We start from the raw sequence: 55,991 nt of genomic DNA on the forward strand, positions 1-55,991 counted from the left end.
GGATCCCATGATTGAAATATTGAAGCCTCAAGCCCCTGGGACTCACCGTTTGGCCAGGGGAGAGGAGTAAGGGTAAAATCCCAATGGCAACACCTTTGCCATTCTAAAAATCAAAACTTCTTGGTCCAATTTGAGGGGGTTCCCAGGGTCCCAGGGCCCCCAGATTTGGGGCAAACACTCATCTTGGGCCCCAGTATAAAATCTAGAAGATGGGAGCTGCAGGTGCTCCGGAAACCGTTTTCACCCCTTTTGACTTATTCTCACCAGAAGGGTCTAAACCTTAACGGATCTGAGACCATCCCGAAAGCTTGGGCCATGACAGGTCACTTTGCTTTCTGAAAGAGCTACGGCCTTGAGCTTGACATATGTCATAAAAGGGCAGGCATGGAGCACATATGAGTTGGTTTGAGGTCTCCAGGTGCTTCTGAGCCTCCGCGGGGGGTCGCCAAAGCCCCCCAAAAATGGATTTTCACATTGTCATATCTCAGCCCTAGAAGCTCAGAATGATGTGAAACTTGGACTGGTTACTCAACTCAGCCACATATGAGTACCTAGAGCGTTGAATCTCCAACTCTTTTCCTTCCTAGCCAGGTTGCATCATGCCCAATGGCAACACGTCGCGTTAGGCCCCAAATCCGTCCTTTTGAGCCTTAAGAGGCCCTTTGAGCATGAAGACATTAAGCTGTGAAACTCACAGCATGTATTCAGAAAGACCATATGTATGTGCCATTAAAGTTACAGCTCCCCCTCCACTGCTTTACCCATTTTTCAACATGTTTTGTACTGTAACTCAGAGACGGTAGGGAGGGGACAGCTGATATTGATACATGTTGTTCCTTGATTACACAGGAGTGTGCACTGTCAATTTCAGCTCGATTGGTCAATCCCTTGGGTAGATGAAGGGTGTCCACTTCAGGCGCCCTGGTCCCCATTCAATCGTATGGCGGGTGGGCCAAAGGCTCCCTACTCCCTTGTTTCAGCAGTGCCCCAGTATATTTTACACTATAACTCAGAGATGCTTAAGAGGAGGGAGCTGAGATTGAAACACCGTGGTCCTCAGTTACCCAGGAGTGTGCAGTGTGAATTTCAGCGTTTGGGAGATAAGTGGCTAGAAAGGGAGGGGGTCACAGCAGGGTCTGTGTTGGTCCAAGGAGGTTGAAAATTCGTATTCCTCATGTGTACCCCATGGCTATCAAGTGTGCCAAATTTGAAGCCAATCGGACGTTGTTAAAATTTTGAGTGGTGGAATCAGCTTCCTGAGGCCCAATCTGAGGATTTGGTCAAAATCGAAGGTCGTCTAATCTGCTTCAAATTTTCAGGGCTGAACGCTCACCCAGGGGGGGGGGTGCCTCCCTCCGAATATCAGAGCCCTAGCTCGCACCAGCCCTGAGATAGAGCCCGGTCCTTTCCCCACACCCTCAATGTTAAACTGTGTTAAAAGGTGCCTGGATATGACACTATGCATATCTCCCAATTGCCGGGTACCCGAGAGCTGAGATTGATATGGCATGGTCCCCTAGACGCCAAGAGAGTGCCTTATCGATTTCAGAATGATAACTCAATGCCCTGGGCAGATGTGACAACTGAATGCTGACCGTGTCCAATCGCCGCACGCTTCCCATTCAAACTTACGGCGAATAGACAACCCCCAACTGGCTAAAAATCAGTGGACACCTGATTTTAAGAAAATTGGCATTTTCACCCACAAGGCATTGGGCTATCAGGCTGAAACTCACAGGGTATAACCCACCTACCGGGCTCTACAACATATGTGAAGCCCATCTCCGAAGTCAAAAGTTCATCACACAAGTGTCACAAAAAGTGTCATTTGGCAATACTTTTGGATGGGCATCATGTGACCCCATTGGCGGGAAATACGAAAAATAAGTGTCCCATGGCAATACCTGTTTACCCTTCCCGCGGCCAGTACGCTAGCGCTACCCGGCGGATTTTCGCCGCCGGCGCAGGCTCGTCCCATTGTACACACCCTCAGACAGGGGCATTGTCACACGAAAACCCAGCGCATGTCCATTGCCTCCATATTCGTCCAATGGCAACACCTAGCCATTCACCAATGTGCCGGAATTGGGTCGACTTCCCTTGGTAAGTTCAGGGTTGCAGTGCATGTGTTAAAGGGGCTTTTGTTTTTTTCATCAGGATGCAACAGCAGAGACCGGACTCTCCTGGGCCTGGTCCCAGCTGTGTGACCATGAAGAGTGACTGGTGTATGGAGCGACCTATTGACCGTAAAATTGGACAAGCTGATGATGGAAGGTAAGCAATTAAAATAGAACTGTGTTATGGTCTGACTCTTTCAGCTTCATAGTCAAGGTGACCAACAACACAGATGTGGTTTGATCTGATGTTCAGTGATACCAGGACCAGGTCAGCCAGTTGGCATGTTCGGCGGACACACTGAGTCTGGGTCTGGCTGTTGCTAGATTCGGGTTGCACCAACTTTAACTCAGTTGCAGATTGTGAATGTTTCACCTCAGGTCCGCTCGTCAACTTCAGGGAGAAGCTAGCATCTATGAAAATCTTTTCAACCCATTCCACTCAAAAGGAGTTCGCCGATTTCATAGTTCAGCCACAACACTGGCACATCGGTAATTCTGATCCTTCACTCAAATAGTTTTCCACATCCTCTGGTGTTGTGTTCAACGGACCTCCCCACCTTAAAAACGTGTTTGTGAGAGCCCATCATACACCTCTGACATCATGCCACTTTTTACAGTTTACAGATGTGGCAGCTGTCCCCAATGTAATTTCACACAAAACACTTCTACTTAATTGATCCATGGACTAGCAGGTCTTTTAACATCAAGGGTGTGATCTCATGTACTACTAAAAATGTCATTTATTTGCTCAAGTGCCCATGTGGCCTGGCGTACGTTGGTAAAACCACCTGTTGTGTAGTGTATAACAAGTTACTACATCTGCAATACGCATCTGCTTTTTGAAATTGTTTATTTAAGATGTGAAAGTCATATACATTTGTTTAAGTTCTTGAATACATCCTATAGATGTGACAGATTCAGCTATACGGGCTCATTTTAATTTACAAAAAAATGAAACTATCTAACTAACTATGCAGCTATTAGCACATAAATGATGAAGCTTGTATCAGTTAACATTAGGTTAAGGCATAAAATAATATGTGATGTTACTTCCCAGATAAACTAAACAGCCGACTGCTTGGAGTGTCTTTAGTACAACCGGTTAAACTGAAAACAAACTGCGGACACCGAAGAACAACATCATAGCTGTAGGTTTCCACGGCTGCTGTAACGTTGACAGCTCTCTGTATTTGAGACCTGTCAGTCACAAGTAAGCCAAGCCCCAATGCATCCCCTGCTTTATCGTCTATTTCACTCAAACTGGGACCGAATTTAAAAAAAAAGAACACCAGGGGGTATTGTAAAAGGCATCAAAGTAACAATAGAGACAATAAAAACCTCTGCAACCGGCTGATTGTAGCGACAGATCAAGTGAGAAGTAGGTAATTTTCACCGTTGACTTGCATAAAACCAGATGTCTTCTGCAACCCTGGTATCGTCCAGCAATACCAGGACCAGAACCACCAGCCAGATGCTGATACTTATTTTTTTATCGATAACACGTAATGTACTGAAATATAGGAGACAGCTATGTCCTGATTTATGAGGTGAATTATTGGAATTATTGGACTTCTTAAGTTTCACCCCCCCCCCCAGGATGGAAGTTAGGATGCGACTCACATGGGAGGGTTTGTTAGCTTGAGAGCGAGCAAATGGGTGACACAGGAATTAAAGTAGGTTAGAGGAGAATTGTTTTACTTTACTTAAAGTCCATCTGCCTGAAAACAATCTCTGTGGTTCCAGAAAAAGTTGAGATAGTTAATAAATTGCGCTGAACGGATGGCACATGGCGTTGAAAGCTAATAGTTCAGTGCCAACAATCTGCTGAATTTCTTCATTCCTCAGCTTTCAGAGAGCCGACCATGTTCAACAGATCAATAACGACTTCATATCATCATTTGATCTTATGTGTAGTATGATGTTTTGTATTAAGCTACATGACAACATAATTAATGTTATATATTTGTTCATAACTGGACTTTGAGGATAAGGCTAATGCTTCCATTTACCATAAATCCCTCCAGTGGATTTTTCTCCTCCCTGCCTTTGCCATTGCCCCTGTTGATCCGTTTATATCTACTTTAATGACAGCGCAAAAATCTAAACAAACCAGCATAAGAAAAGCATCTTCCGTAACACAGGCAACAACACATTAACTGCTCTGCGTCACTGTAATAACTTCAAGCCATAAGGATGAACTTGATCCAAAGTTTCAGTTCATCTGAGAGTTTTTATTTTCATGTATAACTCCCGTTTCCACAGTTGCTACTACAATGGTGCAGCTGCTGGGACAGCTTGGTAGGACTGACAGGCATGACAGTTGCGCACCGCTGCTTCTAACTCTGCATCCATGTTTGGCCACCAGACGTAGTTGCCGGCCAACATTTTCATCCTGGAGTACCCAGGATGTGCTTCATCTAGCTCTTTCATCATCAGCTGTCGGCCTTGTGGTGGTATTATCTACCTGCTTCCCCACAGGATGCATCCCTCTTTCACACCAAGTTCATGTTGTCGTCTGATATATGGCTGCATGTCTGGGTCAGTGCACTCTGCAGGCCAGGAGTCCTGCAGCAGCCACTGGTGCAATCTGGACAAAACGGGGTCTCGCTCGGTCCAGTCCCCAATTTTGTTTCACTGTGCCGACCATACGCTTCATGAGCATTACTACTTTTTCCTCTTGTGTCATGGTGATGCATGTGTTTGACAATGGGAGTCTGCTCAGTGCATCTGTGTTTCCATGTTTTGAGCCCTCCTTGTATTCCCGGGTATACTCATATGCTGCCATAAGCAAAGCCCATTGCTGCAATCTGGCTCCTGCAAGCAAGGGGATGCCTTTTTTTCTCCCAAGAGGACAAGCAGTGGTTTGTGATCTGTCAAAATGGTGCAGTGTTTGCCAAACAGATATTGGTGAAGACCAAAAATAATGAAAAGAGACTCCTTCTCTAGCTGGGAATAACCCCTTTCTGCTGAAGACAGTGACTGTGACATGTATCCAATGGGTCTGTCGGTACCATCTGAGAACTGGTCAGACAATACAGCAACAACACCGTAAAGTGATGCATCACAGGACAAGTAAAGGGGCTTTGAGTCATCAAAATGCACCAACAGCCGATTAGACTGGAGACTTTTCTTTGTCGCATCAAAAGCCTACCTCTGCCGGCTCCCCCATCCCCATTGGTCTGCCTTTCTCAAGAGTTCATGCAGTGGCTCTAACACTGGCAAGATGTTGGGAAAAAACCTGTGATAGTCATTTAGCATGCCCCGAAATATTTTAGCTGAGGCTGGTTTGTTGGTTGTGTAGCATTAACAATAGCCTTGACTTTGACTGCAATTTGATGAATCCCTTTGTGATTAATTTGGTAACCCAGGTTCACTACCTCTTATGCCATGAATACACATTTGTCTCTCCTCAGACACAGACCAGCAGCGGACAGCCTCTCCAGCACAAAGCCTAGGTTCTGCAGGTGACTGGTGCGCTGAAATATCCCAGGTGCTGATGACACCCCATATGGGAGCCGGGTGTACTGATATAGACTATGGTGTGTGTTGATGGTGGTGAACCTCCTTAATTCTTTATCTAGTGGGAGCTGATGATAGGCCAGAGACGAGTCTAATTTAGTGAATTTCTGCCTCCTATTAATACAGCCAACAGGTCCTCAGTTTTTGGAATGGGGTAACTGTCCAACTTGGATATAGGGTTTCCTCTGACTCTACAGTTGCCTCAGACTCTGGTGGTCTAGTCCTGGTTCGGAATAGGAACGATAGGGGCTGCCCACTCTGAAAAATGTACAGCCTCAATAATGCCTTCCTCCTCCAATCAGACTAATTCTTCCTCCACTTTCTGTCTGAGGGCATATGGCAGGGACCTGGCTTTGAAGTGGCGTGGAATTGCCTCAGGCACCACATAGAATTTCTGCTGAAGTTCCCACAAGAGTGCCTAGTTCGCCTTTGAAAACCTCTTTATCTTGTGAGAGCAGCCTATTTAACTCTTGCTGTTGAAACATCTGCAGTCTGAATATGGCTCTCCAGTAGAGCTGAATAACCTTGAGCCAATTTCTTCCCACAAGGTTAGGGCCTTCAACTTTTATCACCAGCAATGCCAGCTGCTTGGTCTCCCCTTTGTAGGTGACTTGAACACACATCTTCCTCATTCAGAATTGTGATACCTGCTCCAGTGTCAATTTCAAACTCTATGTTGTGTCCATTTACTGACAGACACTCCCTGTATGACTCCACCCTCTCCTCATCATCAAAACAGTACAGCATGTGCGCATATTCCTCCTCAAAATCACCATCCTCACCATCTTGCAGCATGTGTGTTGAGTATCTTGCACATCCTCCACTCTGTCTGGGCTTCCTGGCACTAAAACATTTCCTGTTCAAATGAAATCTCTTTTGACAGTTGTGAAAGATTGCATCAATATATCGACAGTCGGCAGGTCCATGACTCCCTCCGGTCCATGACTTCCTCCGCACAGAAACATCTTGTCAATTTTGGTCTGTCTGCCCAAATGTGGGAATCACGACTGCATAATTTCTGATAGTGGGGGACTGCGTTCGCGCTCTCATCTGATTGTCGTGTTGAAGGAAAAACAAACGATTGCCTTTCCGGCTTGGAATGTAACGTGCCGCGTGGCGGACAACTTTGTACTCTAGAGTCAGCGTTGCAATTGTGGCGAGAGTTCAGTTTGAGACTGTGGGCTATTTTTGCACTTTGTCCAGAAGGGGGGCGGCGTTGCTGTGTAGCAGTGTCAGGTGTACACTGTGAAAATGTGTGTTGAGTAATGCAAAGTGCCCCTGATCCCCATGGCAGTGAGGAGTGGGGGTGGCCTCTTGGGTGAGACCAAATGAAATGCGTCTTCTCCTCTCCCAGCTAGTTCTGTCTTTGTGGAAAAATTAGCTCAAAACATTCTTCCATCACTAGCATGCATGCATTTGAGGCTTTTGTGTGGCTGCTGGCCTGTGTTAGAAGAAACAGCTGATCAAGGGGAGCTGGAAATTATGCATTGTAGAAACCATCTACCAGAGTCATATGTCTGGGAATGAGTCGCTTGTCTGTTACTCTTCCAACTCATACTTACCTGGCAGGGGAGATACCAAGATCAAGAAGGTGGTTCACCCACTCTATTGTTGTCGTGCGGTGTATGGGGCACAATAAAGTACTTGTTTGGGTCTTTATTCCAAACACCCCCCACCTGACGGGAGGACCAACTATGAAAGTTGTCTCGAGAAGAAGAAGATGTCAGACCCAAGCTTCAGGAGGATCACCATATCATCCTTGGCAGACATAGACCTCAAAACTGTACATGTCATGATCTTCTCAGAAAGAGTCAGAAACCAAGATGTTTGGACATGGATGGCATGATACTGTGAGGTAATAAATGCCATTGAAGTGATCATCGATAGGATCAAGACAGGCACCAGGCGATTCCACGTTCGGCGACAGGGGGTCCTACAGCATCTTCCAAACACCATACAGTTGGGAGCCTTCAGAGGGTCTGTCTTCTACCCGGGTCAGCCCAAAGCATGCCGGAAATGTGGCAGCCTAGACCACCTGGCTGCTGCATGTACCATGGATGTCTGCAGGAATTGCAAAAGCTTTGGACCACACTACAGCACTATGTCCAACTCCAGTGAAATGCAACCTCTGCTCCTCAGCCAACCATTTCTTAAAGGTCTGCCCTCAAGCATACTCCAACTGGGTGAAACTGTCTACACTTAGATCAACAGTATCTATAAGCCAGGAGGACATGAGTGAAATACCAGATGATGATGACCAGGCACCCATTCCACATGCAAACCTGGTGCAACAGCCACCAAGCACTGCTCTCCAACAACAAGGGGAACAGCCGGCATTTGACCTTGAAGAGGTCTTGCAAGAGGGGGCACAGGTTGTGGACTGGAGCGCGGAACCATCCGAGGATGACAATGACGTGTCCGACTCCTTCTCCTCCATGACAGCCTCCCTCGCCTTGCATCAAGCAGAACCCCCTGCAAGCTCAAGGATAGAATTGACACCGATGACACTACAGGAGGTAGGGAACCGTCTGGAGAACCTGCTGGCTAGCTCCCCCTTTCAAGAGTCAGCGGCCGACCTCCCCTTCCAGGAGTTAGAGGGTTCATCACCCCAGCTGCCAAGCATCACCATCCAACCAACACCAGGCTCATCTGCCTCCTCATCATTGAACAGCCAACTTGTGATGTTGACATCTGCAGCCAATCTGGCAACAGCATCAAACCTCACCCCCCAGATTCCCACAGAGCAGGCTGGAGAAGCCCCCCTATCGACACAGGCCTCTTTGGTCCTTCCCATCACCTTGATATCAGACTCAGTAGACTCTCCTACAAGGAAACGTCAAAATGAGTCTACAATATCAGGTGAATCTTCTCCCCTGAACCCGGCTGTGATTCCTCGTACTAACTTGCCCGTTTCCTCCCCTCCCTCAAACCCCTTTTTAGAGCAAGATGTGGTAATTGCCTTCTCTTCGACTACACAGATCAAAGACATGTCGAGTAATGTAGGGAAAGCTGAAAAACCAAGGAAGAAGAAGCTCCTTAGGAAAAAGTAGATGTCCCATATTATGTCACTGATCTAATCTTGAACCCCCTGAACTGCATCCCATGGCTCCTCTTTCAATAGCATCCCTCAATACTAGAGGACTCAATGACCCAGTTAAGTGTTTGTCAGCCTTCACTTTTCTACATTCAGAAGGGAATGATATATTTTTACTTCAAGAATGTAATTTATCCTTCACGGATAACTACAAGGTCTTTGAGGACAGATGGAGGCATGGCCCGTCAATATGTTCAGGCGACAATAAAAAGAGATCCTCAGGGGTTGCGGTATTATTTAGAGGGCAAGATTTTATCATTCAAAGGGTACAACGTGTAATTGATGGGAGAATTATTTGTATTGATGTTTCATGGTTTGGCAACAGGCTTAGAGTAATCAATGTGTACTGTCCAGTTGAGCTCCAAGAGCGGTTAGCAGTACTCAGAGAATTACAGCCCCTTTTGTTGTGCAGCAAAGAGGTAGTTCTGGGCGGTGATTTCAACTGCTTGGTAAACAAAAAGGATAAACGAACCACCTCCACAGTAAGGCTTGATTCCAGTTCGGAAATTCTACAAAATATCATAAAAGATTTTTGATTGAGGGATGCTTACCACTCAAAAAATCCGTGTTTACCTGGGTACACCTGGTCCAATGGCAGAACCCATTCCAGAATAGACTTTCTGCTGATATCAAAGGGGCTGCAGGTTGTCGACGCAGGAACTACTCCAGTCTTCTTCTCTGACCACCATAAAATTGAATGCTCGGTCGGGCTTAAAGACATCATACAAACAGGTAGAGGCTCATGGAAGGTGAATACATCGCTACTGCAAGATGAAAAGGTGGTCAGTGAGTTTAGGATCAAACTCAACCATTGGCTCTCCCTGAAGCCCTTCTTCAACTTAGTGGGAGAATGGTGGGAAGAAATTAAGATTAGAGCAAAACGCTTCTTTATAGATTGGGGTAAAAGGACAGCAAAAAAAGAGACGTCTGAAGCTACAGAAACACAAGGCAAAACTACAGAGATTTTATATGATGTCTTATTCGGGCTTTGATGTGGCAGAGGATATAGTTAGATTAAAGAAAGGGATATCTCGCCTCTCCACAAAGGCCAGTCAGGGACTGCTGGTACGCAGCTGAGTCCACCACATTGAGAACAATAAAAAATGTTCTAGATATTTTTTTAGGAAACTAACTAAGCAAAAACATTTTATAGAGGGAGTAAAGGATAAAGACGGACAAGAAAAAACAGAATAACATGATATACTCAGCTGTGTCCACGCCTTCTACTCTGACCTCTACAAAAGAGAAGATTTAGACAAGGCCGCTTTAGAAAACCTTCTATCTAAAGTAAATAAATATGTGGATGAATCTAAAAGTAAACTTGATTATAGATTCAAGATTCAAGATTCAAGAAGCTTTATTTATCCAGAGGGAAATTATTTTGCAACAGTTTCAATACAAAGGCGGAAAAGGATCAGAGTAACAATAAGCATAAACATAAATCAATCAAAATAAAGCTAACGTCAGATAAATCAAGCAATGAACCAAGTGTGACAGAGTGCAACAGACATCGTGGTTAAGCGTAGGTATATACAATATACAACAATACGCAGCGTGCAGTTTAGCAGCAGATTGAAATAAAATAAGTACAAACTAGATAAGTGAGAAGGAGCGATAAGTTATAAGTGTTAAAAATATTAAAAATGTTAAAAATGTAGCAGCATGTCCTACAGAACTAAGTGACAGTATGGCACAGTGGAGTGTAGCAGCATTTCGTACTTAAGTAAGTTACAGTAACCACAGTGAAATGTAGCAGCATGTCCTAAAGCACAGTAAGTGTATCAGCAGATAGTTACAGTAAACCATTAATAAATAAATAAAGTGATGTAGTGGTGATGTAAAGTGACAGTGTCGTATAGCAGCATAACTTACTGAAGTAAGTGACAGTACAACTGAATAAAGTGGTGCAGTGATGGTATAAAGTGACAAAGTGACATTTTCAGGATACAGTGTCTCCACTGTTCCTTACCTGACTGGGGGGAGATGAATTATAAAGTTTGATGGCCGCCTGAAGAAAAGACTTCCTCCGGCGTTCAGTATTACACCGGGGGAGAATTAGTCTATGGCTGAATGTGCTTCTGCTGGAGGTCAGCAGCTGGTGGGTATTTAAGAGTAAACTAGAAAACTTTCCTCTTTGATAAAGCTTACAGCTAGGGCTTACAAGCGCTAAGCTATGTTGTTATTTTTAAGATGATTTTGTCATGCTAAATGATGCTGCTATAGGCCTAGTCTGCCGGGGGATAATCCTGTTGCTGATACTCTGAGCTTTTATCCTGTCTGTCTTTATCATTCATGTCTCATCAATGCGTGTCACTAATTCAACTCCATGTTTGCTGTAGTGTTTTAAAAGGATCTATTTCTTTAGGTGTATTAACTCCCCATGTGCATTGTTTTCCCTATTGGTAGTTCGGCATGCGCAGTGATATTCATGTTCTACATTAAAAGTAAACTGAGTGAACTTCATCTCCGTTTGAGAATAATACATTTTTTATTATGTAGTCTTAAAGACACGACTGGCAGGCCTGGCGAAATTAATTAACATGAAATTCACAAGACAAAAAACCCAAGACAGGACATTATGACAACGACAAATTGGCGACGAGGATTCCACGAACCTAACGTGCAAATGGAGCCGACTGTATGGAATGACAAGTCAACCGGAGGAAAGGAGAGAAAGCAAGAGTAACAGCACTAACGACAGGGGAAATGTAGAGGCCAAATGTGGACGCGTGAGTAACGTGCATAGTACACAGTAAGCTACGCAACTAAACAAGCTAGAAAGGTTCATCTGTAGACTGACAATGGCTTTCGTTGCAAAAGTACACAATTTTGATAGCGCAAATGAAGACCGGGATGCTTACATAGAGATAGTGGAACTGTACTGTGATGCTAATGACGTGGAGGATGAGAAGAAAGTCTCCGTGCTCCTCAGTCTAATGGGAGCTAAAACGTACAATCTCCTATGCAACCTAGTTAGCCCTGATAAACCGCCTAGCAAGAAATTCGACAAAATTGATCAGATTTTGAGAAACCACTTGAACCCTAATCCTCTAGTAATAGCTGAACGATTCAGATTCCATAAAAGAAATCAGCCAAAGGATGAAAGCATTTCTGATTTCATGGCTGAATTATGAAAAATTTCTCAATATTGTGACTTCAAGGAGGGACTTTCTGATGCATTAAGGGACAGGCTAGTATGTGGCATGCATTGCTCAAGCACACAGAAGAGGCTACTGTCAGAAAAGGACTTGACATTAGATAAAGCACTGACTATATCTATCCTAATGGAAACTGCAGCTAAGGATGCTTCAGAACTACTAAAGAAAAGTATTGAAACTGAAATGCATAAGATGTCATTCGACAATGTGAAAAAGCAAAAATGCTACAGATGTGGAAAAACCTCCCATGATGCAAATGACTGTTGGTTCAAAGAAAAGACCTGCAGAAAATGTAATAGACAAGGCCACATAGAAAACAGATAAAAAGCACAGCCAAAAAGACAAATTTGACAAAAACAAAAGTTTCAAGCGTAAAGCAAAGCATGTACACAAAGTGACAGAATGTGAAAACTCAGCACTGAAACTGATGGAGATGACCTGTAATGTCTAGAATTGCATAGCATAACTGAATCAGATAGAAAAAATAATATGGATAGCAACGGAAGTGTCTGGAGTAAAGCTGAAAATGGAGCTGGACACAGGCTCTGCTTTGTCTGTAATATCTGAAGCGGACTATAAAAGACTTTATAAAAGACGTTTTCCAAGCTACCATTAGAAAAGACCTCAGTGATGTTACAGACATACACTGGCGAAAAGGTGTCTCCTAAAGGCAAACTTTAAGTGGCTGTCACTTATGGTGACAAAACACATCAGTTGGAGCTCTATGTACTGAAAAGTGGAGGACCAGTTCTTTTTGGGCATGAGTGGTTAAGAGAAATCCAGCTTGATTGGCATACAATAAAAGCTCTCAACATATCCCCAGGCCTGAAGAGTTCCACATGTAGCTCTAATCAAAGGATTTCACAGCTCCTAAAAGATCATGCAAATGTGTTCGAAAAAAGGCATTGGCAAACTGAAACACATAAAAGCAAAAATTGAATTGGACGACAATGCAACACCAAGGTTTCACAAGGCGCGTCCAGTGCCGTACGCACTGCATCCGAAAATAGATGCTGAACTTCAGAATCTGGAGACTTCCGGCATTCTTTCTAAAGTTGATTGGAGTGATTGGGCTACGCCAATCGTTCCAGTTATCAAGAAAGGGAAAAGTGGAGGTGTTCGCATATGCGGCGGTTTCAAAGTGAGCATTAACCCCGTGCTGCGTACTGTGCAGTATCCCCTGCCGCGTATTGAAGACATTTTCTCCTCATTAGCTGGAGGGGAGAAGTTTTCAAAAATTGATTTGTCACAAGCCTATCTCCAAATGGAGGTGGAGGAATCAAGTAGGAAGTTGTTAACTATCAACACGCATAAAGGACTGTACCAGTATAATCGGCTTGTGTTTGCAGCACCAGCCATTTGGCAAAGAGCAATGAACCAAGTGCTTCAAGAAATACCGAGAACACAGTGTTATCTTGACGATATAATTGTGACAGGAAAGAATGACAAAGAACATCTTGAAAGGAGTTTTGATGTTGGACAGCAAGTTTTGGCACAGGATTATCGTGAAAACAAGTGGACACCTGGGCAGATAGTCATGAAGAATGGACCACTGATGTACGAGGTGGACATTGGAGAACATACATGGAGACGTCATGTTGATCAGCTATTGAACGCTCAGCCAAACAACACCACTGAGCAGCCTGCATCAAACAACCCCGGTACAGTGTGTTCGCCAAACCCATCTCCCACACCTGATCATGACACCCCCAGTACTGCGACACCTACAAAAGGAAATGTGCCTCTTGAAGAAAGCACTCCACAGATTCCAAGACGTTACCCTGACAGAATAAGGGAGCCACCTAAGAGACTGGAATTATAATGAACTGTCTTAGTTATGGAGTGAACTGTTAAAACAAACCAAAAAAAACCAAAAAAAAACATATTGTTGAAATTGTTGATGCACTGATATTGATCTGCAAAGCAGACTGTTTTGATATTGGTTGTATTGAAATGTGTCACAAAACTGAGTATGTTACTATATAATTAGATATGGAGTACAAATGTAGTGTGAGTGTAGTGTTTTAAAAGGATCTATTTCTTCAGGTGTAATCACTCCCCATGTGCATTGTTTTCCCTATTGGTGGTTCGGCATGCACAGTGATATTCATTTTCTACATTAAAAGTAAACTGAGTGAACTTCATCTCCGTTTGAGAATAATACATTCATTATTATGTAGTCTTAAAGACACGACATTTGCCACCATAATGATTATCATTGCCATGTTCTGTCACTCTAGCTGTCCCTTTTTCTTGCTGTTCTGCTGTATAAACCATAATATATAAGTCATATTCACATTACTATAGATATTACAATAGTCACTGTTACTTTTGTGGTTGCTTGCATCTCTGGAAGTGTCTCTGTCTGTCCGACTGTCTTTGTCTCTCTCTGTCCATCGGTCCGTCTTTTCTCTCTTTCTCTCTTCTTTTCTTCCTCCCCAACCGGTGCAGACAGATAGAGCTGGGTCTGTCTGACGTTCCTGCTGTTAAATGGAAGGTTTTCAACGCCACTGTGTACTCATGGGGGAATTGTTGGGTCTATGTAAATCATAAATAAGTCATAGAGTGTGGTCTTTACCTACTCTGTAAAGTGTCCTGAGATAACTTTTGTCATGATTTGGCACTATAAATAAAATTTAATTGAATTTAATTAAAGTTTATGAATAATTAGGGGTGCGGCCTTTTGAGTGATACACTTATTTATTTCTGTTTTTATTTATACATTTAGTTGTTTCTGTATTTATTTATTTATCCATGTACATATGCATTTATTCATTAATTTTACTTATTTATTTACTTATTTCTGTATTGTATTTATTTATTTATTCCTATTTTCATTCCTGTATTTATTTATACATTTATTTATTCATTTCTGTATTGTATTGTATTTATTTATTCCTGTATTAATTTGTACATTTATTTCTGTATTGTATGTATTCCTGTATGTACTTATTTATTTATGTATTCATCTATTGTATTTACTTATTCATGTATTTCTTTATTTATTCCCGTATTTATTTAAACATGTATTTGTTTATTTATTTATTTCTCTATTCATACGTGTATTTATTTATTAATGCATTTATTCCTGTATTTATTTAAACATGTATTTATTTTTTCCTGTATCCATTATTGTATTTATTTATAGATTTATTTTTTTATTTATTTATTCCTGTATTCATTACTGTATTTATCTATGCATTTATTTATTTGTTTATCTATTCATTTATTTCTCCATTTATTCCTGTATTGATTTATACATTTATATGTTTATTCCTGTATTTATTTCTCCATTTATTTATTTCTGTATTAATTTCTGTATTTATTTATACATGTTTCAATTTGTTAATTTATTTATTCAAGTATTCATTACTGTATTTGTTTATAGATTTATCAGATTATTTATGCATGTAATGCTGTTTATTTATACATGTATTTAGTAAGTATTTAGTTTATTTCTCTATTGTATTTATTTATTCCTGTATTTATTTATAGATTTATTTGTTTATGTATTTATTCCTGTATTCATTACTGTATTTATTTATAGATTTATTTGTTTATGTATTTATTCCCGTATGTATTCCTGTATTTATTAATACATGTATTTGTTTAATTCTATATTATATATATTGTATTTATTTCTTTGTTCATTACTGTATTTATTTATACATTTGTTCGTTTATTTATTTATTGCTGAATTCATTCCTGTGTTTATTTATACATTTGTTTATTTATGTATTGTATTCATTCATTCCTGTATACATTCCTATATTTATTAATGCATGTATTTGATTATTTCTGTAATGTTTTGAATTTATTTATCCCCCTATTCATTCCTTTATTTCTTTATACATTTATGTTTATTTCTGTATTGTATTTATTGATTCATTCCTTTATTTATTTAAATATTACATTATATATTCATTTGTTGAGTAATTCATCCTCCACAGACTGGCAGCCGGAACGTAGCGGAGACGGGAACAGTTCCTACCCGGACTGGCAATGAGACGCACAGCTAACCATGGCGGCGAACATAGAGCAAATCTTCCAAGATTTCATATTGAATAAAATCAGAGAGATTGAAGATCAGAATGAAGACACGGAGTATGTGAATGTTGTGTCGTGTTGTGTCCTGTGAGCGACAGTTGAGCAGCTAGACCGCCATGACACTTTTACCGCTAACGTTACAGCCGCTGTATTTATCAGACGAGCTCAGCTTCATGTTTAAATGTTTGAAACGGGGGGAAACAACTAGTGACGCTGTTATTATGTCTTTTGTGACTGTTACAGCTTAATTAATGTGTAAATGCCTCTTGCATGGTCATTTCTCCTACAATAACCACATGCTAAACCTTAAAGGGCATATAGAAGCAGACACTGTCTCTGTGCATCATTCATTACCCATTCCTCTTTTAGAAGTGTATATATATATATGTATATATATGTATATATATATATATATATATATATATATATATATATATATATATATATATATACTTATTCATTGAAGTCATAACTCAACTTAGTAAAATAAAGAATTAGTCAAATATATGATTCACTAGACACGGACGTATTCTTAGACAGTGGCCCCCTGGGCACAGACCTGTAAGAGCCCCCCAATCTGTATACAGGAACAAGACACCCACATTGAGTACACTTTATTCATTTTGTAGTACTTTTGCTTCTCTCTGTGCTCATTTTACTCCAATTACATGTCTCTGTAGTTGTTTTGCATCTTTTTTTAGTTAGTTTGCATTTTTTTTGTGGTGGTTTTCCCTTCTTTCTGCCATTTTGCATTCCTTTGGTGGCAATTTTGCATCTATTTTTTAGTGATTTTACATCGTTTTGTGGCAGTTTTGAATCTATTTTTAGTCATAGTGTATTTAAGTTGTGGTGGTTTTGCATCTATTTTAGTCAGTTTACTGTCTTTGTCATAATTTCTTTGTTATCTTGTTGGTTGTTTTTTTTGTCTATTTTCAGTCCTTTGTCTTTGTTAACATCTTGTGGGGTTTTTCAGCAACATTTTATGAGTCAGGGCCTGTTCAGCATTCATGGCACCATAGCGTTGGTTCTTGTACTCTGTTATTGGACATTTAACAAACATTGAGCTGTGTTGTGGAGTCAGACTAACAACTGCAAATCTTGTTTTTTTCTGCCTGTGTGTGTGTGTGTGTGTGTGTGTGTGTGTGTGTGTGTGTGTGTGTGTGCGTGCGTGCGTGTGTGCATGTGTCCAACAGTGCTGCTGAAGGAGCGGGCGAACACATTGAAATCCTTGTAGCAGAAAAGGCCACTGCAGAGAACGACAAACGGGAGGACTTAAGGGGCAGTGGTTCACAAAAAAAACACAAAAAGCACAAAAAACATAAAAGTAAGAAGAAAAGGAGGAACCGAGAGAAGGAGAGCAGTTCGGAGTCCGGGGCGGAGGTGGAGGGAGGAACCAAACATCAATCAAGGTGAAGTGAACCCTTTCAGTGACACTCATTTTAAAACGGCAATGTATTTCCTCAAAGCAAAAGTGGTAAAATTCATACATGACAAGTTAGCAGCAGTATGTGTCGGATCATGGGAATTGTATTCTTTATTGCTGATGAAAATCGCATTGTCATTTTGTGTTTTCTCTTTGTGGTGCTAACTGGTGTAGCATTAGTTGATGTAAATCCCAAAGCTTCATCCACTCCCTCTGGTCACAGTATTGAAACACATTTCTATCACCAGATGAGAGATGACTTTGTTGGGCTCATTATCTGTGACCAGAGTAGCATGAAAGCGTGGTGGCGTAAACATGCTTACTAGCTAGCCATTCATCTCCGGTCCTGCTGTCAGCTCTCATCCAAGTCAAGTCACAACAGGAGAGACGGAGGGACAGGGGTGTGCTAGCTAGCTAACATTAGTATCAGATGAGTCGACCCGTACAGCTGCTGTCTGTAGCTGGTGAATTCTGTTAAAACAATCACACACTATTGTCTTTCTGAGTGTGTTGAACGTTGTTGTAATGTAATAATGTTGTGTCGTATCATATCCATGCTGCTGTATAAGTAGAGTTATTATCTCAGACACATGACCTCCACCACTAACACCAAGGTCAACAACACAACCTGAATATGAACTGGAACTGTGACAGTTAGCTAGCGTAATGTTAGCAGCACAGAACTGTACCTAGCTAACGTTATTTTATTGCTAACAAGCTCAACATGTTTTGTAATAATGGATTGAATAATAGTGTGTTTCTCAGTACTCAAGGCGCTTTACAGAGTCCAGGTTCCATTCATTGACACAAACATACATGGTGGTGGTAAAATACAATAGTAGTCACAGCTGCCCTGTGGCAGACTGATCAAAGCATAGCTCCTAATCAGCGCCTACAGCCCCTCAACCACCGCCTCAAAAATAGAGCAGTCATACTCATTTACACGAGGCAAGGTGGGTGAATTGTCTTGCCCAAGGACACAACGGCCATGACACAAGAAGGCCAGGGCGGGGATCAAACTGCCGACCCTTCGGACATTGGCCGATCCACTGCTGCTCCAGAGAAGAGAGAGCGTGCTGATAACGTAACATTACTGCTTTTCAACCCCAAGTAACATCTAGTGGTTTTTTAAAAGCATTAGTGGACACTGGTCGGGCATTGGACCTCTATGGGTTCAACTATGGGGCCTGAAGGAGAGGGTAAAGCTCTGACATCACAGGCATTACCCTATGTTTGCAAAGTGCAAAGTAATGTGAATGGTTGGGTTTGTTTAGAAAGATTTTTGTCACTATTTAAAAGATTCTGTCACTATTTAAAAGATTCCTGCCACTTTATTTGTTATCGTCGCTTTTTAATGGAGGGTTTCTTTTGGCTTCGCAGAAGGAGAAAGCCAACAGACTTGAATAAGGAGCAAGGTAAGTCTGTCTCCCACTACTATAATTGCATCATTTTGTACAACGTTTATTCATGAGCTAAGGTGGAACACCATTCAGTTTGTTTATGTAAGTCATGTTTCCATTGGGGTAAAATGTGGCTGCTGGGAAAGTTTCAGGTCACGCCCTCTCAATTGTCCTCTTACGCGGCATGTCTCCATTACAAAAAACTAGTCCAGAGGGATTTCCCAGACTCTGGAGGTGACGTATCACTCTGAATAGGTTTCGATCATTGCGTAATCATTGATACACTGGAACGGCATTTCTTTCTCCAAGTGAGAAAAACCGAGTAGTTGCAGTTTGAATAATAAGGTTGACTTTCAGACGGTTTCATGCGCACTTCAAGATCTGGCCATTATTGAAACGTATGTTATTCAAGAAAAATGATGGAAACAAATAGTTTGTGATCAATCTTACATTTAAGGTGGATCGTTTGATTTACAACGTAAACTCATGCACCAAGTAACAATAAAAAAAAACACTCCACCTTAAGTTTCCAGTAGCTTTTAAAAAGTATTTGGCAGTGACAGACAGGCTGGCACCGGTGCAGAGGACGTTATATAGCGTTTCTCTTTTCAGGAATAGGTCAGCATGGTGAGTATGCAGTAATTCGCCTCTTTGCCTTTATTTGGACAGGCCAGTTGAAGGTTGAAAGGAAAATGGAGAGAGAGAGAGGATTCGACTGTAATGGAAACGCCACTATAAGTGAAAGTACATTGATATTGTCCTGACCTCAGAAGCCGCCCTACTCCACAAAGTTGACTGAGTCGTTCTGGCATGAAACTTTTGTTTCGCCCAGTTTAATCCAGGTCTGTGTCATGGAAATGTTGGCGTGAACGGCGTTTGGCCATTAGCCCCCGTGGAAAGGAGCATTGGAGATCTGCCGAATGACTTCCGCCACTGAGAAAACACCTACAGTATATTGCCATGATACAGAGCTAGATTAAAATGGGTGAAATATCTCTTTAAAACGGGCGAACCAAAAAGAAATGCGGGGGACTGATATTTTAGTTAATCAGCGGCATGACAGGGATTTATGCTGAGTTTGGCATCGTCACGTTGAATTTAAAAAACTTTTTGGTACAGTTTCTGGGTCCAACGATGTACTGTATGCCGGGGTGTAAACAAACTTTTTGGCTCACCTGCCAACACAACAAATAACCGATTTAGTGCTAACGTTTGCTACTGTCATAATTTATCATTTTATAGCTACTACAATGTTTTGCTATATCATGCATAATTTACTGCACGAACGCGACCATCGGGATAAACATTTACCCGCCCCTGGCATGGAGCCCTCCAAAATTAAGTTGCCAGGGTAATATTTCAGTTGCATTTGGTGAGTTGCAACCGCTAGTTTACAGCCCTGACTGTATGTTTTCAGGCATAAGGATAATAAAACAAAAACTCAAATGTGCATATTATTAAAACCAATTTGTCCTTGCTACATCACCATACTTCTTAAAGTTGCCGTAAATGACATTCAGAACATTAATGTGGCAGCAAACAAAGGTGTAGTTGAGTGATGGTGTCCTGAGCCGATAATTAATTCACTTTTCTGGCCGAGTCCCTCCCTTTGAAAATGTTGGGTGTTAAAACCAAAGACACAAACACGTCATTCTGCGCAGACGTCAATACTTCGGCTTCAACAACGTGCAACAGGCTGTTTTAGACTGTCTATAACGCAGTATAGCTCCACCCTTTTCACTTTTACGCATCTGACCCAGCCTGGTCAGATGCTTACATGAACTGATGAAGCCTCTTGGATGAGAGGTGAAACGTCTTCCTAGACAAATAACCAAGTCCAGTTGCTTTGGACTGAAATTGCTTTGAGGGTATATTTATTGGCATTTTCTCACAGTAAAAAGGGTCACTACACTCACTACACTGTCTGTTGAAGCTGTTGGATGCTGCGCAGTCATAGCAGTGATGGCGTCAACACGTCTAGCAGGTGTTTACAAGCATTTGTCCCCTTCGTGTACCACTTACACTGCTAATTACTCTGCTCTAATTACACTGGACACTACTCAACCAGGACTGCGTTATCATTGGTAAGCCCAGCCCGGGTGGGGCGTAGTGCCCGCTATTAGCTAGCTGCTGTTAGCTCTGGTAGCTAGCTGCCTCCATTTAGGCTCAACCGCCACTACGTTTGCTTCTGACCATTCCTGGCTAAGACTCTGAATGTCAAACTCTGGTGAGAGCCATGTGGAGGCAACTCATGTACAGCACCTTCAAGACTCCAAAATCATATCACTGTCATATACAATTTATGTTGTGCAAAACAAGCTGTACTGGCACAGAGCTGCTGAACTGTCTGTCCAGGTGATGATAACGAGAGCAAGTCCAGATGCCACAAGCGGCATTCAATGGGAAAGAGGAGGAAGAAGAAGAAAAGAAGAAGGAAAGGTGTAGAGAACTCATCAGACTCGGACTCGGAGTTCATGTCAAAGCAGAGGGATCACAAATGTGGTCAAAGCGTATCGCCACGGCGACAAGCAGAGCTGCCTGATATCATCCCCAAACAGGTAAATACACCAAAAAAAAACCACACAAAACACATGCTCTCTTGATAATGTTTACATATAAGTCAATTTTACCCTCAGAATACCAATATGGCAACCGATACAGTAAAAAGATATTAATTCTAAATTATTTCTTTTGAAGGTGTGTAACTTCCAGAAAACACTTGCTGGCATGGTGACCTGTAAAGCATCCCCTGCTTTGTTGACTAAAGCAGCTTTAAGTGGAGTCTCCCCCTGCTGGACATTAGAGAGAAAGCTGCAGTTTAAGGGGCCACGTATCACCTTAATATTAACACATTTTTGGCGGCTGTCAGACCCTGAAGTAGGAGTCTTCTCTGAGACTTCTAGTAAATTTTGGAACTGAAATAAGAATGTGTAATTTGGTCCGATGAGACTCTGCAAAGCTACTCACAAGGCTAATTTCTTTTAACAAATAATTTGGTTAAAGATTATTCAACAACATTAAACAATATATTACTTTGTGAACCACTTCTATAAATGAACACAACAAGAATCTAATAAATCGTATAAAGATTTATTACCATATAAAAGTATCACCAAAGTACCATATTCTGGTATTAGTTGATTGCTGACCACGCGCTGCTGGGCAAACTATATAAAGATACCATTTCTAAATCTCTCCAAGCATTGTTTTCTGCATTTTATGTTCTGTATGTGGTGGTGTATATCAGCACCTATTGTGCTTATATGAAGCACAGATGTGCTGTGCGCCATTATCAGGCTCTTATTGTAAGTTGCTGGGGTGTTGTAAACTACAGACTATTTGTAAATCTTTTGTCCTGGGTTCATTTTAAAAAATGATGAAATACACTGTAACAGTACCCTTTTTTGGGGGGAGAATTGCCATCCAGAAAGTACAATAAATGACACAGTTACAACAACAAAATGTAATACAGAGGATAAAACTAGTTTTTTCCTTCTGTATTCCTAACAGGACAGCAACAACAAAGGAAGAGGAAACGAGGAAAGACATGACAGGAGGAGCTGTCGGTCCCGTTCGCGGTCACATTCCCATTCGCATTCCTGTTCGTCAAGAAGGAGCTCTCGGTCACGACGCCACCACAGAAAATCGAGTACTCACTCCAGGTCCAGTTCTCCGCACCACAGGACCAGGTATGAAGGAAAACCATCAGTTGATTCTTTAGAGAAATGCGTAACTTTTAGAGTTTACACCTGTAAATACAGTCAGGCTGTTTAAAAGGTACATCAACAGAGAGGTCTTCATCATAATCCTGCCTTTTCACACTGTGATGTTACTTTTTCCTGCTGTGATCTGACTGACGTGACTGCTGGTAGCTCCTCAGAGAAGAGGGGAACTTTGGATGAATCCATACAGTCAACCCACGGTCCATCGAAGGCCCTCCAGCCACATCAGCTGGCCTGCAGCCCTACCCAAAGTCACATCAAAACAGAGGAGCTGACAAAGTCAAGCACAGAGCTGCAGAGCCCCGACCCGAGTCAAAAGCCACCAGAGAACAAAGAAGAGAAAGCAGCAACCCAAAAACTAGGTAGGACCTGTCTGAACACAGATTTACACTCCAGTCTTATGATAGAAGGACTTGTGGTGTGTTAAAACTAAAGTCTATAGATGTTCTTATAGAAGTTTGTTAAAGTGTAATTCCGGTGCAAAATCATCCCATGGTCTTTTTCTGCACTTGCATACATCAAATAAACAACTATTAACAGAGAAATCCGGTAGAGTCGCTAACAGCCGGACATGGCTAACACGTATTAGCTCGGGGCAGTACGGTGAAGGCATTAAAACAGCTTTTTCACTAATACTGCTCAAAATGACACCAGACCTCTGCAATATCATGATAAGAGTCCCTACACATAAATCAAAGCACCAATGGGCTCCTTACTTTTGGATTGACTTTGGTAATTCACTTGAATGGACTTTACTATGAGGGGGGCTGGTACAGGGGCCAGTAGGTAAGTCACTCAAAACACTCTTTTAATAAACGCTGGGTTCTCTAACTACATTGTTGGTGCTTAGCTTTCTGTGTAGGGACTCTTATCATGCTACTGTAGAGGTTTGGTGTTATTTTGAGCAGTATTAGTGGTTAAAAAAAGCTGTTTATAATGCCTTCACCGTACTGCCCCGAGCTATTCAGTGTTAGCCACGTCCGGCTGTTAGCGACTCTCCCGAATTTCTCTGTTATTAATAATAAAAAAACTTCCTTGATGGCTTATTTGATGTATGTAAGTGTCGTAAAAAAGACCATGGGATGATTTTACGCCAAAATTAGAATTAAGTCATCAATTGATGCGTCAGGCCGCACAACGCCACTTAGCTGTGATATATTCTCAACATATCACAGCCTAAAGTGAGCTATTGCTTTTATAAGGGTTACCAACTATGCTTATATGAAAGTAATAGACATATTCCAATTCAAACCATTTCTATTAACAATAATCATCCATAAAGCATGGTTCTTACAAAGAAATAGGCCCTCCTGACTGGCAGTTGCTATGGAAGGTATTAACTTGATTTAGCCTGTTGCCACCTTGTTAGCTTAATGTAGCGTAGCCTACTGTTTTTTTTAAAGTAAGTTTGCAGAGATCATAAAGTATCTCAAACTGAATAAAACCGCACACATAAACACTAAACTGCTTTACTAGCTCAATCTTAGTGTCACTAAAGTATCACCTGAAAAAAAATGTTTTGTCCATGGACTGATTTAAAGCAACAGAAATGGTTTCTACTACCTGTTTCAGAAGCGTACCTACGTTCCCCAGGTCCTATGTTCCCCGCTTTGTATGTGACCGGGGAACATAGGACCCTTTTTTTTTTTTTTAAAAAGGTAGCAATTGTGCAGGAAGGAGGGAATTTTAATAACTAAACCATCTCCTGTTGACTTCTATGGCCAGTGGCATCCTTAATCTCTTTTTAAACCTAAATTTACATTTGTAACCATCATTTTAACCTTTAATAACAGTCCCAGGTCCTTTTAAGGAGGTTTTTAAAGTATTTTTATGACACAGAAAGTCTCCTTGTGCCAGTGCCCATCATTGGCACCGTGTTTCACGCTAAACCTAACCATAACCTCTAGCCCTAACAAAATGCTGAAAAAAATCTGCGAAGGCAGAGGTTTATGCCATAGAACCCTTTTGGGAAAGATAGGGATGACCCTGTTTGAGTCCTCAACTAACTTTAGCTAACGTTAGCTTGTAGAGATCTTGAAGTCTCTCAACCTGAATTAAAATCACACATATAAACACTAAGCTGCTTTGCTAGCTCAATCTTGTTGTATATAAGATATCTGCTGAAAAAATATATTTTTACATGGACAGATTAAGCTACTTCGTCTGTGAACATGTAGGGTTAGCTTAACGATAAACATTTCCAATAACAGAGAGCGTTGTAAGAAATAAGACTGACCTATCACTTTATATGTTGTAAAAAACAAGACTAACCAATCACTTTATAAATATGTTGTAAAAAACAAGACTAACCAATCACTTTATAAATGTTGTAAAAATAAGACTAACCAATCACTTTATAAATATGTTGTAAAAATTAAGACCAACAATCGCTGTAGCTCCTCCCGGTAGTAAAGCATGAGACCAGAGCTCGTTTAGAAACAGGGTTCATTCACAGTCACCGACCGACCCGTAAGAACTAAAGAAAGTGAAAGTAAACGAATAGTCAGGTAAATACATGTGCTAATTCAGAGCTTGCTTAATGTTTTTATACATATACACCAATAAAACACACCTCGTAGGCTGCACACTACCAAAGGGGCTGACTCTTGTCTTTTCTTCTGTCTTTGTCTTCTTTGTTTACATTTAATGTCGTAACTCTTCCCTGGCCATGCTCTGCCAGGTGGTGTGTCGCTAGAGTGATAACGTGTAGAAACAAATACAAATAATGTGCCCGCCTCAACTGAAAGGCAGGTAGGAACCAAAAATGAATTAATAAATGAGAATTAAATGAACTGACATGTAGGCAGTTACAATCACTTTATGAATATGTTTTAAAAAAAAGACTAACCAATCACTTTATAAATTAAAGCAACTCTTTTCTTGATCTTGGTGCAAAATTATAGGATTTTTTACTTTCTCCTGCTACTGTATATTCCTATTTCCTAATTCCTAAAAATAAGACTTAAGTTGCTTTAGAGTAACGCCGTTAAGATGAAGGTTGAAAGTTTTTGTTTCAGGACTGGATGGGTTAAGTTTAAGTTAGTATTAAGCATTATGATAGCAATATAGTTGTTATATAGTTAAATGATTGTCAAGCTTTGTATCTTACAAACAGACAAACCTTTTCAAAGTCCTGTTCACTTCTCAAATCATGTGTTTTATGGTCTCATACCAAAGCTGCAGGTTCTGACGCACTTCAGTCCACGCTGAACCAATCCATATCTCCTGAACCTGACCGGACCACTGAGCCTGACCTCCCTCCGCTCAAGGCGGCAAAATACCCCAGGTCCTGTGACGCTAATGTTAAATCACCAGCAAAGAAGAAGAGGAAATCCACATCCCCACAGAGGAAAAAAGAAGCAAAGTCATCAAAGAGACAGAAACGATCCAATTCACCATGTCGGAGTCAAAGGAGGGGATCCAGATCCAGGAGTCCTTCAAAGAAGAAGAGATCGCGGTCGAGGTAAAGCCACTGCACTTTTTCTATATTAGAATCTCCTGAAAAGTCAATCACTGAGTTGAGGATTGAGTTCTTTCTCAAACTCTGCCTTCATTTCATATCACCAAAACATGCACCCCGAAATAAATAACAAATTTTAATTTTGGTTCGTGATTTATTACTGAAGAATTGCTGTTAAAGTCCGACCTGGAAGCAGACATTGCTGCATGTGCATGGGTATTTTTACTCGCGTGCGCAACAGACACTGTTAGAACAAATTACGTTGTTTGACTGTTGTATTAACTTAAAGAAAAGAATTGTGTTGAATTAATAAAGCTTTTTTTTCTTTTAATGCACATTTTCATTTTAAGCTGATCAATAACCAATAGCAAAAATAGTATCTTAATTGCTCAAAATATAAGTTAGGTAAATAATTTCTCAAAATATTTGTTGTTAATAATAATTGTCTAAAGCTGAAGCCTGTAAAGTTTTGTGACTATCCAGCAGGTGGAGACTCCACCTAAAGCTGTATTCTCTCTAAAGTCCAGCAGGGGGAGACTCCACTTAAATCTGCATTTTCTCTAATAACCAGAATGGGGCAACTCCACTTAAAGCTGCATTATCTCACTGTCCAGCAGGGGGAGACTCCACTTAAAGCTGCATTCTCTCTAATGTCCATTAGGGGGAGGCTCCACTTCAAGCTGCATTCTCTCTAATGTCCAGCAGGGGGAGACTCCACTTAAAGCTGCATTCTCTCTCATGTCCAGCAGGGGGAGACTTCACTCGAAGCTGCATTTTCTCTAATAACCAGAATGGGGCAACTCCACTTAAAGCTGCATTATCTCTACTGTCCAGCAGGGGGAGACTCCACTTAAAGCTGCATTCTCCCTAATGCCCAGCAGTGGGAGACTCCACTTAAAGCTGCATTCTCTCTAATGTCCATTAGGGGGAGACTCCACATAAAGCTGCATTCTCCCTAATGCCCAGCAGGGGGAGACTCCACTTAAAGCTGCATTCTCTCTAATGTCCATTAGGGGGAGACTCCACATAAAGCTACATTCTCTCTAATGTCCAGCAGGGGGAGACTTCACCCAAAGCTGCATTTTCTCTAATAACCAGATTGGGGCAACTCCACTTAAAGATGCATTCTCTCTATTGTCCAGCAGGGGGAGACTCCACTTAAAGCTGCATTCTCTCTCATGTCCAGCAGGTGGAGACTTCACTCAAAGCTGCATTTTCTCTAATAATCAGAATGTGGCAACTCCACTTAAAGCTGCATTATCTCTACTGTCCAGCAGGGGGAGACTCCACTTAAAGCTGTATTCTCTCTCATGTCCAGCAGGTGGAGACTCCACTTAAAGATGCATTCTCTCTATTGTCCAGCAGGGGGAGACTCCACTTAAAGCTGCATTCTCTCTCATGTCCAGCAGGGGGAGACTCCACTTGCTTAAAAAAAAAAGTGTGATTGTATAATGTATTACCTCAGTAAACATTTTTCTAATTTATGGTCTCAATCGCAAGTTTCAAGTCTTCAAAACGGTTGACCACAAACCAATGGGTGACTTCAAGGTAGCTTCCTCCATCTTTATTTTACAGTCTGTGGTTGCACAGTTGTCACATTATTGCTGAAACAAAATCTGTCCACAGACAGATGCACAGACCATCAAACACCTGGCTGTCTTGTGATAGTTACCGCCACATATAGTGTTACCAGGACACGCAGGTGAAAACAATACGAGCGTCGCTTTTGTGGCTGGTCATAGTTCTTGACATTTGAGTTGAGGACATCTCTACCAACATACAGGCCCAAAATCAAACATTTTTCCTTTATCAATTCAAAGATATTCCAAAGTAAAAGCATATATTTGTGTGGACCTCAAAATAGTTAATCTTCATATGGATCTGAAACAATTATCTGTTGACAGGAAGTATCATGTGTTGTTTCAGTTAACACGTATGGACAATTCCCATTATGTGTTAGCATTAAGCTCATGCTTTTAAATTTATTTTTTGTTGTAAAAAGTAAAAATTACAATGATACAAATTAACAGTAACATCTAACAGACTGTACGCTATTTATATACCTTGTGATTGTAGCAGTTATGCTAGCTAGAGGAGTTATTTTTGTTGTAAGCATGATATTATCACCATTAAGCTAATTTATGTTAGCTCATCAATAGTAATTCCCATTATGTTTTTAGCATTGAGCTAACGTCTGTATCCACTTTGGCTACATAAAGGTTCAGTAAAAACGTAGTTCTGGTTCTTTTCTGTTCAACCCTCCAACTCCATTATTCAGTCTTAATGAATTACAGTCTGTTCACATGTTAATTGTGTTTTGAAACAAATCTCTGAATTTACTTTACTCTACTTAACTAACTTTATAAACAATAAAAGTAAGGTCAGTGCCAGACTGTCAGAGGAACAGTTATTTTAACTTTAGAGGGGACTTCATAAAAAGGTATGTAATATGTTTTAGCAGTTTTCTTCATTGCAAATAAACTAGAGGTTGTCTGTGCAGGTCCGGGGGTCGGTGGTCGCGGAGATCACGCTCACGGTCGGGGTCACGGGGTCGAAGGAGGGCTACGTACAGCCAGAGGGACCGCTGGAAACGGGAGCCGAGTCACTCCCCTATACTCATCCTCCGCAAAAATAGATCCCCCGCTCGGAAAATCTGCAGTTCGAGCGACAGCCCTCATCGCATCAGTGAACTGGGTCAGATAATGTGAAGTTGCTGATTTTGAATACAATGCACCAACTGTCCTACTGTTAGTTATGTGCAGGTATATATTATATAACAATAATTAAGATGGTTTATGAATAGTTATTTAAACCGGTTTGGAGTATCACAGAGTAAAGTTCCTGCATCAACACAACCGATTGCATTCATTGATTCTTTTGTTTTCGTTTGTTCTTTGTGTTTCCTCAGATAAAGACCAGTTGTTGGAAATTGCCAAGGCCAATGCTGCTGCCATGTGTGCCAAAGCAGGAATGCCCATCCCTGCCAGCCTGAGGTCCACCATGCTTCCTCTGGCTCTGCCAAGTATTGCCATGAATGCTGCCATGGCCAGTATGACAGCAGGTATAATCTTAACGCTTATCTCCTTTCTGCATGAGCTTTCATTCTTAAACTGATGATCTGTAAAATCTCTCCTGTCATGTTTATTGTTTATTTTTTATTTATTAAGATCCCAATTAGCTTCTGTCTTAGAAAGTTGCTACTCTTTCTGGAGTCTCTACAATTTCATAACTTAAATTTGCTGTTTTACAAACATACCTGACATTAACACAAATTACAACGAAAGTACAACATACCTCAATAACATTCATACATCTCATCTCATCTTCAACGGCTTATCCGGGGTCGGGTCGCGGGGGCAGCAGCTTTAGCAGGGGACCCCAAACTTCCCTTTCCCAGGCCACATTAACCAGCTCTAACTGGGGGATCCTGAGGCGTTCCCAGGCCAGTGTGGAGATATAATCTCTCTTCCCCGAGGCCTCCTCCTAGCTGGACGTGCCTTGAACACCTCCCTAGGGAGGCGCCCAGGGGGCATCCTTACTAGATGCCCGAACCAAACCTGCTAAAGCTGCTGCCCCCGCGACCCGACCCCAGATAAGCGGTTGAAGATGAGATGAGATGAGATGAGATATTATAGAGCATGTTTTATACATGTTTTGAGTTCATGTTGACTGTGGTGCAATGTTGTTTGTCTTGTTGTATGAATGTTGGAGGGGCTGTCTTGGTTGACACATCTCTTCAACATTGCGTGGAATTAAGTGCTGCTCTATAATATCACTTTTCAAAAGCTGATAGGAAAGAATATAAGAAATCAATACATTTTCTACTAAATAAAAAATGGCAATAGGTGTATAGCTCAGTCACTTTTCAGGATCCTTAAGGCAGAAATGTTCTACAGTGCTCAAAACAGGGCTCTTGTGTGAACAAGTACAGTCCTAACTTTTTTCATCACTTTCAGAAATCAAAAAACCTGGTAGGGATTTCCACGCCACCATCGCTCGGTAGACCCTCGGTAATTCACTGTCCTCTGTATTAAACTTCCATTGAGGCAACATAACACGGCCTTCCAAAGACTGTCGAGTAGGATACTGATGTGTGTCAGAAAAAAAGACAGTTTACAATACAGTATTTCAGGGACTTTGGTTTTAACCATATTTCTAATAAAACTAACTAAAGAATAGCTTGACCTACTTCTCACACTTAACAAGGCCAAACTGTTATTCATAAAACTTACTCTTGTCCTGTATGGAATGCAAAGTACACACCGCTTTGCTTTGCACTTTGCTACTTGCAGTCTGTTTAGATTAATTTCTGTTGTGTTGGACCAAATAACTAAACAATAAATTAAATGTGATAATACTTATACCTTTACTAATCTTTTAATTGACCAACTTGGCCAGAACATCTTACAGCGCTTTACAGCAGCCATACTTCTTCCCATTTTCACCAACATTTGGTCTATATGTCGGTTCCAAGACATATCATCAATTGTGAGTCCCAGTAGCTTAACTTCTAATACTTGTTCAATATCTTTACTTCCTATCTTGTTAGGAACATCTTTTAACATATATGTTGACCCAAGAAGCATACTTTTGGTCTTTCATGTGGCTGTGATGCAGATTCAATGATGATTTCAATCATTTGAACCTTCATGATAGTTATAATGTTCATCTTTAGGGCCCGAGCACAGAAGAAGTCCTCGGAGAGGGACCTTTTGTATTTGCTATTTTTGCTCGTTTTCCGAAATTAATCGCCTTTCAAAGGCTTTCTCATATACAAAAACTCACCAGATTTCACAGATCAATCAGGGGTGGTGAAACTGTTATTGTTTTCGGAAATGGGCGTGGCAAATTGACTTGATAGCGCCCCCTAGAAAACATCCCGACTCCCAGATTGTCATGAATTTATGAAAACAGGTAGGCATATAAAAACTCATCCGGATGTACAAAAAAGCCCTTTTGAGCAATATTCTGAAGTCAACAGTCAACACGATTTCAGCATCAAAGCCTTCTACTGGTCTCCTAGACTCTATTCCAACTAGGTTACTTAAAGTGTTACCTTTAGCTAGCACTCCTGTATTAGATATGATTAACATGTCTCTATCGGCAGGTTATGTACCACAGTCTTTTAAAGTAGCTGTAATTAAACCTCTTCTTAAAAAGACCAGTCTTGATCCTGAGGTACTAGCCAACTATAGACCTATATCTAACCTTCCTTTTCTCTCTAAAATCCTCGAGAAATTAGTCGCCAATCAGCTGTGTGACTTTTTACATAATAATGAGTTATTTGAGGACTTCCAATCAGAGCGAATCATAGCACTGAGACAGCACTGGTAAACATTACTAACGACCTTCTAATAGCTTCAGGCAAAGGACTTGTTTATGTGCTTGTTCTACTAGATCTTAGTGCTGCCTTCGACACTATTGTTTCATTTCAAATGGGTGTGAAGATCCCTCCCCCACACCCCCCAAGCCTAAATCCAGGTCTCCATCCTTCTCCCTTCCTCAAGTAAGCCTTTCTCCCCCCTTATCCCCTTTGGAGTTCCGGGAGCTACCCCCACCCACTCCCCGCCCTACTCCTATTTTTACTCCCCTTGACCGACCTCAGCGATCCCCCCCTCAGCGTCATCTCAGTGGCACCTCCCTCCCACCTCCTCCCCCCCCTCCACGAAAGTGTGCTTCACAAACCCTCAGCCCTACTCCGCCCCTCTTACGTAAACCCCCTCCACTCCCTCAACGTCCACCTCCAGTAGTTCATTCCAGCGCTGACGCTGCCCACTCCTCCTCCCCCCCCTCATGGCCACCCCCGCCCCGCCCTGACAGCAGTCCTGAATATTATTGATACAAAACAGGGTTCAGCAGTAGACCACATTATCAGCTGGGCCCAAGGCTGCCTACGTCAAAGCTTGGCACCTTCTACATTCCTGTTGTGACTACCAAGAGAGAGAACATTGGGAAACGTAGACACCCTGCTAACCTAAACAATCTCATTCCTATCCTCTCCAAATCAAAGTCAACATCGAAGCCTGTCAATAACACCATCAGGATGGGTCTGCTCAATGTTAGGTCTCTGAATAACAAATCATTTTTAGTCAACGATTTTATTACTACTTCCAAACTTGATTTTATGTTTTTAACTGAAACATGGCTGGAGCAATATAACAGTGCAAGCATTCTGATCGAGACATCACCCCCCAACTATAACTTTATTGATGTATGTAGATCTGGGAAAAGGGGGGGAGGGGTTGCTGCTATATTTAAAAACATATTTCAGGGGAAACAGATGTCACTTGGTGATTTTACATCATTCGAATACCTGTGTGCTGTGTTGAAATGCTCCCCCAAAATTCTTCTGTTAATTATTTACAGGCCACCTAAATACTCAGCAAATTTTTTCGATGATTTTACCGAATTATTGTCTAGTATCTCCACTGACTTTGACTGCCTAGTTATAACTGGTGACTTTAATTTTCATATTGACGATTCGAATGGCAAGGGTGCAAAGGAACTTTTTACTATTTTAGATACATTTGACCTGTCTCAACATGTGAAAGAGGCTACTCATTGTAAAGGACACACCCTGGACCTGATTATCACAAAAGGTCTCAATGTTTCTGATGTTCTTGTGACTGATCTTTCATTGTCTGATCACTTCTGTGTTTTATTTAATATTTCTTTAATTCCGGAGACACAAACAGAATCAAAGAATGTCAAAAAGCGCTACATCAATGAACATGCTAATGTACTCTTTAAAAATGCCATCTCCTCGCTACCACCTCTAAACCCATGCCATGCTGATGATCTTGTAAACAACTTTAATTCCAAAATTGTGAATATCTTAGATGTCATTGCACCGGTTACAGTTAAAACGATTTCTGGTAAGCAAAAGGCACCCTGGAGAAAAGCTGCTGTTGTAACAGCCCAGAGAAGAGAGTGCAGGAAGGCTGAACGAATCTGGCGAAATACAAAACTTCATATTCACCATGACATCTATAAAGAGAGGCTCCATGCCTACAATTTAGTCTTAAAAAGTGCTAGAGAAACATTCTTCTCCAATATCATAAACAGCAACACTAATAAGGCCAAAACCCTATTTGCAACTGTCGACAGACTGACCAACCCCCCAACACAAATACCAGCCGAACTCCATTCCACACAGAAATGCAATGAGTTTGCATTCTTTTATACTGATAAAATTGAAGGCATCAGACGTGCCATCAATATCTCAAACAAAAAAGTTGGATCACCACCCCGTTTAGGCCAAAATAACACAGCAATGATGGCAAGCTTTAATGCCATAGACTCTAAAACTCTAGTGGAAACAGTGACCGATCTAAAGCCAACCACCTGCTGTCTCGATGCTTTACCTACCAACTTCTTTAAGAATGTTTTTGACTGCCTATCAACAGACGTATTGCAAATAGTTAATAACTCTATTCAATCGGGCAATTTCCCAAAGGCCTTCAAAACTGCAGTCATTAAACCTCTTCTAAAAAAGCGGAGCCTAGATGCCTCTATTATCAACAACTACAGACCAATTTCAAATCTACCATTCATAAGTAAAATAATTGAGAAAGTTGTACTCCAACAACTAACTCACTTCTTGGCTTCTACTGGCTGCCACAACAACCTCCAGTCAGGATTTAGACCTTTTCATAGCACAGAGACGGCCCTTATTAAAGTTATAAATGACATCCGTCTTAACACAGACTCTGGCAAAACTTCAGTACTAATGCTATTGGACCTCAGTGCTGCATTTGACACTGTCGACCACTCAATACTTTTGGACAGGTTGGAAAACTGGGTGGGGCTCTCAGGCACAGTCCTAAACTGGTTCAAGTCATATCTACAAGATAGGAACTATTTTGTTTCCATTGGCAACTTTGTATCAGAACAAACCAACGTAACGTGTGGAGTCCCCCAAGGTTCAATCTTGGGGCCGACTTTATTTAACATCTATATGCTCCCACTAGGACAAATCATGCAAAATAATAACATTGACCACCATTGCTATGCCGATGACACCCAAATCTATGTAGCGCTATCACCAAATGACTATCGCCCCATAGATCTACTGTGCCAGTGCATTGAGCAGGTCAAACACTGGATGTGCCAAAATTTCCTTCAACTAAATGAGGATAAAACTGAGATAATTGTTTTTGGTGCTAAGAAAGAAAGGTCTAAAGTCATCCAACACCTTGAATCACTGTCCCTGAAAACCTCAAATAAAGCCAGAAATCTTGGGGTTATTATGGATTCTGATTTACATTTCGACAGTCACATCAAATCAGTAACAAAATCGGCCTACTATCACCTTAAAAATGTAACAAGACTTAGAGGGCTCATGTCAGCTCAAGACTTAGAAAAACTTGTCCATGCCTTTATAACCAGTAGGCTAGACTACTGTAATGGTCTCCTTGCAGGTCTTCCCAAAAAAACTGTCAGGCAGCTACAGCTTGTTCAGAACGCTGCTGCTAGAGTTCTAACAAAGACCAAAAAATGTGAGCACATTACACCAATTCTTAAATCATTACACTGGCTTCCTGTACGTCAGAGAATTGATTTCAAAATCCTCCTGCTCACATATAAATCACTTCATGGTCTAGGGCCGAGGTATATCACTGATATGCTCCCACTACATAAGTCTTCTAGATCACTAAGATCCTCTGAGACCAATCTGTTAGTGGTTCGCAGAGTAAACTCAAATCAAGGGAAAGCATCTTTCCGTCATTATGCAACAAACAGCTGGAATAAACTTCCTGAAGATTTGAGACTTTCACCGACTCTGACCACTTTTAAAACTAGACTGAAAACTTTTATGTTCACCTTAGCTTTCTGCTAAATCTTCGCACTTTTAACGTCCGCACTGTTTTGATTATTGTCTATGTTTTTATTCTCTTTGTCTTCCTGTAATGCATTTGAATTCATGACATGTTGTGCTGTGAAGCACTTTGAGTCTGCCTTGTGCATGAAAAGTGCTATACAAATAAAGCTGCCTTGCCTTGCCTTGCCTATTGACCATCACATCCTGCTACAGAGGCTAGAGCATCTAATTGGCATTAAAGGAACCGCACTGAGCTGGTTCAAGTCTTATTTATCAGATAGATTTCAGTTTGTACATGTTAATGACAAATCCTCCATGAACACTAAAGTCAGTCACGGAGTCCAACAGGGTTCTGTACATGGACCGATTCTATTCAACTTATATATGCTTCCCTTTGGAAATATTATAAGGAAGCACTCCATAAACTTTATTGTAATGCTGATGATACACTATTGTATTTGTCGATCAAACCAGAAGAAACCGATCAGTAAGATAAACTTTAATAAAAAGCAATTTCCTGAAGTTATCATTCTTTGCCCCGAAGGCCTCCGAAACTCAATAGATAAAGATATTGTTACTCTTGATGATGTTATGTTGTCCTCCAGCACCACAGTACGGAATCTGGGTGTTATTTTTGATCAGGATATGTCCTCCGATTCTTACATAAAACTAATGACAAGGAGTGCATATTTTCACCTGCGTAATATTGCGAAAATTAGGAACATTGTGTCTCAGAAAGATGCAGAAAAACTAGTCCATGCATTTGTTACATCTAGGCTGGACTACTGCAACTCCTTATTACCAGGCTGCTCCAATAAGTCTGTTAAGAGTCTCCAGTTGGTCCAAAATGCTGTAGCTCGTGTACTAACTAAAACAAATCTAAGAGAACATATTTCTCCTGTTTTAGCTTCTTTGCACTGGCTACCTGTAAAATCTAGAATAGAATTTAAAATCCTTCTCCTTACCTACAAAGCTCTTATTGGTCAGGCTCCATCGTATCTTAAAGAGCTCATAGTACCGTATTACCCGACTTAATCGCTGTACTCTGAGAATGCAGGGCTACTTGTTGTTCCTAGAGTCTCCAAAAGTAGAATGGGAGGCAGAGCCTACAGCTACAAAGCTCCTCTCCTGTGGAACAAACTCCCAAGTGTTATTCTGGAGGCAGACACTGTCCCAATATTTAAGAGTAAACTTAAAACTTTCCTTTTTGATAAAGCTTACAGCTAGGGCTTATGAGCCCTCAGCTATGTTGTTATTTTTAAAGCTGAGTTTGTTCTGCTTAATTATGCTGCGATAGACCTAGTCTGCCGGGGAACAACACTTTTCCTGATACTCTGAGCTTCTCTCCTCTCTGTCTGTATCATTCATGTCTCATCAATGCATGTTACTAATTCAACTTCTTCCCCGGAGTTGTTTGTGCTCTGTCGTCTCGCAGGTCTCTGCTGATCGTGGTGGTGCATGACGCTTCCTGCTGCTTTTATTACTGTTACTCATATATACTATCACTTGTTTAATAAAATATAAAATTTGTAGCCATAAAAACACCATCAGCGGTATGTCTCGCTGTATCATAGCTGCTATTGCCACTACTCATCATTGATCATGTTTGCCACCATAATTACTATCATTTTCATAATCACCTTAGCTGTGCTTGTTTCCACTTTTCTGCTACATTAACTGCCATAACATATAAGTCATATTCACATTACTATCGATATTATTAGAAGTTACTGTTACGCTTTGGTTGCTTGCATCTCTGGAAATGTGTCTGTCTGTCTGTCTCTCTCTGTCCATCTGTGTGTCTTTTCTCTCTTTCTCTCTCCTTTTCTTCCTCCCCAACCGGTCAAGACAGATGTCCGTCCTCCACAGAGCTGGGTCTGTCCGACTTTCCTGCCTGTTATAGGGAAGGTTTTTGTTGCCACCGTACTCTACGGAGGAATTGTTGGGTCTATGTAAATCATAAATAAGTCATAGAGTGTGGTCTTTACCTACTCTGTAAAGTGTCCTGAGATAACTTTTGTTATGATTTGGCATTATAAATAAAATTGAATTGAATTGAATTGAACAGGAAATCGGCCATTTTGAATTGTATGCCCATTTTTGCATGTGTCGTACTTTAACAAACTCCTCCTAGGGATTTAACACGATCATTTTCAAAATCAGCCAGTATCATCTAAAGACATGTCTGATCAAATTATACTCTGCACTTTTTCTTTTTGTTTTTGCTCCGTTTCACCGTAGCTTGGCGTCAAAGGCCTTTTGCCTTCAAAAAGTGTAAAGGCATGACCGTGCGACATGTGCGAGGGCCCGCTCATTGCCGCATGCAGCTTTAATTTCTTTGTGTCTTTGCATTTTTCCTGCCACCACATTAGCAACAGTTCAGGTGGAGAGTGGTCCTGCAGCATGGATATGGCAAAGCTTGACTTCCAAATATAAAAAACAAACAAAAATTCAGATAGATAAATTCAGATGATGTTTTGTGAGAAGCTAATGAGATTAAAGCTGCTAAAATCAGGAAGACACCACATTAGCTGTAGAGAGCATTGTGTCAAAGACCATCCTATATAAGAAACGCAAGCTTATATCCAACTTGAATTCTGGGCTTTATTTTTTTTTTCATCGACCCGATTTCATTGATTGTTCTCTTTCTCCTGTGTCTTAGCCACCATGACAGCAGCCCTGACTAACATGGGCATTTCTTCACTGCTTCCACTGCCCTCCATTACCAACAAGCCGCCTCCTTCCTCCGCCCAGACCAACATCGCTGCTTTGGAGGAAGTGAAGAGGAAAGTGGCAAAGCAGGCCAACAGCATCAGCATTAAGGAGTTTACTGATGTAAGGGTACACTGAAGTGTTGACCATGTATCACCGGGTCGGATGAACAGTTCTCAAGATAAACAAATCCTGTTGTGTGAAAACAGTACTTACTTATCTTTGTGTGTGTTTATAGAAATGCAAGATGATCGTGGACAGTAAAGGAGAGCTGCCCGTGGCACTGCCTCACATTTCAGACGAAGAGGATGATGGGAAACCTTTCGGAGGGTGGGCTCTTCGAGAACAAAAAGCCATCAGCTTCAGCCTCAATGTAACGTCCACACACAGGCTGCGTCTTTATATGAGTTTACATGTTACATGTTTCCTCTAAAAAAAAACAAGCCCCCGCCACAGTGACTTCCTGGTTGATCCAATACAGAAGTGACAAAACTGCAGTTGTCTGATTGGCCACTAGGAGTAGATTGCACAATAGAGCAGTTTCTCATTGACCCCCATGTTAAAGAGGCAGTTTTCACAGCATAATTAAACCTATTTAAGGCTTGGGACAAAAAACATTCTAGTCTGTATTATCTCCATGACAAAGCTGAGAGGGGCGAATTCCTTTTTTACCAGGCTAGTTTTTATTTTATTGGAGGTTAAAATGTATGAATAATTAGGGGCGCGGCCTCTTGAGTGACAGCTAGCTGCTAGCTTTCACTTCACCTCGGAGGTATACGTCAGCCAGATGGACGTATCTCCCTCCCCTCAACGTCACATCAATGCCCTTTTCTGGTAAGAGGGAATGAGGAGGAGTCAAAGTCTGATAAGATGGCGACTGTATGCATGGACAATTGGATCAAGTTGAGAGAACAGACCTCAACGGGTATGCTAAGTCCATTTTCTATACAGTCTATGGTTAAACCCTACCAAGAACACGGTTTATGGGTCTGCAATTCACCTTACAGCTCAGAAATAACAAGGAAATAACCTGACAGTTATTCCACATTAATGAAACATAAAACCATAATCTCATTATACCATTCATCATTCGATTGGCATTATCCCCTTATTATTATTATCTAATAAAAGCGTTGGGAGGAGGGGGGGTGGACACACTCATGCAAGTGTTAAATCTTCAAAGCAATATTGTGGAAGTGTTGTTTTTTTTAATCTTCTGTGCAGATTTTCTAATTTGATGATTTGCATGAAAATGATTGGATGGAAACAGGGCCCGTTCCTCAAATTGCTGCCTTTTTCAATCCCAGGACATTACATGCATAAGTATGCATGAAAAGTATGCGTGTATTATATTATCAAGTAAGGACTTCTCCACTTTGTCCTTATTACAATTCAAAGATATATTATGTAAAATCTACCTACAACTCTGAAAACAGTGTTCACATTTCCAACCTCTAACACTACACACGGCAACATGAAATATAAAGATTAGAATCCTTCAGATATTGTTTTTTTTGTTTGTTTTATTGAGTGACTCTATTTCCAATTTAGACATATATATTTGTCTCATCCAAAATTCATAATATTTTAAAATACACAAAATTTAGCTCCACAGGTTTTCAGTCCTGTTACCCTGACTCGCTCTTCTTTTTAAAACAGGAAGTAGCATCGTCTGAATCCAAAGACCAAAACTAATCTCTCTCACTCTGTATAATTGGTCAATATCCCCACATTACCTAAAATATTTATTAGATGTTATTATTATTTTTAATTTAAGATTCTTTTGGTTAACCACTTGAAATGCTAACAATCCTAATGCCATGTTGCTTCAATTTCACATATTTGCCAGTCCTGTTACCTAAAATGTTTCTTAGATGTTATTATCTTTTATTAATCTAAGATAGTTTTGGTAAGAGCCTTAAAGTGCTAACTATTTTCTGGCTATTAGAATTGATGCTATGTGGCTACATATAATATATTTGATAATTCTGTGACTAAACCTCAATCCTGTTACTTTCAGTCCTGTTACCTAAAATATTTCTTAGATTCTGTTATATTTGTTTTTAATCTAAGATAGTTTTGGTAAGCCACTTGAAGTGCCAACTGTTTTCATGCTATTAGCATTGATGCTATGTGGCTACATTCCATGTGTTTGCTAATTCTATTCTAAAAACTCAGTTATATGAGGATTTTTTTCAGTATGAAACTAGTGCAAATAAATGTAATATCCTGAGATTGACCATTACACATTTTTAGTAGTTGAATGCATGTTATTAGATTCAGATCCTGCTAGCCAGTCAGTGCATTCTTCTTCATTGTTATTGCTACATTTAATGAATGAAAACCTTATAAATGAACTGTAAGTTTAGTGCTGATGCAAATCATTGGATAACAACAACAACTAATTAGCACTCTGTTGTCTCTTTTTCTCCAGAACACTACAGTTCGCCCAGCAGTGCGTAGTGACGCAGGCATGGCCAAGGAGTTTCCTGTGTCTTCAGGGTCCCAACATCGTAAGAAGGTTGGATTTTTATTTATTTTTATTATTTGCCACACAAGGTAAATGTTGTATTTGAAAATGTTGTCATGCAACAAGTGAGTGATGTAACACGTGATGCTGTCCAGGAGGGCGAGGTGCAGGGGGCCTACGGAGAATGGGTCCCAGTTGATAAAACAGCAGACAAAGCTGCAGCGGCCTCCAGAAAAGCCCTGACAACTGTTCCCATAGCGACTGCCCCCTCCTGCTCAGGTGAAACGGCGACAGCACCAGAGGTTGTCGAGCAGCCAGTGCTTGTGCCAGATAATGACAAGGTTTTTCCTGACCCACTACTGCAGGTGAGGCGTTGAAGTATGCTGTGATGATGTGTATGTGTGTGTTATGTGTCCTTAAAGACTTAAAAAGGATTAAAAGGTCTTCAACCCCATATTGCGAGGTATAGCCTTTATATATTTATTTGCCCAAAGAGGTTGAATGCTAAAGTTTGCATGAATTGCGTCGGCGTGTGGTCTGTGTAATATATTTATGGAATCCTGTTAGATTTGACATCTCAAAAGGACAGGTTAGTCACATGCGCTTATTAATTAATCTGAATTATGTTGTGTTCACAGTGGCCCAAGGAGTTATCAAAAACTCATTCTCAAGTGTGTTGCTAATGTAACTGGTTAGAAGTGGAGGTGGTGATGAGGTCTTAAATTTAACTATGGGATTCCTGCAATCACCCTAAGTTCCAACCACTGGGTTTTGCACATTCCGCAGTTTTTGAGAAACAGCGCCACCCATCTAGCCTTATGAGACCATCCTCATCTTGGGAGGTCCATTGTATTTTAATCGCACAAATTTGGAGAAGTTTGCCAAGTGAATGGCCAGTCAGTGTTGGTTTTAAGGTGGGTTTGAGTGTGACACAACACACGCAAATCCGACCTGATCTAGACAACCTTTCAGACAGCTGTAGCCCTAATTCTGTTAGCCGCTTGCTTACGCTTTTTTGGATCCTTCTGTTGGATTGCCTCGGCACACCGAGCTGCTGCTAGGGGTGGCGCTGTGGCAAAACAGCACATCATGTCAGGTGCAGAGACATACCCTCTCTCTCTCTCTCTCTCTCTCTCTCTCTCCCTCTCTCTCTCTCTCTCTCTCTCTCTCTCTCCTCTCTCTCTCTCTCTCTCTCTCTCTCTCTCTCTCTCTCTCTCTCTCTCTCTCTCTCTCTCTCTCTCTCTCTCTCTCTCTCTCTCTCTCTCTCTCTCTCTCTCTCTCTCTCTCTCTGTGCAGCCAGTAGATATCTCTCAGGCTGTAACTGAGAGAATCAAAGCTCAGAGGCGATTGGCTGAGAATCCCTACGATGTCAATGCCATCTGCATGCTGAGCCGGGCACAAGAACAGGTATAATTCACATATTTTCAAAGTTCCCCTCCACTCAAAAGTGTGTTTTTCTCCCCTATTCTGTCCTCTAAAATGGAATTGCAACTTCGATGTCAGTCTATTGAAGCCCTCAGACTTACATGGTTAATCTGTGGATAACTTATTTCAAGCATCACACCCTTGTAATGTCTCCTGATAGTAAACATTTTGAAAGTCTAGAAGAGCGACACTATTAAATTATTTAATCCACTTTCAAGTTAGCTGGAGCACTAAACAGCTATTGCGGACATTGCAACGTAAACACAGCGTTTTAGAAAATTCTAAAGCCAAACAACTACGAGATGAATTTCGACCATAATACATTTGATTCGACACAGAAAAAGATTTGGAAAACAGAAGAAAAAGCAAAGGTAAAAGACTGTGTACATAACCGTAGAGTTCAACGGCAGCAGCTCACTAGCTGTTTGCGAGGGCAGTCAACATTTCCATGGCAACAGCAAGCTGTACCAATCAGAGATGTCACTATTATTATTATATCAACACGAGTCATTTCACTCAAAAAATGTCTCCACTGAATTAAAGATGTCTCGTTTGCCATGTAAGCCAATGGGAAAAAAATATTTGACGGCCAGGTAGTTGCAGTTCCACAATTTGGCCACTATGTCAAATTGTCTTCAAAGCATGGCGCTTTTCTTGATTAGAATATCATTTCTGAGACTTATTCTATCTGATGGAAATACCCTGATTGAATAGGTGGATGCGTGGGCCCAGTCCAACACGGTCCCCGGCCTTTTCACTGGTTCGACTGGAGCCCAGGTCCTCAGCTCAGAGGAGCTTTCAACCAGCGGACCACAAGCATGGTTGAAGAAGGTAAGATGCACCCGAATACAACCTCATACAAACAGGAATACAAAATAATTTTGATGATCACGATTATCTTTCTTCCCTCACTGTGTCTGCCTGTGTCTCGGTTAGGACCAGTTCCTCAGGGCAGCTCCGGTATCCGGGGGTGTCGGGGAGTTCCTGATGAGAAAGATGGGCTGGAAGACGGGAGAGGGCCTGGGGAGGAACCGCGAGGGTACCGTGGAGCCAATCATTATTGACTTCAAGGTCGACCGCAAAGGTTTGAGGCCACAGAACACTGGACCAACAGCTTAAATACCGATTTTAAGAATGATCATTGACAATCTGCTAGCGTGCGAGGGACGTTCTAGGGAGGGGCTTAGCCAACGGTCAGTTACAATTGTCCAGGACAGGATAGATTATTTCCAGGATATTTAGTCATATCAATCAATTTCCAGTTGTTTCTATGCGGCGCGGAAGCCCTGCTGATACTTTACTCTTTGTTTGTGTTGCAGGACTTGTCGCTGAAGGAGAGAAGCCACAGAAGCAGACGGGAGGACTGGTGGTGACCAAGGATCTAATGGGTAAAAGATGCACTGTAATAATTTTAAGTTATTGCGGGATAATAAGAATATAAATAGTGGAAGATAATACTAAGTTGGAATATGTTTCCAGAAGGACATTTTTCTAAATGCTTGTTGAAGTAAACCGTATTGTCAATGAAGGGTGCTTAACTATAATATGTGCTAGAATATAGTAAATAAAACAGCACACAAGGTTTCGAAACAACATGTCTATAAAAACACTCAGGTTTAAAAAAATATAAATATATGTGTATGCATTAATTTATTCCACTTTATGTCCACTTAGAGATATATATATGTATATACAATTGAATTTGATGTGAACAGGATCATAAATAAAGGTATAAAAGATTATAAAAAGACTAACAACATAAACAGAAAATGTATTAAATGGACTAACCCTTGTAAATATATTTGACTCGTAAAAAAGTTTTTGTTGGATTTTTGTCAACATTTTGACAATAGTTTTGTCATTTTTATTTATGATGGCAAGTTTCCCTCTATATCACTTAATTCCATATGGAAAAAAAATATATAAATGTATATATATATATATATATATATATATATATATATATAGCTGGCATTAGGGTTGGTCCCTCCGCATAAATCCTAATTATTTAATTAACTTTTCAAGAAATACTAATTTATTTTACCCAACAAAAGCCACTCCAATATAACATGTTCATATTATCAGATTATCAATAAGTGAATAAAATATATAAAAGCCAATGGAAGATGAGTGTATGAACAAAAGGGAGTATATAGTATGTTATATAGTATGTCTAATATGTAGTATGTAGTATTTCTATTAAATAAATTGGAATGGATCCATCCTAATATTTTTCATTTACACCGGTCAGGTCTTTACTTTTTAATACATCTACATACGGTAGATCGCGTTGCTCATCTCCCTGGCGTATAATTTGTGGCAGGCCTTGCATATGTATGTGCATATGATGTTTAAAACTACAAAATACACAGAGCTACCACAGAGCTGCAGCCCTGAAAAGCCACTGAAGCCTTTCAAGCCGGGAGGTGCTGCAGTGGAAAAGCGAAACCCTTCCGTGCCGAGTCGAGTCGAGCCAGCGTCACTCTGAGGAAAAACTCTGTCAGCCCACTTCAGTAGATACACTAGACTTTCTTCTATTTTCTGAGGGTTTGTCATGCATAGCCAGAATTATATTTTTATTATTTTATTATATTTATTTTATGGCTTTTGAAGTTTTCCTTCTGAAAAACTTTTTTTAATAGGGGGACTCCATCGTCACAAGCTTATAACTACGGGTTTTAGTTTTGCTGCTTAAATGTCCCACCATATTTGCTGCAGAGACTTAACTGCGCGCATTGAAACTGAACGCAGCTTCTGATCATGAAGTAAATCACTTCCTCAACTTCCTCACATTATGTCAGAGGGATGTTTGTGTGCCCATTCATCTAATTCTGCCCTTTTATCTGTGCACAGGGAAGCACCCGGTGTCTGCGCTCATTGAGTTGTGTAACAAGAAACGAATAATGCAGCCAGACTTTGTCATGGTTCACCACAGTGGTCCCGACCACCGCAAGAACTTCCTCTTCAAGGTGAGTTTGTTACTGGACAGTACAGCGGCAAAATTTTAGAAAGGAAATGTGATAGAGCACGAAAAAGAGAAGCACAATGATTGAAAGAACAGTGAAAATTCCTAAATTGACAGGATTTTTTCAAGCTTGCAGACTCTTTTGTTCTAGCTGGGTTTTTTTCTGATAAAGCATGATAAATAGGGGCCCAAACAAACAGTACCCTAGGGGCCCATGACCACCTCAATCTGCCACTGGGGGTAGGCCTATTTGGTGTGTTAACCTAACAGGGATGGGTGTGTGTGTTTGTTTGTGTTTGAGTGTGCGCGTATTCGTGACGGGGAGAGAAAGAGAGACGAGATGTGTGTTGTAGGCAATACACTCGCAGTTTACCATGAATAGGTTTACTATTTAAACATTTCACAGTGGTGCATAAAACTTTGTGACACACGTGTTTAAACAGGTTTAGAGACAAATAGATTCATTTAGAAAATGAATTAGAGATAGATATTATCAGGAAGACTCAAACAAAACTATAAAGACTGATCAGGTAGGTGACGTTATGTTGAAGAGTCAACACTAAACACAGAAGCATTTACGAGGACAGCTAACATTACCCATTCTCTTCCTCTAACTACGGCAACCGCCCTTTTTAAACCGGAACAGCAGCACTCGTTGAAGTGGCGTCAACAAGGGACTACTTTCGGCTCAGACGCTGAATCATCCATGTCATTCTGTTATAGTAGAACTTTTCTAGGTAAAAGTGGACACATTGGACTGTTTTGGCCTCTTTTTAAGTGTGAAATGATCCCAAACCTATTCTCTGCCTTTTCAGGACGTAGTGGTGTGCATCCGCAAAAACGGTCCGTGTGGAACAATGATCCTTGCGCTGAACAGGCAGCAGAACGCGCAAAATAGGAATTAAACGAATCAGGCAGAGATTCTGCCTCGATTTATTTTTGTAATTACTCAATTAGACCTACAGTGGGCCTTAAAATAGAACAAGTAAACTTGGTTTTGGGTGTTGTCTGTGTTTAAATCCCAGGACTTTGGCCCTCTCACAGTGTGTTTTAACTTCCTCACACTTCACTAGAACATTTTGGTCGCCTAAAAATGTGTTGATCAGCGTTCAGTTGCACCTTGCTAACAAAGCTAACGTTAGCTAGCGCCGGGGTTAGCTGGTAACAAGTGAAACTGGTGATTTTTAACTGCCTAAAAAAACAGCATTTTCCCACTTTAGTGTTTAGCTTAGCGTAACGCCATTTAAACGACAGACATAAACAGCCTGAAGCTGCTAAGCGCTGATCACCAGCCCCGCTATTTTGTCCAAATATGGTCATGTTCGGTTTCAAAAAACCAAGAGGGAGATTGCCAATATGCCGATCTCTCAGCTTCCAAACTGCAGTTTTAAGTGGGATTTCACAATACCAGGTCTTGTGGATTAGTGTATCGGATAGATTCAACTTCTGGAGCCCCGTGGAATGTGAGAATGAGACTCAGGAGGCAAAGGTTAAAAATGTAAAAGTAATGCCGGCTTTGGATAGAAAAAATGAATTGAATAAACAAGAATAAACAGATAGATAAATAAATAAGTTAAAACAAGACAAACAAAATTATCGGAAAAACAAAACAAATAGATATTACAGAAAATAATATCCGATTATTATATCTAATTTAGCTAAATATTCTAATTTTGGTGCACCCTAATATCTTGAATTCTATGTTTCACTTTCAAATTTAAGTTTCTATGATCCAATATAACAGTATTCAATAAACCAAAGGAAAAAAATAAATCAGCAATTAAAATACATCACAAACCCCATTCACTTGAGGAGGATTAACCTACAGAACGGCCATGCATTTCCAATTCCAGAAGAAGAAAAAAAAGTGTAGGTCCAGTGTAAAATATAAGTGTGGGGAATTGTGTGACAGGGCTGAGTGTTAGGGTGTTTAGATGCTGGGCCTCCCACACCAGAGAGTGTAGCAGGACCTGTCCAGTGAGCACAGGATATCTGGGGTTCACTTCACTCTAGAGAAAGTGGGTGGCTCGCCATCGCTTCACTTCACGTCACTAGAAGGTCCCAACAAACAAACTAAATCCAAAAGAACAAAGAAAACCGACAGGGTCAGAGAAATATCATCGGTTATTTAGTAATACATTTCATCCTTCACTGTTACCATCGTAACAGAACAATATGCAGTACTGCACATATTGGCTAATTGTTTCTTGTAAATAACACTTTTTAACGGCTGTATTCAGTATAACACAATCATGAACTAATTTAAGTCTAAAATAAAACTAAATCATTCAGTAAATCCAATAATCATGCTCACAGATATCTGTGCTCGGGGAGGCACAAGCACAAAACAGCTCTGGTACCCGGTATAGCCATAGTGGTTCTAAACAAAAAGTAAACTAATAAAACAAATGTACTTTCCGTTACATTACAAGGTAACACATTGTTTGTGGATTATGCCTTGCTGCTGAAAGCAGAGGAGGGGGGAGTTGTTCGTCAAACAGACAAACAGACGAGCTAACAGTAGTAAGAGCCAAGAGCAGTAACTGCTACAAACATTAGCAGACGAGCTAAGGGTAGTTAAGAGCAAAGAGCAGTTGTTTTTTTTAAGTTTATTGAGCAGGGACAAATGCATTGTTCATTGTTTCATATAAAATATAAAATAGATGCCATGCATACAGGTTTCTAGTCGAAAATAATTTGCAACCCCTGTCCCTGGTTAGGCCTTTACTAAAAGATACACAGACAAAGTTCAATACAATACACACGTTAGAATACAGAACATCAAATACAACACACATAAAGGACAACAATTTTTGTGCGTGCACTTGTTCATGTGTGTGTACTTGCCCTGTGTTTGAGGGTTAGCGTTCACAGGTGTTTTTCAGTTTCAACCATTGTTTTACTTGTGTGTTAAAAATCTTGAGCTCTGTCAGTGTTTGATGTCCAGTGGTGATGTATTCCACAGTTTGGTGCCTAATGCTGTGAAGGATGATTGTCCTAATGTTGGTCTACGTTTCACTGTTATACAATTTCCACTTGTTACACCCCTGATTCTGATGCTGCTGTTTTGTTTGTTTACCAGTTGGCTGAGTATTTCTGGAGAAAGGTTGTTCACACACATAAAAACAAGTTTTAAAAATGAAAAGCTTACAAAGCTGTCAAAACCCAGTTAATTATATTTCTTGAGGATTTGGCAGTGGTGCCATTTAACAGGTTTCTGGTCTATTATTTTAATTAGATGTTTGTATAATGATTTTATTGATTTCGCTGTTGTTTGGTTGGCTTGGCCCCAGATGGTTATACAATATGACAAGTGGGAAAAAATCATGGCATGCATAAATTGTTGTGCTGCCTTGAGAGGTATTTATGGTCTTATAAGGCAAAAGTTGGTCTTGACAGTTTTGCATAGCTTCTTAACATGTCTATTGAATTCAAGCTGAGAATCTAAAATAACAACTAAAAATTCGAACTCATCTACTTGATCTATATCGTTATTCTTTACTCCAGAATTTTTCTTTACTTTTTCCTCTTGAATTGAAAAGCACATTGACACTGCCTTTTTATAATTTAAAGTCAAATGATTGTTTCTGAGCCACTGTGATACACCAGACATCTCCTCTGATAGAGTTTTAGCTGCCAACTGAGGAGGATTTGCAGACACAAATACCACTGTGTTGTCCTCATACAATTGGCATCTGGCTCTTTTGCAACTGTCAGGTAAATCTTTAATATATAAACTAAAAACTAAAGGACCTAATATTGAAGTTATAATATTGAAGTTATGACTACAAACATTAGCAGACGAGCAAATGGTTGTTTAGAGCAAACAGCCGTTACCACATCTACCGGATCATTAACTCACTCGCTGACGGCTCATTTGCCTTCTGTAGACTCTGTTTTCACTGAATTTATCGTTTTCTTTCTTTCTCACTTGGCTCACTTTTTCAAAACTCTGTTCCGGGCGCAATGGTTAGTGCAGTCGCCCCATGTAAAGAGGCTGAAAGTCCTCGAGGCAGCGACCGGGGGTTCGACTCCCACCTGTGGCCCTTTGCTGCATGTCTCCCTCTCTCTCATCCCATTTCCTGTCTGTCCTATCTAATAAAGGCTTGAAAGCTGCCAAAAAAATAATCTTGAAAAAACAAACTCTGCTCCTATTTGATGCTCTCTGCGTAAACTAACGATCACGTTCACACACATACACAACACACTCAAAACAAACTGTGGCTTAACTGTGTTTACAGTTGTCTGATTGGCATATCTGACCTGATGCATTCAGGGGACAGAAAAACATGCGGAAATTGATACTGGACAAGACCATACAAGCAGTTCTCTTATTAAACTAAGCAATTAATAATACATTAATTACATTTTTTTTTCTTTTTTGTGATTTATTTATGTAGCCCAATATATTAAAGGGTTTACACAGTCCACAAACCAACGGTCGATGTCACGTTTGCTACGTCTGACTTTATTATACAGTCTGTGGTTTTGGTTTGGAGTTTGGAGTGGGTTTAGAACATTGTGATGGAAGTATATGACGGGTGCTCAATAATGTCCCATAAGTTTCAGCAGCAATTTCATAACAACCAATACCATTTGTTGTACTTAAAAAAAAGATGCATAAGATTTGCTTCCCTCCCCTATTATCACTGTTTTCATTCACATGCTGTTTTTCATTTATTGTATCGTCTATAGGTTCAAGTCTGACATTTTAATGTTGTGTTGTCTCCAGGTCACAGTGAATGGCGTGGACTACCAACCCCAGACAGCTAGTCCCAATAAGAAACACGCCAAGGCCATGGCAGCTACAGTTGCACTGCAGGCTATGGGAGAGGTAATATTGAAAATAATGCAAGTATTTGCATATCCTGAAGAAAACGCATGTAAAGTGTCGCATCTGCTGTAAGAGTGGTGATTCACGTCAGACTGTATAAAAATTGGACGTAGCATCTCGGTCGATGTGCGTTCTCTCACCTTGATCCAATTGTTCTCGCCTCTGGGAGCCGCTATCTTGTCAGACTTTGACTCCTCATTTCCTCTTACCAAAAAAGGACATTGATGTGACGTTGGGGGGAGGGAGATACGTCCATCTGGCTGCCGTATACTGGATTACCCAAATTAGCACCACCGCCCGGGAGCTAGGCTAACAGCACATGCTACTAGCTAAACAGGAGTGGGAGTCAATGTGGAGTTTTTTTCCGGGAACGGGAGTCTTATTTTTATTTTTGAATAGGAACATGATTTTTAGACGGTAGAGACTGACACGGGAGGTAAGTCTGTAGCAGAGTCAAGTGCAGGCAGCATTTATGATCTGTGATTTAAACTGATATTTAACATAGTACCGTGCTCATAGACTGTAAAACACCAACCCTCACAGCTCGAATCCTCCCGCTGCTACAGATTAACATCTAGTGTATGTGCTATCGTATTGCAAGTCATGGTGCAAGTGCGGCTATTTAATTAGCATAAAGAGCTAAAACATCAACACATCTGTTGGTTCAATTGATTGAAGAGCAAACCATCTTGTCACTTATGGAAACACCACCCCACGATTGACCACAGTCCAGGTCGAGAGGATGGACTTAACATGCTAATGATACTAATCCTGACAACTAGCCTAAGAGCAGAATTGAGGGTGTTGTCATGGAGATATGACCTAAACATACAGACTATAATGTTTTTTTGTCCCAGGCCTTAAATGGGTTTAATTATGCTGTGAAAACGGCCTGTTTAACATGGGTGTCAATAAGAAATTGCTCTATTATGAAACATGCCCCTAGTGGACACTCGACGAATTGACATTTTTGGCACTTCCTTATTGGATCAACCAGGAAGTTGCTGTTGTTGGGACTTGATTAACATCTGGAGATACCACCCAAAGTGCATCCCAATGATATGGTGGGGTTTTATTAATGGTCACAAGGTTGAGCCACTAGTGCCATGCTTCAATATGCCATGCACCTTTCATCGTTTTAAACACAATGGAAATATTAATAGTAGCATGTTATATTGTTACTTTAGAACCGTATCTAATGCAACACAACATTCCCAAATTTCGTAGCAATCCAGTTGAGTGCTTTAGGCCACGCCGTCAAATGTTTGGTAACCAATTACAGACAAACGGTAGCCTAGGTGTACCCATGCTGCTTTGCACGCAATTTCATTTTGCCCTGCTCAGGCTGGATTCCAAGGATCGGATTTTGCCTCAGCGAAGGAACCAATCACAGAACAGGGAAGGAGGGCGAGACGATGACAACATCCATGAGACACACCTTCCTCGTCGCATTTCTATCGCTATACATATGTCTGCTGGTATAATTGATACGATTCGCTACGCGCTACGTACAGACACATTTGATGGATATCCGTAGCGCCCAATAAACGGCTCTGGTCAATTGTAAACCATGCTTCAAATATGGGAAAATGAATTGGTGGTCGCGTTAGCCGGGCTAGACAAACGGTAAGCAATATCAAAAAGCAAACTTGTTTCGGGGGTGATATTTATATGGCGTGTACCAAATTTGGTGAAGTTTAAATCAATTATGTTCCAATAGAGGCAAAAGTTTGTCCTATACTTCGGTTGATACCTGTTACTTTCACAAGGCCTCCAATAAAGAGGATTGACAGCACTAGTACTAGATTATAATGAAATATCAGTGTATTTCTGCCTGTTTATATTCAGTTGTGCTTTGCCTTGTCCCTAGGTCCCCGTTGATGGACCAGGACTGTACACTGGCCCCGTCTTCACTGCTGCGTCCACTGGCCCCCTGTTCTCTACATAGACCACACAATAGTGGGACTGACACTCATTGGTTGCGGAACACGGACCGGTTCATTATTTCAACTCTGGTGACTCATTTAATCAGTATACAAAGAAATTGTAACTCTGTACGCAGGACAGTGAGAACTATGGACACCAGTCTTCATGTGATACAGTATCTTTGCATGGAAGCAACCTGTGACTGAATTTCTACCCACACTGTCACATTTTCTTTTAAAGTCAGTACGATTTGCCTGGAAAGAATCATCTAATTAAAAGTGGATGGCATATATGTATGTATGACATGTATACTATAGTAGCATTTCAGCCTGATATTAGCTGACCATTACTTTAGTCTAACCCTAGACCAGTCACAAGTTTGGCTGCAGTGGATTTGTCATTGGTCACAGCAGGCGTTTAAATGAAAAGATTATCTGTAAATGATTGTGTCTTCTTCTTTTCTGTTTATCGAGATGTTACATTTTTGGCCTGGCCTCATTCTAACAAAAATATTTCTGATGCTAGAGGTTGTTAAATGTTGTGAAACTAACCCTCTAAATATGTGTAAACAGAATAAAGATTATATTTATGTTATGTAGTAGATGAAGCCACATTATGTATGTTAGCAATGGCAACAATGCCTAGTTGAATGTGATGTTTACATGCTTTCATGTTTCAAAATCATTATTTTTCTATCAGTCTGAATATCCCTGTATTCACCCTCTGTAATGCCCGGTTTTAGCGCCTGTCTCTTTAAGACCCCCCCCTCCTGAAAAGCCCAGTCTGCTCCAATTGGTCGGTGTCTCTGCATCATCATTGCATTCAGGGAATGACTTCAACGTCACTATAGCAGCACTTTCTACCTATATATATAGTTAAGTCAGACGTCCTGATGGCTCATTTAAAGGCACAGTTTCTGAATACTGTCTGTGTGTATTTCTCTGTGGATCCAGTGTTTTGATACTTTCACTGTATTTATACAGAACCTCAACCTGCTTTATAATCAACAAAAGACATGGAAATTTCACTTTTTATAACATGGAACCTTGTCACCAAAGGTCCCTCATTTATAAGATTTCACCTGTTTTCCCAGCACCCCCTGCCCACGAAAACCAAGTACCCTAACCAATCAACAGGGGTTACTAATGCAATGACATCATCTATCACCATATTCCACTGCTTGTGGAGAGGCATATTTTACTCTTCTGTTCTTATTCGAGGTGTAGGTGAAAAAAGGTCACCTTTGTGATTTCTGTAAAGGTTCTCTGAAGTAACTTCACTGAGATAACATTAGCCAGCAAGCTGTAACTTAGCTACGCTGCATCGATTTGGCATTCCTTTCTTACATAAAGTATGATTTATATACATATATGTGTGTGTGTGTGTGTGTGTGTATGTGGTTGTACATTATCCACTCAAGACAGTATTTTGCTATATTAGCTAGCTAGCATTTCGGCCGTATTAAGAAAGGTTTTGTTGCTGTTACAGGACGGTGGCCTGGAGACAGACCTGAGGTTGGCCTCCATCCTGTAATGGCAGCAAACGGGGAGCGGAAGCACAGCATGTGTGGACTCCAGTGGCGGCTGCTAGTCTTTCAAGGAGGGGAAGCTAATTTTTCCGGCCTACATCATAAATGTGTTTGTTTATTTATATGTAAATTCTACCCTTCGTTTCAAGAAAATGATCTGTGACCTTGTCGTACCAACTAGGTGTCTTTTCCAGGGACTTACAGTGGTGTCTTTTCCAGGACCAGTGTCCTCTCAATGGCAGCAGAGCTAGGCTGCTTAAACGGCCTTGGCCCAGCTGGAGCTGCTGCGCCAGGCTACTGTGAAGTGGGCCTGCATATGTCTGTGTGAACTTTTGTATTCAATAAAGGAGAGGGGGGTTGATTATTAATTATTGGTTATTAATAATGCTTTAAAAACAGGAGATCTGAAAAATCTGAGTAATTAAGTGAATATTTTTCCAGCCAAATTAAATTGTTTACACTATAGTCATCCTTTCAACCGGCATTTCATTCTGGTACTTTTGTTGTCCCAAATAATTGACTCCTAGCTTTACAGAGATTGTACAAAAGCGATTACGTTTGTCCATGAATATTTGATATGAGATGGGAGTTTACAGTAAATTTCAATTTCTCAGCACTGAAGAGTTACATGTGTGGTCTATGGAGTTGACTTCTTGCTTCCTTGTTGGATATTTTTGGCCAACTGAAAGGTTAAGTTGGACTTACACAAAAAAACTGAAAAGCCCGGTCACCTTAAGAGAAACCATAGACAACTATTGCTAAGTAGCACACAAAACCAAGTAGCATGAGAGCTGCAGAGCTCACCTAGCGATGCCCCTTTCCTCAACGCTTAGGAGGTCGCACCTCCACGGGTGTAATGTGTCACTGGTACTCCCATCCCCTTCATGCCTGGCCTTTGACAGTGTTCTACCCTGACCCTTCTGTCTTTTAGGTTCCTATCTATCACAGAGTGAGCTGAAACAATGGTGATTGATTATATGACCCACTAATGAAAGCACTTGTTGCTTCTTTGCTGAGTATTCCAATCTGTATTGTGTCTGTGGAGACATAGCCTCTCTAAATGTAAATACGCCGCCATGTTAGTGACGCAGCTGACAGCGGGCACTTAAAACTTCTGAGTCAGGCTTGTAGTAAGGGCAGAAGCGTAAAGCTGTGATCACACCGCATGCGATAGACGTGATGAAATCAAATGAAAAGAGAGTAATGCGCTGCTTGATCATATTTGGATCAAAATTGGACCATTACACGTTTTGGAGTGTCGTAGCAGTTATGTAGCAGTTGGTGGTTAGCTGCCTGCAGCTATAGTCTGCTGTTGTGCTAAATGGGAAGGGATGCTAGTGCTAACCAGGGATCAAAACCTATCAGAGCTGTTGTGTTGCAATGAAACCAGGCTGTCAGTGATTTAACCTCCGTAGCTGTAGAGGGTGCTGACCTGCCTCTGCGGCTCTCCTGTAGATCAACCCGAGATACACTCATGGAATAGTATTCAAGCTGCAGTTACGGCTTTCTTCTTCTTCTCCTTCTTTATTGTCGGCAGACTCAATGCCTAAAGGCATGTTGCTGCCATCCACGGGTCAGAGTTATAACCATTATATTATATCCATAGGAACAGTCCGGTTTTATTGATGTAGTCAAGAACTGCAACAATGGCGGCTGTGGTGATCCCATGATGAACCCCCGGATGTTATGACGCTTACCGCAATCTCAACGCTGATTGGCTGACATGCCACAGCGTCACGTGATTCGGCTGAAAAGTTTCAATATTTTCAACTCCCACGTTGGAGATGTTGGACACAAAGATCGATTGATTTTCGCTTCTATAGCGTCGCGAGTAAAGCAGGGCACACGCCACCAGCGTTCAAATCGCGTCTGTAGATTGACTTTGTGTGTGATCGCCCTTCTTCTATCGCTTCCAATATGCGGGTGATGTGATCACAGCATAATAGAAACGTGTGTGTGTGTGTGTGTGTGTGTGGATTTAAGAGGGGAACGCAAAGGGGAGGGGCTGGAAGTAGAGAGGTGACTGTGTCAATAAAGTTTACAAAAGAGAAAAAAGCAAAACACACGTAGTGACTGTGCAGTCACCACCAAAGAGGCTGCTAGAAAGCAAAAAGTATCTTAATTCTAATGGAGTACAACTTTAAAGCGCTCACAGTGCAAGTCCATTACCCTGCTTGGCCCTGATGTAGAACTCAAGTGCACGAACAGGTGAAATGGTGACCACTTGTGCCTCTCCTCGAAGAAGAAATAAAGCTTAAATAATATGATTGAGTAAATAGCAAGGCTATAGAAGAAGGCTGCAACTGTCAAGAGGCTCAATAGCTTTGGGATGACTCCTACAAGGAAATTGGATTTCCAGCAGCTTACAAAACACTTGCATGGAAAATAAGGAGGTATAAAAAATACACTATAAGTTAAACAATACACAAGCGTCATACCCCTAAGATCAGACTTTTTTTTTTCAGTCTCCCTCCATTAGCCTTGGGGGGCCTGATCTGACTGGATAATGGAAAGATGGAGAAGTCTCGTGGTGAAATCTCGTTGTGAAATATCGCGGGATGTTGCCTGAAGACTGCCAAGTAAAACTTTAGAGAGGGAGAGTGTTTTGAAGCATATCTTTGTGTTCTGAACCATTTTGAATCTTAATCATCTCTGAATGTTCCCAACAACATTTGGAGCTCCACTTCGCGCATCTTTCACAGACTAACGTTCTCTTTGGACGCAGTCAGGTAGAAGTTGTGTCTCATTGTGCTACAAATAGATCCTTATAACTCGGATATACTGCACCTTCAGACCATCGAGTCTGCAGTTTGACCGGGACACTACTGCCAGACAAAAAGGACAAGACATCCTACCAAAGACCATCTTACTACATAAACATGTTGCTCCAAGAGGGGACACACTTGCTAAGGCTAAGCTAATGTTATTAGCTAGAGTCCAGGTTGAAAAGGCTCCCCTTCAGTGAATGAGATGTTGAAACTTTAAGAAGTACGGAGGTTGACGGGAAAACATGAATGGCTCCATCTAGAGCCAGTTTGGTTTGTCCATTCTGGGCTACTGTAGAAACATGGCGGTGGGATATGGCCAACTGTTATGTAGGCCAGAAGTATACAAACAGGGACAATGACACCAGTGTTGGGCCTATACTTAAAAAGAAGTAACTAGTTAAAGTTACTTGTTACTTCTCCCAAAAAGTAACTAGTTGCTAAGTTACAAATTATAAAAGTAGTTACTATGGTAAGAAACTATAGCTTTACTTTCAAGAAGGTTGCCTCCACCCCTCTTTAACAGAACTTCATATACATGTGCATGTTGAATTATGTATGATAAATCTGAAAATTATAATGAACAAGACACTTAATACAATAAA

General features: G+C 40.9%; 1 protein-coding gene across 1 annotated transcript; it reads left to right on the forward strand.

Moving 5' to 3' along the window:
* Window positions 1–15,887: 15,887 nt before the first annotated feature.
* sonb (SON DNA and RNA binding protein b) lies at window positions 15,888–51,506 on the forward strand. Its single transcript, XM_083937658.1, has 20 exons — window positions 15,888–15,992; window positions 17,129–17,344; window positions 18,739–18,773; window positions 21,114–21,316; window positions 22,269–22,447; window positions 22,631–22,842; window positions 25,658–25,943; window positions 28,441–28,634; window positions 28,849–29,001; window positions 37,424–37,596; window positions 37,712–37,846; window positions 39,908–39,994; window positions 40,099–40,308; window positions 41,240–41,350; window positions 42,083–42,199; window positions 42,305–42,452; window positions 42,688–42,756; window positions 44,222–44,337; window positions 49,066–49,167; window positions 51,038–51,506. The coding sequence occupies exons 1-20, from the start codon at window positions 15,910–15,912 to the stop codon at window positions 51,113–51,115; spliced, it is 2,907 nt and encodes a 968-aa protein (XP_083793784.1). The 5' UTR covers window positions 15,888–15,909; the 3' UTR covers window positions 51,116–51,506.
* The last annotated feature ends 4,485 nt before the right edge of the window (window positions 51,507–55,991 follow it).

Source organism: Echiichthys vipera, assembly GCF_963691815.1.
Source record: "Echiichthys vipera genome assembly, chromosome: 23".
Lineage (NCBI taxonomy): Eukaryota > Metazoa > Chordata > Actinopteri > Perciformes > Trachinidae > Echiichthys > Echiichthys vipera.

Excerpts from the sequence above, each read along its gene's own strand:
- sonb (XM_083937658.1), top strand. The coding sequence starts at position 15,910 with ATGGCGGCGAACATAGAGCAAATCTTCCAAGATTTCATATTGAATAAA. Across the intron at positions 40,309-41,239 it reads TTCCTGACCCACTACTGCAG|CCAGTAGATATCTCTCAGGC; the intron begins GTGAGGCGTTGA and ends CTCTCTGTGCAG. Across the intron at positions 42,453-42,687 it reads CTTCAAGGTCGACCGCAAAG|GACTTGTCGCTGAAGGAGAG; the intron begins GTTTGAGGCCAC and ends TTTGTGTTGCAG.